General features: G+C 40.9%; 6 protein-coding genes and 1 long non-coding RNA gene across 9 annotated transcripts; 4 read left to right on the top strand and 3 right to left on the bottom strand.

The window, feature by feature from the left end:
• The first annotated feature begins 14,383 nt into the window (after window positions 1-14,383).
• Window positions 14,384-40,943, top strand: LOC125005352 (chromodomain Y-like protein 2). Its single transcript, XM_047580655.1, has 7 exons — window positions 14,384-14,706; window positions 27,023-27,629; window positions 31,588-31,805; window positions 38,039-38,211; window positions 38,310-38,520; window positions 38,663-38,806; window positions 38,897-40,943. The coding sequence occupies exons 1-7, from the start codon at window positions 14,683-14,685 to the stop codon at window positions 39,053-39,055; spliced, it is 1,536 nt and encodes a 511-aa protein (XP_047436611.1). The 5' UTR covers window positions 14,384-14,682; the 3' UTR covers window positions 39,056-40,943.
• Window positions 40,944-42,381: 1,438 nt separating this feature from the next.
• Window positions 42,382-44,745, bottom strand: cmc2 (C-x(9)-C motif containing 2). 3 transcript variants are annotated; one of them, XM_047580656.1, is made up of 5 exons: window positions 44,461-44,745; window positions 44,237-44,308; window positions 42,995-43,065; window positions 42,834-42,905; window positions 42,382-42,714 (listed from the first exon to the last, which is right to left on the bottom strand). In XM_047580656.1, exons 2-5 carry the CDS (start codon window positions 44,271-44,273, stop codon window positions 42,631-42,633), a joined length of 264 nt encoding a protein of 87 aa, XP_047436612.1. In that variant the 5' UTR covers window positions 44,274-44,308; window positions 44,461-44,745; the 3' UTR covers window positions 42,382-42,630. The 3 variants fall into 3 exon arrangements, with proteins under 3 accessions (XP_047436612.1, XP_047436614.1, XP_047436613.1); XM_047580658.1 differs by lacking the exon at window positions 44,237-44,308 and having other exon boundaries at window positions 42,995-43,100; XM_047580657.1 differs by lacking the exon at window positions 44,237-44,308 and having other exon boundaries at window positions 42,995-43,103; window positions 44,461-44,744.
• Window positions 44,746-46,019: 1,274 nt separating this feature from the next.
• On the top strand, window positions 46,020-50,300 carry cenpn (centromere protein N). The gene is made up of 10 exons (XM_047580158.1): window positions 46,020-46,341; window positions 46,691-46,736; window positions 46,840-46,899; window positions 47,702-47,775; window positions 48,375-48,548; window positions 48,652-48,753; window positions 48,914-48,971; window positions 49,122-49,231; window positions 49,366-49,489; window positions 49,947-50,300. Exons 1-10 carry the CDS (start codon window positions 46,171-46,173, stop codon window positions 50,066-50,068), a joined length of 1,041 nt encoding a protein of 346 aa, XP_047436114.1. The 5' UTR covers window positions 46,020-46,170; the 3' UTR covers window positions 50,069-50,300.
• A 543-nt stretch (window positions 50,301-50,843) lies between these two features.
• Window positions 50,844-51,768, bottom strand: LOC125005133. The gene is made up of 3 exons (XR_007112420.1): window positions 51,576-51,768; window positions 51,140-51,219; window positions 50,844-51,013 (listed from the first exon to the last, which is right to left on the bottom strand). It is a non-coding gene; the product is annotated as an uncharacterized LOC125005133 (long non-coding RNA).
• atmin (ATM interactor) lies at window positions 50,979-58,392 on the top strand. Its single transcript, XM_047580156.1, has 4 exons — window positions 50,979-51,260; window positions 53,302-53,427; window positions 54,297-54,496; window positions 54,614-58,392. Exons 1-4 carry the CDS (start codon window positions 50,979-50,981, stop codon window positions 56,409-56,411), a joined length of 2,406 nt encoding a protein of 801 aa, XP_047436112.1. The 3' UTR covers window positions 56,412-58,392.
• A 67-nt stretch (window positions 58,393-58,459) lies between these two features.
• LOC125005132 lies at window positions 58,460-61,025 on the bottom strand. Its single transcript, XM_047580159.1, has 2 exons — window positions 60,665-61,025; window positions 58,460-60,321 (listed from the first exon to the last, which is right to left on the bottom strand). Exons 1-2 carry the CDS (start codon window positions 60,815-60,817, stop codon window positions 59,467-59,469), a joined length of 1,008 nt encoding a protein of 335 aa, XP_047436115.1. The 5' UTR covers window positions 60,818-61,025; the 3' UTR covers window positions 58,460-59,466.
• A 368-nt stretch (window positions 61,026-61,393) lies between these two features.
• Window positions 61,394-66,223, top strand: LOC125005130 (protein phosphatase 1 regulatory subunit 3E). The gene has a single exon (XM_047580157.1). The coding sequence runs from the start codon at window positions 61,513-61,515 to the stop codon at window positions 62,734-62,736; it is 1,224 nt and encodes a 407-aa protein (XP_047436113.1). The 5' UTR covers window positions 61,394-61,512; the 3' UTR covers window positions 62,737-66,223.
• The last annotated feature ends 4,397 nt before the right edge of the window (window positions 66,224-70,620 follow it).

Below are 70,620 nucleotides of genomic sequence, written 5' to 3'. Positions count from 1 at the left end.
TACAGTACAGATTTAGACTGGGGGGAACTAATTCTACCGGTGAAGACAAGGCAATGGATATCATTTGCATTGTGTCTCCTTGCATTTAATTCAGTATTTAATATCCTTTGTCTTTCTTGTTTTTAAATTAACGTTTCCAAAGGCATTCACAAAAATGTATGATATTATATGCAAAAACAAAAGTATTGAAATGAGTTCTGTTTATAGGGATTTATAAACCAGTTTTATGCTGTTTTCTTTAAGTTGAAACCTTGAAATGGAATAAAGAGACGGGAGGATCCAGTGAGATAAAAGTCAAACAGCCTACACACTATTTTCTTGTTTAATGTTTAATTGTTTAATAGAGAAGCAAGTTTTTATTTGTGTGGCTTTGGTGCACCCTGGTGGATAAAAAGGTCACTGCTTGGATTATTGTTTAAGATAAAAGCAAAAAAATAAAAAAATAAATAATTATAAAAAATAAAATAATAATAATAAAAAGAAAATGGACAAAATACTGATCTGTCAGAGAAGCGCTTTTCACCACAACATTTCTGCATCACCTGGAAGCATCAGCAATACACAGTGTTTTGCAAATCCAGAAAGGACACAATGTACAATTACACAAAGTATGAAATTAGTGGAAAATATGAAAGGAGTCATACTAACTGAATGTTTTCACGATATTTTTAGTTCTGGAAGGAAGGAAATGTACTAATGTGCTGTTTGGAATATTTAGAGTAAAGATTTATTTCAGGTTTGTTAGGTTAATTGTATAATATTCTTTAGAAGTTAATACAGTTGTGTGATATAAGAAATTCTATTTTATTTCTCAATACAAAGAACATGTAAGATGTTTACAACCTCTGTTAGAAGTTCCTACCTTTGTTAATAGTTTTATTTACTTGGTCTTTATCCACTCTCAATTGGGGACTGGGGCAGAATAAAAGCTGGTGAAGAGCAGTAATCTTGGTTAAACAGTGGGTTAAACCAGCAACCAACCTAAAAAGCTGTGTGTGGGACTAGAGGTGTGAAACCATAGTGTGTGAGATACAGGTATTAGCTCCAGTTTTGTGGTAGCCTATTTTAATTCACTCTTTCGTTTTCGGTGAGACCATTTTAGTTTGTATCAGACTTGTGTGTTTGTGTTGTGTATGTTTTTCATTTCGCTTGAGTAGCACCCACTGGCCACTGTTGCTTCCTAATTAGCTTGTTGTATTCTTCTGCTGTAGTGAATTAAACCATCCTCTAAAAGAAACTTGTCAGCCTGGTTAATTCTTCAGTTGCTCACTGCATTGTTTGGCCCTGCACACACTGAGGTGATTTCACTTAAGCTGGTTCTGAGGACAGTACAGAAGGAGCCTTTTGTATAGGGCCTTATGTATCTTATCATTTAACAAACTAAAAGCTTCAGATGTTGTTAAATAAGAAAAGGTTTCACCTTAACATAAAGCCTGTACAGAAACAACTGCAAGCTTTAAGAAACTTGTTCAGTTGGCAAAGGTTGTTTTGGACAAAAAGCTAAATCTAGATAGAGTTAAACAATCAATCGTTAATAGGACAGTGAAAGTAGCAAATGTTATTATCATTATTATTATTATTATTATTATTATTATTATTATTATTATTATTATAGTCATTGTCATTGTAGAACACAAGATGTGCAAAAAGATTTTGTTTCAGCTCTCTAAGATGCCCATAAACTGTGAAAACTGGATAAAAACAACAGTAAAAAAAAAACAAAAAAAAAAACACAATCTAAATCTAAATTAGAGAAGAATGGAATATAAATGAGTAAAAATATGTAAGTATCAATATAAATCTGAGTCTGAAATATAGAGATAGTATACCCAGTGTCTTGCAAATTGTATAGTAAGTTATTTATATAGCAGCATGGTTACGATGTAAACTGTTGTGATTGTGTGTGAGGCAGAGAGTCTCCAAGATTCAAGATCACTTTATTGATCACCACAGGGAAATTGTTTTGTTCAAGAGTCCCAGGATAAGAAAAAACATACTCTATATGAACCAGACAGAGATATAAGAAAAAGAATAAAAAATAAAATAAAATAATTTTAAAAATTGAATAAGAATGAGATAGTAAAGAATTACATAAAACAAAAATCTACAGTCCAATTTACATCAGATATACAAGTATTCATATAAAGACATGAGATATACAGACATTTTTTTGGACTGATTTAGAGCAACCACAGCTCTGGGGAAGAATCTGTTATTCAGTCGAGTTGTGTGAGTGGGGAGGGCTTTATGACGTATGCTTGAAAGCAGAAGTTCAAACAGGTGATGGCCCAGATGTGTGGGGTGCCAGCAGATGCTAGTCACTTTCTTGAGGCCCTTGGTGGTCTAGATCTCCGCCAGCATGAGCTGATGTTCAGTCCGGATTAGTCATTGATGTTCATTGACTTGAAATCTGTTTTTCATTCTTCCACCAACATCTGAAATCAAATGGTAATGGAGAGAACTGTTGTCACGTTGGCATATGTAAGGTAATATCCATACAACATTGTCGTGATTGACAGGAGTTAAAAAACACTGTAACAATGCAGGACATTGCAAGAAAAGGCATCCTTCCAACCCGACCCAATTCCATCATACGGCCAGTCTAAACAATGGGTACAGCTTGGCCTATGGTTAGCCACTAGTATGACATAGATGGGAAAATCTTCAGAGGTTGAAAAGAAGTGTTTCACCATATTTTCAGACATGGACATTAAAATTATCTGAGAAGATACTGTATATGCGTCTAAATGCCTCAAAGTGGAGCTTTTTCTGGGTCAACTTCATCTTTTTCCAGGGAGCTTGGAAGAGGAAAAGAAAAATGAAGCAGTCAGAGCTCCAGTATATGGAACAAGTTTAATAGACGGAGGCATTTTGGCTCTGGGCTCTCACTGTGGCCCTCTTTAGGGTCATGATCAGTGTCGCCGTGGTTCGACCACTTTACGTGCTGGTTCAGTGGTTCAGATGGAAATATAACAGTTTATATAGATATATATAAACATATATATTAATATATAGATATATTCTCATCTTGATATACACTACTGAGTTCAGTCTATAGGAGAGGATGACTCACTTTCTCAGAAACGCTACCCACATCAGTTCCATCTTCTTTCCTCCTCTCGCCACCATGTCTCAGTTCCACTCAGAAACTCGATATATCAGCTGATGTTTATGACGCAAGGGTCATCATTCCAATCGGGCCAGTCTGTTCCAGCTGGGCTGCTCACATGAGGAATTCTTTATTCTGATTGGGCTGTAATGGGTAGAATTTACAATATGAAATCAGTGGGCAGATGGAGAGGTGAGGATGAAACTCATTTAATTTACATGAAAGTTTCTGAGTGGAAATGTGCAGGATTACATTCTCACCTGTGTAGGATTTAAGTGATAGAAAGTTGTCGTCAACATAAAAATCAACATTACATGTAAACAGCTAAGCTAAGACAAACTAAGGCAGCTCAGCTGGAGAAGGTTGTCAAACGGCATTATCAGCATTTATATTAATTTAGATTATATTAGCTAAAAAACTTGGTCATGACTTCAAAATAAATCCACTCAGGGCAATTTCATTCTTGCCCATCAAAGGATTATGCCAAAAATAATCCTTTAAATTATGCCTTGCTTGTTGAATAGTCTTCCTTTCTCTTCTTAGAAAGGATATTTCAAAAACTCACCAGACTTAAATCCCATTTGGTGAAAAAATTACGTCATGGGACAAAGAATTTGTTATTTGTTTTTGGTGCAGAGAGTTTAGTAAGTACTTCAAGTTTTTGGCTCAGGGCTGTTTAACCATGAAGTTATTTGATCCACAGATCCTCAAAATGAATGGGTGGGTGGGTAAAATCCCACAAGAGGACATTGTTCAGTTTCTGAAATTCCGTATTGGTCTTTTAACAGTGGTTATCATTTTAAAAGCCACTTCTTATATAGCTGAGTGTATTTTACCTTAATTGAGCGCACAAGCTTTCTTTAAACCTATTCAAATCAAACGGGAAGGCGGGTAAGGTTTTAGAAGCCAGTTTTGAGCCAGATCTCTGGGCCATTGATCTCCATTCAGTTCAAAGAGGTCACAGCAGCGTTTCAAAGTGGTTGCATGGATCAAAAAAACAAAGTTGTTCTGTTGATACAGCTGTCAGATCAGACTGAAATTTCAACTTAAGGTTTCATTTTAAATATTACGCTCTAGAAATGGTCTGAAACTGCTAGTAGACCTGAAAGTAATTTCATTCAGCACAAAAAGGAATTTACCATGTTAACATATTTGTCACTTGTTACTGTTGTGGTAACTGAACATATGTTGTGTTATCAAAAGTTTGAAAGATCCCGTAAACACTGCCATTCACAACTGAGCAGTGATGCCGGTACCGTTTTACTCTAATCTCACCTCTTTTGTCCATTAACAAGTGATCTAACGCGTTGCTATTTCCATCCGGTAATCTGGTTAAACTTACTTCTCCACGTTACTGTGCGTTACTATATTTATATTGTTTGCCTTCTTCTTATGTCTCCGTGAGTTACATCACATATGTGTCAAGTCACGCTTTCGGCATGAGGACAACTCACGTGTAATACCAAGCAGCCAGCAACACACTAAACAACAATCAGTGCATTTACATTTACATGTACAGCAACTGTCTGACTACAGTCCTTGTCCCAGTTTAATAAAGGTTTAAGAAAATCAAATAGCTGACGGGAACACGTCCTCCTCCTCCACACTAGATGGCGTTTTTTTACTTTTTTGTGACTTTTTTTTTATTTGTCTTTGTTTTTTTCTATCTCTTGTCACTTAAGAATTATAAAAGATGTGCTATAATTCAAAGTTTGGACATATGTTAGAGTGCAAAGTCATGATGTCACTGAACTATTCAACTGTTTATATGGACAAAATCATTAAAGCTGATTTAAATACCACCAGGTTGGTTATTTCTTCCCCAGGATAAATAGTATTGTAGCATAGACAGACTTACAGGCGACCGCTGTTAAGGCAAATACAACCAGGAAACAGTGTAGTATAAAAAAATAAGTCATTATTATTTCTTCACAATTATAAGCTAAAGTGCCCCTGAGCACAGACACCAATTGACAATTACCAAACACTACACTGTATGTTAAAGGTAACCACACAATATTGAATATTATACAGACCCAGTGCAACAGGGAGCTCACAATGTCAAAGTGCTCCAGTTTGTGTCTGACAGGGGTGGCATAAAGCAAACAGTTAAACTAAATCTTCAAAGACACAGAAAACCAAAGCAGCGGCTCACTAGCTGCAACCCAAAACAAAACAAAACAAATGCCCATATACAGCACATCACATATAATTCAACTTAAACCTACAACACAAAACCCACCAGTTAGTCAGCAGATCCCAGGTCAGGTTTCTCCCAACAGTTAGATAAACACGAAACCACTGCAAAAACAAATATAAAACATTATACAAAATACAAAACACACAATGAACCCCCACCCCCAAATGTAAACATACATTTACCTCACACAGGCAATCATCTGCATGCACCACCAAAAGGCAAGACGCTTCCTGACTCTCGGCTAGCACACTGGGCTTCCCTATTAAAATATATTCATTTAACTCAATTTGATCACCAGCAATGATGCCATAATATTAGACCGCACTAACTAACTAACCCCACAACAAAGCCAAATCAGCCCTAGTCCGTAATGCACACCACTGCTAAAAAAAAAAAAAACATTTTTATCATCCATTATAATTTGCAAAGTAATTAAAACTGTCTCTGACACGCAGTGGAGTGAGGCGGAAAGTAGCAGAGCCACAACAACTGAACGTGAATAAATTCGAGTAAAACACAGAGTCTGTTTATACCTTGCAAATGCGCTACGTAAATAACAGACAGGGGGTAATATTTGAATCACAGGATGTCCTCAGGTAAAACCAAATTCAGTGAGAATAGGGCTTATGATGCAGAGGGAATGCTGCCTTTTATATATATATATATATGCCTGTAATCAGTAAAGTAACTGACTTTTCAAAGGAGTAACCAGTAATCAAATTACTTTTACAAGGTAACTGTGGCAACACTGCAACTGACACAACAGATAATGGCAACATCTCTGTGACTACAGGAATAGAAAACATTCATTTCCTCCTTTTCACAGATGTTATATGCCTGGATGGTTGGAAACATGGTCGCATATTTCTGACGAAGTTTTCGGTAAAACGGAAACTGAAACTTGAAAGTGACAAAAGTAATTTAGATCTACTATCCTCCAAGTCTAATACAAAATGCATGTTGCTCTTGTTATAATGATCCAAAAGCAGAACACAGACTCGTGGTTAGAGAAAGATGAACAGGATTTATTGCAAGATCGATCAAGAGTTAGACGCTGAGAGGGGACGGAGGGCTGGCGGAGGCCTGAGGGTGGTGGAGGAAATAAGGTTGGGTGAATGAAGCAGAGGCAGGCAGGCAGGAAGGCAGGCAGGCAGGCAGGCGGGGAGTGGAGCAGGGTGGTAAGCGAAGAGACTTGGCTCAGCTGGGAGAATGGTGAAGGAAAGCTGCCAGCAGGTGCAGAAAGGCTGGGAGTAACACAACAACACAGGAGCACATGACACAGTATGTCACTGGAAAGGCTTAAAGCTAGGAAATAGAGGGGAAAAAAAACACCAAGAGGTATTTCTAACACACTGGTAGATGGAACATTCTGGGGTTGACTGACAGCAGGTGAGTGGACTGAAACAATCACTAGGAGGTGTGGTGTGCCACACCTATAGACATAAACACACAAGCACAAACAACAGAGAGAGAGAGAGAGGATAAAAACTCACATTGCAGCTTTTATAGCCGAGGCCTGTTGTTTTTAACACATTGTGTAGCTTTACTGGAACGTCAACACTGGTTGGACACTCACCTTGAACAAGTTTTCTCAGGTTTGACGTGCCTTCTCCCAAGTGCAAGTTCAAGTACTTTCTGTAGACGTAGAACATTTGGATTGAGGCACATAAAACTTGTAGCAGTTGAGTGTTTCCCTTGTCTTCCTTTTTTTTGTTGCTGTTAGATCTATGTTTTTCTATCTCTTTGGAGGAGCCACGATTTGCAACTGAGAAAGAGTGCTTTGACAGCGAGGTTTACGTTTCTCTCCAGAGTAATCTGATTTCATTGAGGCCTGAACAGATTCAAGGCACCCTGTGTCAGACAAGCAGAACAGACCCATAACATGACTTACCCTCCTACACACTTCATTTCATTTTTCTTGTGAACACAAAGCTAATCTAGTTCCATTTATCTTGTCTTTCCAAAGGACAGTTTCTCAGGACCCTCAATAGCTTAGCATGTACCAGATAGTCTTATGATATTTAAAAAGCTCTTCTATCATTTATTAATGGAGGAAAGAAAGAATGACCCGGCATTTTTCCCCTCACTGTAGGCTGACAAAGTGTCATGGCTCTCGTGACCCATGCATACCTTGAAAACTCTCTGAGCTAACTTTTACAGAGCTAAGAAATACTTCATGTAACTGTGAGCAGCTACATGATATTTACGGTTCCCATGGACCACAAAACACACACAAATTAAAAGGGGAAATGTTAGATTCAATAGATGTTGGACCATGTGTCTGTGACAAATAAACAAAAGCAATAAAACAAAACAGGACCTGACTAATGTACTTCTCCAAGTTGAAAACAACAAATAAAAGGCCTACCTGCCATGTCTACAAAAAGGGGTGATCAAAAATACATAAGTGGCACCAACCAACAATCCTTGTGTACATAACAAAGTTACCTACGCGAGACAGGCGTAGACGGTACCCAAATCTCATCTGTAGTCTGTACATTTGACCACATGTATTAACACTAACAGAGCGCATAGGCCCACATGTCTCAAGATCCGACACTAGCTTGATAAAACTGATAAGCAGAGTAATCAGTCGAGTATGCATCAGAACGAGCAGCAAAGTAAGCAGCAACTGGATCTTCCGGTTTGGTCTCTTTTCATTAAGGGCCTGGGTGGTAATTGGACTGAGTTTGGATGAACCAATTAGCAGGCACTGCCAGACTTCTCAGGTGGAAACCAATTGCACAACCAACAACTGCAATACAAAAGTGGAGAGAGAGATAAAAACAGAAATAGGCTACCCCTGCCTGGTACATAACAATCAATATGTTTCAAATGAAATAGAATGTTAAAAGTGTCTTCTTTCAAATGATGCTTGGTTTTACTGCAAAATCAGTCTGGACTCAAACTCAGAATTCAGTCTTGGTGGAAAGAAGCTACAGCAGCTATTGACAGGATGTCCAAATTGTTGTCTAAAAATCTTGTGCTGATCCAGAGTGCTCCAGCTAGAGTACTGACAAGAATTCAGAAGGGAGATTATATTCCTCTAATTTTAGCTTCCCTTCATTGGCTCCCTGTAAAATCTAGAATAGAATTTTAAAACCTCTCTCCGTACATACAAGGCCCAAGGCTCCATCATCTAAAAGACCTGCCGGTACCATATTACCAAAATAAAAACACTGCTCTCAAAGTGCATGTTTATTTGTGGTTCCCAGACTTTCCAAAAGCAGAATGGGAATCAGAGCATTGAGCTGTCAGGCTCCTCTCTGTTGAACCAGCTTCCAATTTGGATTCAGGAGATGACCCCCACCTCACAGAACTACTTTTAAAATGAGGAAATGAATTGTGAATTTTAACAGCTAATTAAGTTTTATGAAACTAAACGAGGCTAAATATATGGATATTTTTTGATCACCTGAACAATCTTTTCAAAAGTGAAACTGATGAATACCTTGCATAAGTACAGCGGGGTCCCTTGGGTAGGTTGGGAGCACAAAGTCTCAGTGCATGCAGATGATATCTTATTGTACTCTTCCACGTGTTTACTTCTGTGTTAAAGTCACTTGGATCAGTATTATAGTATTATAGTATTATCTAAAACATGTTCAGACCTTTGTAAGGAATACTGTACCCAATTTATAAATAATGGTTTGCAGATATGAACTCCTATATCATTTGCTGGTTAAATGATTATGATCGAAATGACAGTCCTACCAAAGTTTCTTTTATTAACATCAGTGCATGTCAATAGGTATTAAGAAAGGGTTCTTCTTAGTTATTTTTAGTCTTTAAACAAAACAACAAACACCTCATATTAACACCTTCTCTTCAGTCTATACAAGCTCCTGCCAGGTTCACAACTTCCTTCAGATAAATTAGTACAAGACAGAAGTCTTACTCTTTGGCCCTCCACGTCATACTACTGCTACCGCCCAGACCCCTGACCACCTCTCCTCCTATATCACACCATATCCGAAGCACCCCTGTGTCTTATTTGACAATAACTTACGTTTCAACAGGCATGTAACTTCTGTTGTCAGGTCCAGTTTCCTCCAGCTCAGAGCCATCTCAAAAATCAGGCACTTTCTATCATCCTCCGACCTAGAAACAGTTATTCATGCATTCATATCATCCAGGCTGGACTACTGCAACTCCCTCTACTCATTGTAATACCCAGAACAGCATCTCCCGTCTCCAACTAGTCCAAAACGCTGCCACTCGGTTATTAACAAGGTCAAAGAAGCGTGACCACGTCGCTCCCATTCTTCCATCACGGTAGCGGACCGGGCCTTTTCTGTTGCAGCCCCTCAGTTCTGGAACATCCTGCCAGAAGCTATTAGGAGTCTGACTCTGTGGAGACTTTTAAGAAGCACCTTAAGACCTTTCTTTATTCCTTGGCTTTTAATGGCATTTGATCTGTTTTCATTTTCTCATCTGGTCACCATGGGTGTTAATAGCTTTTCATTTGTTGACATAGTGGTGTTGATCTGTAACTTACATGTTTATATGACATGTTGAATGTGAAGCACTTTGGTGCAAATGCTCTTTGCTTTTAAGTTGCTATTTGAATGAAATAAACTTAAACTTAAACTTATTAGTGAGGCATTCTTCTCAAAGAATTGAGGATGAATGGGATTGCCAGACTTCCAATATTATTATTGAGAAAGGAAAGATGATGACCCACTAGCTACAAAACCAAACTCTACCATGGTTAAATATAGAAAGATCATGTTGCCCCTTCTCTTGACTTCCACCCTTACTATTCTCAGCTCTTACTACTGTATCTACTGACTCATTAGACAATCCAATCTCTCTCACACACTTAGGACGTGATTTCAGGTCAGATTTTTTTTGGATGGCCCACTGGTCCTTTCTTATGTCCTCTAACTGGAAATTATTTTTTTGCACCCTCATTTAATTTTAAAGTTTGTTGACTGGTATGGAAAAGAGAGTCCCAATGTTATGGACATTTTGATTGATATGGTATCATTTGATCAGAACAAAAACACATACCTTGGTCACATTTTTTTTCAAATTTGTTTAGCAAAATATTGCATCATATAGTAACTCTCTAAACCAGTCTGTAAGGTTACATGAAACAGGGCAGAATATGATATCATTTGTCAGCCTGCTAACACGAAGATTTGCATTGCATATTTGAAAACAGAAAACTGCACTCACAAACTCAAACCTAATGAATGAACATTAGATCGGGCAACCTTTTATGTATTAGTGTTGTCAGATGAAGGGTGTGTCGTTCTGACCCTGAACTATCCCTTATTTATGCTGCTATAGGTTTAGGCTGCTGGGGGAGATTCCATAATACACTGAGCATCTCTCATCTACTCTCCTCTCTCTCGCTCCTCATGCATACATATGCCTCTATTGCATGTCATTAATTCTCTCAACAATCCTTTTGAGTGTCTCTGGCTCTCAACAAACTGTCCAGTGTTTACTTCATACAGTTATCCATTCCTGCCAGACTGTTATGCACAGTTTTCTACTCTGCTTATGATACATCTCATATTCACCACCAAGCTGTTCTATAATTATTGTTATATAATTAGAATTATTAAAGGGTGGTTCTATGCATGTTATGCACTGCCTTGAATGGGTCATGCACCATCTACTATATGTAACGTGTAATCCTGCTTTATCTTGTACCATATTGACTTTATCTTGATGCATGTGTGACTTTATTTGTTGCTTATAATTTTTTTCTTCTCCTCATCTCATCTACTTTTCTATCCATGTCCTTCTTGTCTTTTTCTTCTCTGTAATTGCCTCAAGCAAACAATCTGGGCTTTTCTTTTCTACAGTCTTTTTAGTGATAATTTGTTGGTTTTCACACACAAAGTTCTGTAAAATGCCTTGAAAACTTTTGTTAATAACTCTGTATAAATGAAACTGAACTGAATTGACTCTCGGAGGTCAGCTTTTTGGTGTTTTGACGTTTCTCTTAGTATTTTCCTTCAGCTCTTCTAAGTATCCTCCTGTTCAATCTAGGTCAGTATGCATCTTGGAGCCATGTGCGAGGAGGCTGGCTACAGTCCCGTGGCCCTTAAACTTTCCTTTCCTAATAGCAACTGTCACAGGAACCCCTAGCTGTTTACAGAAGCTCTTGTTTGTAGCCTTGGCCATGCTTGGCATTTGTGTTCTCATCTCCTTTGACAACTCTCTTCATTCTCATTGTCAATTTAAATGGACCAGATGACCAGATGTGATTGAATGCATATGAATGCTTTATTAGTAGAATCCATTTATATGGGTCTAATGGGCATCGGTCATTTTTTCCGGGGCCTTTTTAAGATATGTTTTTAAAACAGGTAAGCCTTCTGCTCTTTTTAAAGTTTCTTTGGTTTACTCCTTGGAAAATCAGTTCCACACAATTTTTTTTTTTTTTTTTTTTTTTTTTTTTTTTTTTTTACAAATGGCTTATAATTTTGTCAGTGAAATGTGAGGGAACAGTTTTCACCACATCTGTTGATACAAATGGGAGGAACAGATCTTTGAGGGACAAAAAAAGTTGGGGTTGGCGTTGGGATTTCCAGATTTTCTGTATCATAAAATGTGATTTATTTGTAGCCCAAGCTACATGTGCTTGAGCTATTGGCATACAAACAGTTATGGCTTTAATGAGCTCAAAAAATAACTGGTAAAAAAAAAACAAAAAAAAAACAAGTGTTACTGGTGGCTGCAAATTGGTCTAGCACGAGGGTTCAGGATGAAATTTGGACCATTCAGCGAGGGTATCCGGTGTTAAAAGATCTGTTGAGGTTTTTACAGAGTATCTGTATTGGGTTACAATCTGAATTCTGACTGAAGCTCTCTTTGTCTGTTGTGCATTGTCCCTCGATTTATTTTATATTACAAAGCGTTTTCTCCCCATTGCACCAATAACAGTTTTTGCTACTATTAGTATTACTACTAGTAGTAGTATACAGTAATCATTATGTATAGTAATAACAACAACAACAACAATAATAATAACAATAACAATAATTAAGGCCCAAGAGGATCCCAAGGCTAAAATAACTACATGACATACCTCTGCATACCACCAGTAACATCAGTAACAACAAATGTTGATGAATTGTAACATGTGGAGTATAAAATCTGTTATATGCAAATTAAATGATTAGTATTGTTGTTGTTGTTGTAATTATCATTATACCACAATAAGACTTACAAATGGTCCAAAATAGGCACTTGGTATGAAATGTTTTAACTTCATCTTCAACTTAACTTCATCAGTCCAGAAAATGTTTTCAAATCCAGTAGCATGGTAGAGTATCAAGGTGCCATTTGGCAAAATGCCATGGGCATTATGCTCTTTGCAACCCAATAGCTAAAGTACTAAACCACCTCCACTTAGACAATTAGTCCAACTGTATACCGATCAATATTTTAACTCTAAGAAATCCTTTTCAGCTGCAACAGGTCCCTAACCTCTTTTCTTGTATGCAGTGAAACATGAAAACTTCAATTCACCTCTAAGGAATTAATGGTGCCTCAGTTCTGTTAAGAGACTCAGTATGCAGTAACAGTGAACCAGCATGGCCAAAAGTAGAACCACCCCTTAAGTGAAATACACATGGGCTTTCCCCACTGTGACAAGTCAAAATGTCTGCAGTGAAAATGGTCTCTGCAGTCTATAATTGTCTCCTGATCTGCAGCTAACTGAAATCTATCTGGACAACACTTCCTGTTTTTTTCCGTTGTCCCATCCTTTCCACATGTTTCAAACGCATTTCATAGACAAAACATTGCAAATGACAGTAAGAGTAGATTCCTAAAAGAACATGAACTTTGGTATTTCATTTAAGAACATTTTCATCATTTTCTTAATAAAACACAAAGGTAAGCGCTAATTCAACACACTAACCACAATATAAGGTGTCACGGTATCTCACGGCTGTTTTGGTGTTTTCAGTCACTTCCTGTATAATGCAGCAAAAGGATAAGATAAGATAAGATAAGATAAGATAAGATAAGATAAGATAAGATAAGATAAGATAAGATAAGATAATCCTTTAATTAATCTCCAGCAGAAAGTCTTCTGTGCCATATTCCAAATAATTCAAAGGAAGATAATTTAATTGTGACTGATATTGATATTGAATTAAAGTTCAAAATAAGGGAGTAGATTACAAATATACTGTGGTGTCAGCATGGTCTGTGCAGTACTTTGAACAAAAAAAAAAAAAATCCTTAGGATTTGTTTTTACAGTCAGATCTCTTTTGCTTTGTAGCGCACGCATAGAAACAGCTACAATCCAAATGTAGTGTAGCCTGGAGAGCAGTTGCACGCTATTTGCAGTGAACTGCTTTCCCTAGATCTCAATATCAATAAGCAGGCACTATTTGCTCCATAGTTTTCTAGACAGAGGATTGAATACCAGAATACTGGCAATGTTGAACAATTTTCTTAGAAGTATTGTTTAGACTTGTTTCGGTTAATACTTAAAAACAGCAGAAGTGACTCTCTTTTTTTTTTGCTGATTTTGCATCAAACCATGTTGCTCGAGGCTGCGGCAAAAATATTTTAGATGTTGCTACGATTAATAATCTTTTATTTTTAACCTTGGAGGAAACAAACCTTGGAGGGAGCAAGACACAGTAAATTAAACAGTGCAAAACTGATCATGTTCCAGCAGACCAGTTGCGTCCTTGTTGAATGGGAACATGTGAAATTAAATGGAAATGCAACTTAGACAGATCTTTTTTAAATGCTACTTTTGTCTATTGTATTAGGGATAAATGTAAACTGGGTATAAATATTAAAGTTATCCGCACAAGTCAATGAAAAGGTGATCTGACACCAATAGTTTTTCATATATTCAGTAGCTCCTTATTCATTATAAATAGTTCTAGTTTATTTGGCCTGCATGTTTCCTAATGAATCCACCTGAAAGGTCAGGTTAGGTACATCTTTGAAGTGGACAGGTACAGGGGATGGATCATGGAAAGTGATCTGTACGTGCGTGTGTGTGTGTAGCCTACACAAGACATCTAACGTATCATCTCCCGTTGAGTAGTTGGATTGCAACAGAGAGCTCAGAGGAGCTGGGCGCATGCAGACCATGAGGCTGTGCATTCTTAGCCGGGGACTAATTTTTAGTCCACCACTTGGGTCTGGGTAAACAGCACCGCCCCGATGGTTGTTTGTTTTAAGTGTGGAACGATCCATCGCAGAGCGCCGGGCTCGATTGACACTGTCTGCTGATCTGCTACTGCGGATTGCTCAGAATAACAAGGCTGCTCGCTAATTCCCGTCTATCGGGGCTTTCGCCGAAACACCGAGAGAGTAGGGTCCAAAAAAAGCCAACAAGGCAAGGCAAGAACGCCGCGCCGCCGTTGTCCGCACCCCAGAATGGCATCAGGAGACCTTTACGAGGTAGGATAAAACCACGTCCAAGGAAAATGCTCTGTAATATTGACGAATAATGGAATTAGGAAGTAAAGGGAAGGGCGTCGCGTATGTAGAAAGCGGTGTCCTAAGCCCTTTAACAGCCGAAACTAACCCCTCGCACGCTTTGCGAAGACGAGGCTGGTTAATTTATGCTCGTACTTTGTGTCGCTTCTGGTGTACTTTGACATAATTCTCCGCGACTGTGGTGAACAGGCGAGATGTCATTTGCGGGCTCAACTCAGTCTGTCGCCGAGTTGAAAGTCGTGGTAAAGTGACAGCAGCGCTGAGCGGACGGGCATGGTGAATAGCTACAGACGGAGTGATGGGTTCTTTAGGTGCGCATACACGCCACAAGATATTTAGTCAGCACAGCCTTTACGACGACGTGCCACCGTTTCCCAAGCTGTTCGGAAGACAGCAGGTTTATTTTATTTTTATTTATTTATTTATTTTTGTGAAGCGGCGCAAAGAAGTCTGCGCGAGGCGCGAGCTTCTTTTGCGGTTGTTTCGTGAATTTGCTAAAAAAAAAAAAAATGAAAAAAAATAAATAAATAAAAATTGCGTGGGGCGTAAAAGTTGCCCCGGACGGGTAGCAGGAAGGTCACGCCGCCCTCGTGCGCGACATCACTCCGGAACCGGTGCCAGAAACTGCGCGAAGCATCACTGTTGGGCTGGGGTCATCTGTTTCAGTTCGGAGAGGAGAGCAAATGCCGCTTTCCCCATTTATTTATTTATATTTTTTTTAATTTAATGTACACAGTTTAAATATGTTGAACTTGTTGTGGGGGGTTGTTTAGTGTTTGTGTGTGTGTGGGGGGGGGGGGGGGGGGGCGCAGTGTTCAAGAAGATAACATTATCTACTCACAGCACTGACAATGAGTCAAGTTGGGTATCAGCTCTAAGGCAATAGATTCAAAAGTCAGAAGAGAACTATGCATTTCTACAAACATTTTCAAAAACAGTTTGGAGCGCTGGCTGTGATTAAACATGTACAGGTACAGGGTGATGCAGTAGAAGAAGAAGAAATTTAATGTCATTGCACACCAGTTACACCGAGACATTGCCGGGCAGGAATCTCTAGTAGCAGCTTGATGTCAGGTGTTTAAAATGCAATAAATACTATATATATATATATATGTATATGAGAGAGAGAGAGAGAACAGAAGTCTCTACCCAGAAGTGCAATAAGCAGTAAGTGCATGTGGCATATGGACAATGTCTACAGATGGTAACCTATGTACAGGTGAGATCATATATACAGGTGAGTGAGCAAGATATGCGCAATGACTGAGGTACTATGAACATATTATACAGATGAATTTGTGCGTTAATTGTAAGTAGACTATAAACTGGAATGGCAACATAATTTACAATAAAGGAAATGGGCGGATGATAAATTAGGCCATACAAATACAGATAAAGTGAGCATTAAACAGTACATAAATAATAAGCAGTAGCTACCTAATGTTGCTAAACTAGTGCAGCGAGGGTCTGTGAGAAGTGGAGGGGTGTGAGTCAGTTAGCGTGTAGGGGCTAGCGGGGGGAAGAGTTCAGTTCAGTTATGTTTCATTTGAAATATTATAGCACAGTGCCGCCACAAACTTCTGTTGTCAGTTTTAGTTGCTGAATTACTAAGTTTTTATGGTTTGCACTGTTGCTTGTGAGTGTTTCCTACTTGTTCCATTCATTCCACCACTGATGCATTCAGCGTGCGAATCTGTGTTGTCTGTGTCCTGTGAAGGTAGTGTTACATCGATAGAGCAGCGATGAGCAATAGCGTACTTTTGTTTTTAAGTCTTAAGAGTCCTACATTGAGAATGTTTCCTGTCCCACGCAGGTTTTGACGAGCAGTCGGCCACATGTGGCACTGGAAGTTGCCACAGGGGTAGAAGTAAAATGTGGAGCTGGGTGCCAGATCTTTGTTGAACAGGAACCGGTTTAGCGTGATTTATTGTGGAGAAAATGATGATGCACTTCGTTTGTTTCGCAGTCCAATCGACTGTAAGTTGAGTCTTTGTTTCCCTGATAACATGACAACAGCCCCATGGGTGGCTGCTAGCTTACCAATCAGACCAGAGCGTGATTCGAAATGCCTGTAAATAAACGTATGAATTGTGGAGAGCATTGTCTTCCATTGTCGTGGATTTTTGACCAGTTGTCTTTTTGAGGAGCTTCTGCTGGAAGTGGAATCACATGTGTAGTGTAGTGTAAGGTGGAGGCAGTATTGACAGTCCACAGTCTTTTGGGACCATTAAAACTGAGTAAATATTAAACTTGTCCTCTGAGAAGTCAAGAAATTTTATATTATATATCATTGGAACATTGCATGATGACAAGCGTCGCACCTCGGGTGAGCCTCGCTTATTTCACGAGTAGAGCCCACCTGATGAGCTGAGAACAAACCTGGTTATTTCTTTTTTTTTTTTTCAATAACCAAGAACATCTTGACACCACTCATAGGTTTCTAATAAGATGTTGTGAAGCCTTCTTAGTTTTGTGGAGTTCTTAAGTGAGAAAATCCTTCTTTTAGAAATAAGAGTCAATGAGAGGAAGGCCGCGCTGAAAGGCTTTGGAATGAGCAAGCGGTGACCTCCAAGACTGAGGCTGAGACCAAGTATGAGTATTGAAATTCAGCACGTATGAGTGTGATCATTTAAAAGGGAGAAATGGTTAAATATTCTACCTGTAATTACATGTACGAATTCATCATTCAGGCTCCAAGGCGGTGCCTCTCGTGGGGGGTTGTTCCTAAAATGTCACTCTGATCTATTGCATTCTTTCTTGAGCTATCGGTAAACTAGGCCGCGATTCTCATCCTTGGTCAACAATGGAATAAGCAGATGAGATCCGTTGAACACATATAATGACATGAATCAGGTTGAGATTATCTGATGACGTATCTGATGACGCAACAATGTGAATTCTAAAATATAGTTGTGAAAATAACATCTTGGGGTCAGTTACTGTTTAGTAATTGTCAATGCTGAATGCATTTGATACTTAAACATGGGTGTAGAGGCACAACTAACATCTGGCATCATTAAGAGGAACTTTATCTTAAAGCATCAAGTGTTTTCCTACTATAGTCTTGAAATGTAACGCTGAACTGACTTCAGTGATTCTCGGAGAGCAACAACCGAACTAAATTTTAATTTATCCAGAAGTAATATTTCACTCGAACATTAATCTTAAAGACTGTGTCATTTCCAGCTTGTTACATGTGTTGGATTTTTGAACCTCTTTAGCGGATTTTTGTCAAAATTAGTGCCAAGCTACACATCAACCGTAGCGAGCCCAGACCTTCACTCTCCTCCCTTGAAAAGAGTCGACAATATTTCTCAATCACTGTGCAGTCATACGGCTCGCTCATGCTCCCTGGACCATTTCTAGTTAACCAGTCATCAGCTGAACAGAAATGTTACTGAACGCTGAATGACAAATGACCAGAACCGTTTTGTGTTTTGTTTGTTTATTTAATATTATTTGCTACTTTGCCTCAATGTTTTCTCAGAACTATAAATGGATAGTGTCTTTTATTTACAGATTTATTCATGGCTCTTCCTGAAACATTTTTTGAACCGAGGTAGATTTAGGTGCATATATTGATGCCATTATATCAGGTTGAAGAATAGACATTAGTAAAGTTTAGTACGGGAATCACATTTTAACAGCCCTGGGGTTGTCTCCAAGTGCAAGTCAATCCACGCAGACATTCATTTTAAAATGCCCAACTTTACAGAAGAACTAAACATGTTTACCGCCTGATAATTATAGGAAGGCTTAAAATTAAGCATAATTAAGGGTGCTGCTGCCTGAGGTGACAGGTGATCGTTGTCTTCCCACACGTCAGCCGTCCACCTTACCTCCTCTCATAGCCGTTTTTAGATTAACAGGTACTTAGTTGAGATTCAAAACATTCTTCAGGAAGACTATAGGGGACAAATGTATGTACAGTCCATGTAAAAACAGATTTCGAATGACAGTCCGAACATGGCGCTTGATGTTACTGTCAACTCCTAGGTTGAGCCTTGGCCTCCCCTGTGAGGGGAATTTGCAAATGTACTCCAACGTAAAGGCTTTAGTGTTGGACAAATACGACTTGTATCTTTTTTGTACCTTTCAGTAATGTTTGCACAGAATTTAATCATGCTTGTGACATTGGTTGGATGCTTCCAGGGAATTTGCCTGTTGGTTTTGCATGCAGCTTGGATGTTACTTCCTTGTTCTACACCGGTTTGAGGGACCTGCTGATTGATGCTTTGGGTCAGAAACGGGCTGTACTGTACCTGTAACCACACCAAAAAGTAACATTACACAGCTGTCTTCGAATCCCTGACAGACATCTCTGTGTTGCTCTCTCTGTGTTTTGGGCTGGAGGATGCTGAAAATGAATTCAGCAGCTGAGGGAGGATATGCCCTCCTCCACTCCTCCAGCTCATACTTACAGTAAATACTAAATAATACTAAAGCTATGTGTATGCAACTTTCTACCTCCTCCATTTTCTCTCATTTTTTCTCCTGCGTGTGATCGCTGACAACTCCATCCTTGTTTGGGATTGCAACCACTGAAGTATTTATTTCAGTACCTCCCCTACAACTCACCTGTGTAATGCTGCTTACCCCTGTTAATGTCCTCAAAGCGTCTGAAAACACGAGGAGCAGTTGTTGTTGAAAATATCCAGCCGCACCAATTCTGGCTTAACAAATGGCAATGTCAGGTCCCCTTTCTTATTTCCACTGAAGTGAACATTCACAAACATGCAGCTTGAAAAGGAACACGCGGTGCTTAATCTTGTGAATTTCCACTCCTATACAGCTTCATATGAACAAGCAAGCAACAGTCTGACAGGATGTGGCACAGTGGAAAATACAGATATTTTACTGTTTGCCCCTAAACTGAATTTATAATAGATGTCAGCAAGTTGAGCATGTCTCTGTAGAAATAGAGGTATGCATATGTTTGACCATTTGAATGACATACTTTGGAAGATAAGTAAAGACAGGCCCTATCCTACTGTCAGTCTTTTCATGAACTTAAAATAAAAAAAAATAATAATAAATTGTGTTTCCGAAATGTGGAAAAGTCCATTTGTCCACTTGACTTTCAGTCTTATAACTTCATCAACTCATTAGGCCTTAATTGACTGGTTAATATTAGTGATTATATTTTGCTCTATCACTTCATACTGTGACGTTCCTCAGCTATAGACCCCTCTAGGATGTGGACTGAGGATCTGAAAATGAACCGATGCCTACAATGTAGGGGAAAGCTATGAAAAGACACCAACGCATATGTAGCTTGAAATTCCCACTGTCTGAGATGACATTTGGAAATGGCAGCTAAAGTGAGCTGTGGGAGTCGAGACTTGATTTGGAAAACAGTGAAAATGTTGGGATAAAAAACTGGACACCTACTCGGCAGAAAGACAAACCACCGCCACCCTGTGACTGTAGAGGAGGCGCAGGAAGGTTTCGCTGATACTGTAGCGGTGGTTCGCTGTTCACTGTGCAGCAGGGTCTACAAGGGAGAGTCATCAGAAACAAACTGTGACCTCATCACTAGAGTGATGTAAATCCAATGCAGTCAGTCCTGACAGCACAACTGAAACACAGCTGGTCAGCAGGTCAGTGCAAATTAAAAAAAGATTTACTCCAATAATTTCTGCCTGCGTAGATCTAAAATATGCCTCACAATCAGGATTTAGGTACATTTTCATCCTGCACAGATGACATACAGTTCCACATTTTGAAGTAAAAAGCATAAATAAAAAAATAAAATAAAAAAAAAGCATAAAAAAAATCTATAAAACAAACGACAAAATTAACTTAAACTAAATGAACAAGTATGTGAATGGTTTCTTTGTATCTTTATACGTTACACATCACTGTTTATTTATTTTCTTTTAATAATTCAGAGTCAGAAAGTTCAGTCAATAGAAAGCAGAGTGTCAACATTTTGCTTCAGGGTTTGTATTTACTTGCCTTCACTTTGGACTCAACGAGATATGTTGTTTGTCTCCGGGTGCCCATGTGTGCTACTGATTAGGAGTGTAGGCTGCTGCGTCTTTTGTCAAAGTTCTTGTGTTGTTACATCACTGATGATCAATCTTTATCAAACTCCATCACCACCTTTGCTCCGTTATACAACTGCCTTTTTTTTTGTGGTATAGAGCTACGTTTAGAACCGTGCTGTATATTTTGGACACAATTTTTGTTATTTTAGCTGCTTACTGGAGCAAGTAATAGTTACTTTACATATTAAAAATTGGGTTAACTGGTTACCCGATGTTCTCTTTGGAACAGTTGCCAATAATGAATATGCTGACTCGACTCAGAGACTGTTTTTGTATAGAGTATCTAGTCCAGCTACCTTTCTTTAATGTTTTTGGATGTATAGCATAAAGTGGATGACGGAGAGCCTTCATAATAATTTGAAACACATAATTTTCATGCAGACTTTCTGAGTAATCATGGAGAGCTTCATTCAGTGGTCAGCTGAAGCTCAATATCTGCAAAAACAGTGAGATGGACTACCGGATGGACAAGGCCTGGTTGTCTGGCAGGGGGAACAAGTGAGGAGGGAAGACTCTTATGTGACCTTTGGGTGACACTTCTATCATAACTCTAGTATTTGTGAAGTCACAGTGAGTTTAACCTGTGACCATCAACATCTAATCAGTTCAACCTCGAGTTCAAGCATGGAGATTGCCTGGAGTTATTCTGGACACATCGTGTTTAAGAGAATGGGACTGACGGATGCACAACTGAAAAAAAACAGTGCCCACGGCCACGGCTGGTGTGGGTGCAAAATAAACACAGACGTAGATGTGAGTGACACATTCCACAAAACCTTACCAAACAGGTTTGAAGTGAGTTCCTGTGTGACGTATTTACCCGAAAGATTTGTTTGGAACAGAAACCAAAAGTAGTTTAAATCCACAATGTCTATGAGTTGGCTTTGATACTCTCTTCATATTGTAATGAAGGGGTGTCTTGACTTGAACTGTGACTTGACTTTGATTTCCAAATACCCCTCGGCCTCTCCAAACCAGTTTGAAGTGCGTTTTTTTTTTTGTTTTTTTTAAATAAATGCATAAATTGCAAAACCCTCTCTGATATGCTAAAAGACACCCGTCTTGTAGTGTGAACAGATAAACAGATGTCACAACATGACTGATGCAAAAACTATAAACACAGAGATATGGGGAAAAGTGAGATGAGTCATCCATCATATTCTCAAGTAGTGGGCGAGTGAATGTGTGGAGTACGCCAAAAGAGCCGCAAGGGACTGAACGATTAACCCCTATAGTGAAGGGATCCTGAGACTCTGTTATACTGCAGGGGGGCTTTTTGTTGCCATGGTTAGAGACCACTTGTCCCCTTAGAGGTAAATGTCACTGCAAATCAAAAGTTGCGCATCTTTATTCTATCATGGCACCATTCTGTGCGGAGGGAAGTCGTCTCTTTTAGGATTGGACGATGTCTTTCATCCATAGTTACTGGACGCCAATGAAAACGATTATTGCCACATGCCTCCACCGTCACCAGATCTCAGCCCAAATGAACACCTTGTGTTAGACTGTTTACTGCCAGCATCAAAACATACCTAAAGGAAACTCTTTTGGAAGAACGGCGTCCAGTCTCACCAGGAGAGTTCTCGACACCTGTAGAGCAGGGGTGTCAAGTCATTTTAGTTCAGGGGCCACTTACAGCCCAGTTTGATCTCATGTGGGTGTGACCGGTAACATAGTATAATAACCTTTAAATAAACACAATTTCAAAAGTTTCCCATTTATTGCTGTCTGCTATTTAGCTCTGGATTTTGTGCTCTGTCCCCTTGTAGCACTCTGCTTTATTATTTTACAGGAGGGTGTGTGATCACTCTTTGCATGCAAGGTGAAGGTTTTACTAAAGTATGAAATTTGGGATGTGTGTATACCTGCAGTCAGAATATATGACTCTTTCTCGGGTGTGGAGAAACCTGATAAGCGTCATATATAGCTGCCCATGAAAGCTCAGCCTCCTATGCATTAACATAACCACTGTAGCCCCATAGCTCCCTACTCATTACCAGGAATTATTGCCACAAAGATGCTTCTAGGAGCACACACATTGTTTATTTTTGACCACGTGGTCCTAACGTTGGAGTTGCATACTAAAACTAAAAAATTTTTTTTTGAAAAAGTCAATTAGTCTTAGTACCAAATAGATGGTGCATGTTGGAGTTCATCTGAATTCAGTTCTGAGTGTCTCAACACTCCTGGGATGCAGGATGCTGTTAGATATAGTTTGGCAAAATCCTCCTTCAGTAGCATCCCGTCACTATGGTGACGAAACACGAAATGAACTCAGGCTCCATCTACGTTCATAAGCATCCAGTAGGCTTGGTGCAGTAAGTGTTTCCCAAACGCAAGTCTCTCATACTACTAGCATGAGGAGCTAACTAGCAACGGTCTGCAGTGTGGTCATGGTTTAGCGTCAGTTAAGTAGAATTTAAAATGGGAAAATGCTCCAACTAACTTAAAAATCTACAGCTCACCAAAAGTGTTTAGCAGGGACTTACTTGGTCACTCTTTCTCTCTCCTCTCAATCGGACCCTCCTAGAAACCCAGTAGGTTAACTTGAGCATCACTAAGTGGCTAATCAAACAGATTGACACCTGTCCATACCCTTTACAACACAGAACTATGGTGCATTCAGAAACCGTGTTGAACATAGGACATTACGTATACTTCTGTCCAAATGCCAGTAGACCTCTATGTAATTTCCGCATTTTGCACTTTGCAAATTCATGCCGTGGGCCTGATAAGGTCCTCTGGTGGGCCGGTTTTGTCCCGCAGGCTGTATGTTTGACACCCCTGCTGTAGAGTCAGTGTCTAGGTGCTTTGAAGTCGTTCCGGCAGGACGTGATGGCTGAACACCTCATTAAGACACCTCTTTCCATTCATTTCTTACCTGTCTGTTGCTGAGCAGAGTAGAGTTGGTGTTATAGCCTATATATATGTTGATGTTCCAGCCACAATAACAATTCAATCAATTGGACGTGAAGGAACCCTTCAAAAAGCGTTTCCCTCCTGACGGTAATGTTTATCCATCACACTTATCAGATGTTGGCAGTGGTGCAAATTTGTGGTTCTTTCCCAAATGAAGAGGAGCTCTAGCTATCGAGCTAAAGTCTTACAGTGACCAGGTCTCAAGGTTCACAAGAAAATGGCATTGGTTTCGAGGATATTGATACACCACATTTACTCTTCTACGTCACATCTACGCTCCTAATTAAACACCGAGTTCTTAAACCTCTCTTGTGTGTACATATGTTTACCACACCTCCTTTCCGTCTTTTCCTCTGTCTCTCTCGCTGCATACCTGTTAAGTGTGACATTATCTGTGACTGTAAGTGACCTAATCATCTGTTCGTTTCTGTGACACCCCTGTGGCTCACCCATCAAAGGCTGTTTACTCCTGTTAATGTGCAGCACATCTGAGAACACGATGACCGGTTATTACCCGAGCTCTGCTGAAGCCTCTGATGAAACCTTCCAACTGTATTCAATAAGTCTCATGGCCCAAAAACTGTGCTGCTGCTAAATGTCCCAGAAGTTTTTATTCATCACACACTACCAGTCAAAAGTGTGGACACACGTTCAATGAAAGGTTGCTGTAAAAATCAGAAGAGGACCTACATGATGCTTGAGGATGGAACTTTCTTTTGTGGTGTTATGCAGTGCATGTTATGAAGTGACCTTTTGTGACTGACTGTGGCTGTTTTTGTGACTTTTGTCACTTAGACTAAATTCATTTAACAAGTTTTAGAGAAAAAAAATGGAAGTCACAAGGAACCACAGCTGACTTTTTGATGAGCCGACCAATAAAATACAGCCAGGATACGACCTATCAAGTTTCCCTCATTCACACCATGTCATCAAGCTGTCTAATTTCTCCTGTCTCTCCACCGACTACCTCCATCACATGCTGTCCTCCAAGCATTTATTGAAGAGCGACTCACAATTTACAAGTGGCCAAATCCAAATATGAAACATCAAATTCCATGTGCAGTACACACGGTTATATAATCAGATATTTCTGGTAAATAAATTTAAAAACGGCATACAAATTACGTACGTAGTGCCGATGTTACAGTATAGTGACCACCTCTCAGTAAAAGTTGTCAAATTTACAGTGGAGTTGACCCACTGTGCACCATTTCACCAGGTTATGTAATATGAACATCTCATTTCATCCTGAGTCTAATCAACACCTTTGCAAATCAAGCTCAATGCAATCAAGCTGAATTGCAAAGTAATGATTCCCACTCTTATTTGAGTGATTAGTCACACACACTGTGTGACGTTTGTGGGACATAATCAAAGTTAGTCTCTTGGCAAACCAGGTATGTAATCATGATTTGACATGTAGCAATGTTTAAGTAATTTGGGGAACCGGTATAACAGCGACGCCAGAAAAAAAATCTAAGAACAAAAATGTGTTTGCTCCCGACAAATGTTACGCTTTATGTTTATTAAGGTATTATACACCATTAAGTCCTCACATCAGATAGTTTTTTGCTGGAGACTTGTGGTCTCTCTTGCTCTAATGCAACTGTAAAATCCACAGGCTTTTCTAGTGTTGCTCTGACCTCAAAAAGCTTTAAGGTTTCTTAACTACAGTAGCCTTCAGCTCATCTCTGCTCCACTCTGTTGTCTTATCTTTCTTCTGCAAGGAATTAGCCCTTATCTTCAACTGGACATGTGTCACGACATGTACCATTTTTAAGATTTGACACTCCCTGGCAATGTCTCAAAATGTATTTAACATAACATGGTGTTTGTTAAGTGGAAGTATGGATGTGGTCAGGAAATTCCACGAACATCTGATAAATGGGTTAGAATTATGTACAAACTTGGTGGTGGAAAACACGACTTCAGACACTTGTGAGGTTTTGTCAATACAGGCGCCACAGGTCCCAACATGACATCATATGAACGGCGCCAGACTCTTTGACTATGATTAAACTCTGTTTGCAGAATTCTAATAAAAAAAAAATCTAGTCTGTCAAGTATATCACAGTGGTACAATCAAATTAATTAAACTCACATCAATAATCAAAATGAATCTGGGGGCGTGTTGTTTTAGTTGCTAGCTGAACTATTTTAGTTTCATTCTCTTCATGCAATGATGTATAGAACTGGAAAATTCTCTCTGGAACCAGGCTGTATTTAATACTGATATGGGATTACTGATATCAGTGTTTTTTTTTTTTATTATTATTTGTTAAAATAAGATAATGCGCATGAAACAGCTTTTTTTTTTTCTTTTTGTCAAATGTCCATTTATATTTGGTTCATTGAAAAAGAGAAGGCTGCATATTAAAGAGCTGTAATTCCTACATCTTTTCTCCAATTTATATATGACTACACTGGAACCAAAGCTGAGATTCTGCACTTTAAGACCACATCGGCCATTTTGGATTATTGATTAGGAATATATTTTTGTGAAATAGCTAAAAAAAAAACAGAAATTATGTCAGTCACTCTATGTTTGGGCCTGATGAAATGATGGACCTACCATGCCACCTCAAATGAAACAAAATCTACAGTATATAGTCTTTATCATCTATTATGGTTTGAAGTATCTCTGAATAGCTTTAAATCCTGAATCCTTCTTTACTTTCTTTGTGTCTCCACCGCTGTATCATGAGTTTTTCCATCTATTCTGCCTCACCTATAGTCAACAAATGTCATGGGATTTCATGTCCGGAACTGTGAAATTCATTTTAAGCTAATGCAACCTATAAGGCAACAAAACAGATCAACTGAATCGTAAAACTGAGTTACAGAAAAATTTCGTTAGGTCTAATAAAAGACTAACTACCTACTTTGTGTTCTTTCATTGGGCAGGTTGCTGCTTTTCTTTGAGACATTATGTCTTGCCACAGATTCATGTTCTGCTGTTTATAGTCTGCCTACTCACTTCAGCCTGAAGGGTTGTATTTGTTTTGTCCTGCACAGGATGAATGTAATATTGGTTGGACAGAATGAACAATTCTACAATTTGCAGTGAACACAGATAGTGGGTCTAATTTTAGCGCCTGAACAAGTGAAGAACACTAAGGTGGGATTATCTAAAGCAGATGTCAAAATAATAGTAGCAGAGATGTATATATGACCAGGGTCAGGATCAGTGTCATATTATTTTCAGATCAAAACTCTTTGATATAAAAATGTGTTTGTCTGATGTCCTATTTTTCTTCCATTTATAAAACACCTTCTAATTGCCCTCCTCTCCCTTTGCTGGCCTCCAGGTGGAGCGGATTGTGGACAAGAGGCGGAACAAGAAGGGTAAGTGGGAGTACCTGATCAGGTGGAAAGGCTATGGAAGCAAGGAGGACACCTGGGAGCCAGAACACCACCTACTGCACTGTGAGGAATTCATTGACCAGTTCAACAGCTTGAGACTGCAGTCACACAAGCGGCCCAAAGTCCCCAAAAATCGCGGGGAGTCCCTCATCACCGCTCACCCCTCCGCGGCGGAAAACCCCAGGGCTCGGTCGGAGGTCCGAAAGAAGAAAAGGACTTGTGGCCCAGCTGTGGGCGTCCGAGTAGGATCTGTCCTTGGGATTGGAAGTGGAGGGGCAAAAACCACTCAGAAGCAGAGGAAAGTGAGCGTGGGACCGGGCAAACACGCTTTAGGGGACAGAGTGAGCAAAGCAATGACCTACAAAGCCCCTCCACCGCCAGGTGGGCCTCACTTTGTCCCTCCATTGAGGGTTCCTCATAATGGACTCCAGAACGGAGAGATGGAGCCTCTCGTGTACAGGACTGCATCAAAGTCACATAGGCTGCCCACGACGAGAGCAGATGGAGAGCTAGGGCATACGGACAACACTGGACAGCAGTTCACACAACTAGGTAAGATGCCAATGAAAGGAAATGAAAAGTTAAACAGAGATCTGGTCATGTGACAACACAAGCAACCACATCTGGAGATTTAGCAGTTATTTCACACAATGTCAAATATATGAGCATACAGATGGATCTAACGCACGTACATACATGTTCAAATAAAGACTCTGACTGAAGGATTGAGGAAGTACTGGAGCAGCCAGTGATGTTTCCAAAGTCCACAAGAACCCGACTATGGGCAAGAACTGGAGCACTGATAAATGTCCAAAGTTAAAGCAAGTTCTCATTCATTTGGCAAATGGAGCTAGAAATAATTACTGCCACGTGCAGGTTGATGGCGTGGCTCAGATTTAGAGCAAATTGTTGCACTGCTGTGTCTGTTTTGTTTACATCTGTTCTCTCTGAGATCACATGGCGTGCTACAGCCAGCGCGCCCCGATGTGGCACATGCGTCCATTTTTTAATTTTTTTTTCCAAAGTTGTGTCTGCAAGTTTAAGATTAGTGAGAAGAATTTAAGAGTGTCATCAGTCCTGATTTGAAAATCCATCAGCCTCACAGAAGTAAGAATACTTTGTATCAAATCCCTGAAAATCAAATGGAAATAGTTTAGAATGTATTGTAATTTATTCATACTATTAAACAGGAATTGGAAGATGATTTTTTAGTTAAAGATAATAATAATAATTATAACCTAATATTGTTATTTAACTGACACCATCCTTCTGAGGTGTAAGCAAATACATTGCAAAAAAAAAAAAAAAAAGTACTATAAATACACGATGGATTGCATCGCTTATATGAGAAAAATATTGTGTATTTCAGCGGGCTCCCATTTATCCTCAAGAGCGCTATGCTGTCACATAGCTCATAAAATACTGTGGATCTGCAGGAGCAGCTGATAACACCTTTGAATTTTACTCCAGGGTCACAGTCCAGGGCCTGAACCACTGTAGTTAATCATTACTGAAGTTTTGAAAAGTCGCCTTTTTTTCCGCCCCTTTTCTATAATCATACTATCACACACTAATGTGTTTGCAAATCGTAGTTGTGGCTGTTGCCTCCTCTTTGTAAGCTCGCTAGACAATGAATGTGAAAAGACTGAATGTCCATTCACTGATGAGTCATAACTGCTTTGGAGGCACAAGGGAGAACTGCACAATATTAGGAAGGTGGTCATAATGTTATGCCTCATTGTTGTAAATACCGGCTGGAAGACCTTAGTTGAGAGCGTCTCTGTGAGAACATCAGGCTGCGGTACCATCCCAGCCTAATGGATATCACTCTGGCAGCTATTATGGATCCTAATCTCCTAATCCTCAAAAGACTACCCCGCTCACCTCATTCAGCACCCTCAGCTGTGCACATTAACCTGCTACAGTAGAGGCTGTCACTCTAATTGTTGACTGGCAGATAAATGTGACCACCAAGTACCTTGACCAGAAAGCTCCAAAGCAGATGTAGAGGACTGTGAATGTTTGCTTGCATGTGAGCTTTTAAATCAAGAGCACGAAAGAAGAAGAAGAGATCCCCGTTTAATCGGCCTTCATTAAGCGTGCGGTTTGATCGTGACACATCTCTTTCCAAAATGTGAACAGCGGCGTGAATGGTGATCTCTTAAATGTGAGAGCATCTTGCAAATTAATTTTGCTTGTTTGAAATGCATATTTCCCACCACTCAGATTACCTTACGCGCTGCACTTTTAATCACTGCACACGGTTGTTTTTTTATTGCGTATCTTTATATATATTACTTTCTTACTGGTCTTGTGAGAAATTCTTTTATAATGTTATGCTTGATAGGTGTGTGTGTGTGGTTAGTGTGGCAGTTCAGTAATTACTTTTTTATAATGCTCGATGCTCGCTCATGCCACACATCTTATTATGTTTGCCAGAGCCCCAGTTTATTGTGCTTCCCTGTAATTTGAATTGCTTTGTCTCAGTTTGTGAAAGCTTGCATTGATCCTCTTCCTGTTTATAATGCCTTAGAAAATGTTACACCTGCCTTTTCCACACTTGCTTTTCCTTGTTTGTTTCTACTTGTGACCAACTCAGAGGTCAGGTTTTACAGATTTGTGAAACCTTGGTTAGTTCTACTGCTGCATTATTTATCTAGTTTCTTAAAAACACATACTGAGGCTTGCTCTGAGGGCTTTTCTGTAGGTCCACAGCGTCCACTGAAAGAAACATTCAAAATGATTTTTTAGCCCTCTGCACTGACAAGAACCATGGTTTGGAGACATTATATCCTTGGGTCTTCCTTCCATCTCTCCATCCCTTTTTAGTTTTCACATTTTTCAAATTTGCCCCAAGTGTTCACTTGGACTGAAGGATGAACTTTATTAGATTTTGTTGGTCATGAGTCAGAGGTGACTATTATGAAATACTTCGCTATACGCGATATCTCAGGAACTGGCTGATGCCCTTTGGCACAAATTTTAATTCATATGACAAGTGACAATGACAATGATAAATTTTAATCATAACACTAATGTCAAACAGGTGAAAACGATGTGATGACGTTTTATATTCAAAAGGTGAAACCTCAAGTTTGAAGATCAGCAAAAGTCTTTTTTTTTTATAAAATTCTTTCAAATGTTTGACTACATATCTATTGTGTCTGAAGAAAATGTGGATGTAAATAGTTGGTGGAGACAGTACTAATAATTCATCACTTACTACCATTCATCTTATTGGTTGGAAAAAGCATCACATCATTTGTCATGGGGAGAGTGCTGCCCTTGTGTGCCAGGGGCACTTACTGTGTTTGTGGGTCATTGTTCACCACCACAGCGTCACTACATGGCATTACTTAACTTTAACTAAAAACTCCACTGCTGAGATTGATGTTCTCTGCTTTCAAAGAAATCCTTTTCCCGATATGATTGAAACAAAACATCTAATGGATTTATGCAGAAGGAAAAAAAAAAAAGAAGAAAAATTCTCCAATTTTCAAATGAGAAACTTGGAGGAAATTCAAGGAAGGGAATTCAACACTGTGCGTTCTGAAGGTTGAAATGTTAATGCAATCAAGTTGAAAATCACTGAATGCCACAGCGCCTGTTCAGATGTCACGCAGTGAAATGACACAGTCCTACTGTAGCAGTAAGCTACACTATCTTGGTGCTTTAATGACATGGTTTCCAGCTGTCCACACAACGGCATGGAAGATATGCCAATGAAATATTAAAATTCATTCATTCATTGCTATTAAATTGGCAGTGGCTGAAAAAGCACCGTTGACAGTGGTGTGTGAGGTATTTGGTATTTGTTTTCAGTGTTGTAGACACACATGCATGTACTTTATCCGGTAACATATTTAAACTGTGTTATTGGTTATTGTGTGAAAGCTTTAAACATTAAACAACGTTTGTGCAACAATTTGAAGAAATTAACAGTTGGACTGATACTATGAATTCTTTTTTAATTTTTATTTTTTTTAGCAACTGGAAAAATGGCAGATGTCTCTTTGATTTCATTGACACGGACATGAAAAGACACTGTTGCAGTAAAGAAGGAACCTGAGCAGCTTTCCTTGGTTGAGTCGACACCAAATGTCATGGTTTCGCCAGTTAATTCCCACTCTGTGTAGTTTATCATAACTTTGCCCCCTAGAAAAACAAGACACCCCGTTGGAAAAAAAATCCCACACTTTAACCAAATTATCTGAACCACTGGTTCAGATATTAATTTGTGAAAAATGAAGGTCAGTGTTTTAAATGGTTTTCCTAAAACATTTATTCTGAGCATTGCTTTTTTTTTATCCCTTGTTGGAAAGTATTTATATAGGAGTTATTGTTACCACAAACTCAAGTTGCGAAAGCAACTTCGTTTTAGGTAAAAGTAAGTCATATTGGTGGTGATGTCTTTGCCATGGATGGGTTTTAATGATCCGTTCTATCAGTGGTTGATTAATATGTCCTGGATGACAGCTTGACTTGTCCTCTCATCCCTCGTCTGTGTCAGGCTCCCCTGTAGCCAATGGAAAGATGCATCTGCACAGCTCGGTAAAGCGGAAGCTGGCTGAGGAGAAAGGCTACGTGTTTGACAAGCGGCTCAGGTATAACGTGCGACAGAATGAGAGCAACTGTCGATTCCGAGACATTGTGGTCAGGAAGGAAGAGGGCTTCACGCACGTCCTGCTGTCCAGCCAAACGACGGACAACAACGCTCTGACGCCGGAGGTGAGGACAGGAACTTACACACAAATTAATGTTGTCCACGCGAGACGTGGTTTGTATTTTTTCCTGAAGTGCAGCCATGTATCGAGACCGACCATCGCTTAGTTTTGACTGTAAACTCGAGATCAGTTTGAGACCAAATAAGTGTATAAAAGCTTTCCCGGTGATCACTGTAGAGATGCCTGGAGCTAAGCAGTAACTCCTGAGCTGTGCCAGGGGATCTTTTCAGGAGACAGCTTCTGAGAGCTCTCGCTATTTGACAGCTGTCAGGTGCTGCATGAGTCTAACACAGGGCATTGCTGAAAAGGTACCACAGCTTCTTCAAAACTGCCTTCTGCCAGACGAGGCTTCAACAAGTTTAGTAATTATGGGTGGATATAGTAATCCAGTGTTGAGCCATCTCTTGTGGGGAAACCGTGCTACAAGTTCACAGTGGAGAACATTATGTAATTATTCTTTCAGACAACTGGAGACCCTGGACATGATTTCCACTCATTTATATCGCTTGCTATGTTTGGTAACGGCCCCATCGCTGCTGGAAATGATAGTGTCATGAAGGAGGCGTAGTAATTGCTAGCGTTTGGTAAGTTTTGTTGACATGAGGCAACAGAGCTCTGTGATCAAATATCTGAATGGTGGAACTTTTGCGTTGCTGTTTAATTATGAAAATGTAGTGTCTGTTATTAGCCTGGAAGCCAGCCCGACTTAATCGCCTACAAAATGTTTGCGTCAGAAAGTTGGTGTCATTCGGCTGCAAACTGATTCATCCCAGTTAAAGATTACTGGTGGGGCTTATGCGGTCAGGGACAGAACAATCACAGCAACATGGTCATACACTACACAATATTAGGAAAGTGGTCTTAATGTCATGCCTGAAAGTATATTATTTAAAAGATCTGTAAAGTGTCCTACACCACTAGGTAACCCTGCTTTATATTTCCCTTCTAAAATGTTTGAGTGAAACAAAGTGAATATAAAAATGTTGCTAGTGTGTGGATGTGGTCGCTGCTAGGTCCGTCTGCTATCTATTAGAAAACAAAATACCTCTATCTGGGTTTAGCTGACACTCCAAACATGCTGTCCAGGGCACTCTGTGTTCGCCGCATATGTCACTCAACTTATCAGTCACTCTAAATGGTCATTGAAGTTGAAATAAGTTCAACTTTGTACATGCAACATCACTGCTATCTGCTGAATTTCATTACAGTTCCACAGTCTTTTGATGCCAGATACAATGTCACTAAAACAGCAACAGAACTACACATCAGAGTCGACCACAACAGTGTTCAGCTCAAGGAACATTTTATTCTTCCTCTCATTTGCCTAATATTCAATTTTGGCAAACATTAAGAAAAATGTGGCTGGAGCTTTTACAGTTACTATTCAATTAAATTACATTTTCAGAATAGATATTTCTAAATTCAAAGTGTAGACGTACGTTGATGAGATTTAGGTCTGAAATAACAAAAGGTCTTATTAATTGCTCATTTACCTTCACGGGGTACACATGTAAACAGGATGTCTCTATTTTTAGAAGCACTTCTGATTAGGTCTGATTATATACAGGCAGAGTCTTCTCTACGGGCGTTTAGGGTGCATAATCGGTGCCAAGCTGTGTCCGCTGGTTCTTCGGCAATTTGTTGCTCACCTGCTATCTCCGTGTCAGTCAAGTCCCCCCCCTCCCCTCCGGAAAGTCAACATCAGCAAAACAAAGTGTACATCCTGAATGCAGAAGTTACACTGTGACTCTCATCAAAGTCCACAATTAGTTTTTTATCATTTATTAGAACAGTCTGTAATTTAAAAATGTGTTAAGATGTGTCATTATGCTGAGTGTCTGTGTTTATAGGACACTATTATTCTACTAGTAATTGGAATAATAGCAAAACAAGTTGTTTTGATAAGTGTCTGAAAGTAGAAATGAAGCAGGGACAGTTAAAATGTCTGATCAGAATGATTTCAATAGGGTTCACAAATGATTGCCCGTGTAAACGTATCCGGTTTTGACATTAACTCAAATATAAAAATAAAAAATACATGAAGATGTATAATAAGGCTGGAACGTGTGCAACTGCAGGACTGGGTGTCATTTAATGGCCCTCTGCTCCATGGCTTCATGCATCATGATGATTCACTCGTTGAACAAGCTCCCTGCAGGGATGGAGCAGCCTGTGATTGGTTGCTCATTTCCACACTCCAATCAACAACAAGCTGGTCCCCTTAAATTTCCCCTGAACATATTCAGTCACATGCCTTTCCCAGCTAGATACTAGCAGCAGTTTTCAACCTGACCCTAACCCGTCCACACGATAAAAACAAATGCATATATGAGAATAAACCTGAACAAATAAACAAGGGCTTATAAGTGTCATCTATTGTCTATTAAAATGTTTTCATAAATAAAAGTTTTTAATGTTTAATTAACAAATTGCTTAATGAATATAATTTGCAGTTAACTGAAGAGAATGTCACGTATCCCTATCACCTCCCTTCGGCACAAGGCTCCAAACAAACAGGATTTTCCTCCTCTCAGATTGTTGCGTGTCTCAGATCTTTTTCGGAGGGCGGTTCCGGCTTTGATAGAGCGTCGTGGGTACGGCAGGCTGTACTTCATAGGCACTGAAGTGGCCTGAACTGGGTGTGCACATGTGTGTGCGTACTTTCATGTGTGACAGTAAGCCCGTAAGCTGTGGGCTTATCAAACAGCTCGGATAGCTCCTTCTCTGTCCCTCAGTCTTTGAAGCTACAGGAACAAGGGAGTCTGCGGATGTGCTAAAGGAATGGCTGTAGCTGAGGAACATCTTAAACATTCTAGTACATTTTCCTTGCCATAAAGTGAGACACGGCTATTATTTCTGTCACCTCTCTGACCTAATTAGCCTTCCCATCTCATCATTTTCTTATTTTCCCAAAATGACTCATAGCTTATTAACTTTTATAGCCAATAATCTGCTTTCTCAGTGGATATAAGAAAAATAGCAAAAACTTGCTTCTAGGATCAAACTTTTGGAAACGTGAAGACATTATGGTTTTGGACAGTTGCTCTTTCATCATATAAAACAACTGTGAGTTACATAGAGCCCCTTTGACACAGTGTAACTGTACAGACTCGCACTGAGATCAAGTCAAATACTACCAGACACTCAGTATAAACACTGCTGATGCTGAGGCAGCTCAGTTGGAATGAGTTCAAGAGAGAGACTCGATACTCCACCTGTTCGCTCTTAAAAGATCTTTGGTATCTTTGGCAGTGACGAGGAAACATGTGCCTACACCCCGGTGAGCATTCTTGACTGGCCGAGCAGACAAAGGGGAATTTTTTCCTAACCATGTTGATGATTTTCCTCATGACTTGTGCTCATCATTCCACCTGGTCATTTGCCGTTTTCATTTCCGTCTGCGCTCACTGAATACACAACACGGCTGCTTCAGGAACATTTAGTAGACAAGTGTTCAACTGCTTACTGAAGCAATTTAAAGCACAGTATGACAAAATGGTTATGTCCCCAAAACAGTTCTTGAGTGTTGAAGATTCTGCTTTTTAAAGTAGTATCAAACATTCTGTTGCAAATTGAATGTATGAAACACCGTATACCCATCCAGATGCTTATGGTCTGGTCTATACGACTGACTGATTCACACAACTAAAAGCTTCATTTCCAGGGAAATGATGCATGATGTTTCTGTTGTTGTTGTTTATACCATATTTGTTTCTCTGCAGATATCTTCCGGTTCTCTGGTTACTGTGTATGAATGTCACCTTGGCTGCTCTCAGAGTGGAACTAGCATCTGTCCATCTACGCGTTGCGTTTCCAGGATATTAATTCACCTGGCTAAAATAACATCGTTTGCAGTCACTCGCTCACACACAGTTCTGTTTCCATCCCTCCAGAGGACACGTTCATTTCCTCGAGACTCATTCAGACATTAATCAGAACCAATAAATAGAACTCATCCTTAATTTCACCACTAGGCAACAGTTTAGAAAACTTTCTTTTTTGGATTTATGTCCCCATGACACAGGCAATACGAGCACACAAAAATACACAAAGGTGGCACATCCAGTTCAAACTGGGGGCCGATTATGTGCTCGGTGAGACGCAGAGAATTAAGTTGAGTTTTTTGAGGTTGAGTAGTTGACATGGGTCAGGGCCGATAAACTGATGATCAACTCTAGACAGTGATGTGATAGCGTGAGTGGTGTCAGACGACTTTTCATGAGGTCAGCTGTCTGACAGTGTCACTCCATTCCTCATCAGACGAGACAGAGGCCAAAGACTCTGAGTCTGCTGATGTCTGATATTGACTGGCACAGTTAAACTCATGTATTTTCACAGACTCGTATATCGTTGGTATCTGATGAGGTGTTGTACTGCAAAATCTGTCATCATTTGTTTCAATATACACTAACCGGTCACTTTATTAGGTACACCTTGCTAGTGAAAGGTTGGACCCCCTTTTATCTTCAGAATTGTCTTAATTCTTCATGGCATACTTTCAACAAGGTGTTGGAAACGTTCCTCAGAGATTTTGGTCCACATTGACATGATGGCATCACGCAGTTGCTGCAGATTTGTCGTCTGCACATCTATGATGTGAATCTCCTGTTCCACCATATCCCGAAAGTTCCTCTATTGGATTGAGATCTGTTGACTGTGGAGGCCATTGGAGTACAGTGAACTCATTGTCATGTTCAAGAAACCAGTTTGACATGATATGAGCTTTGTGACATGGTGCATTATCCTGCTGGAAGTAGCCGTCAGAAGATGGTACGCTGTGGTCATAAAGGGGTGGACATGGTCAGCAACAATACTCAGGTAGACTGTGGCATTTAAACCATGCTCAGTTTGTACTAAGGACCCAAAGTGTGCCAAGAAAATATCCCCCACACCATTACACCACCACCACCAGCCTGAACCGTTGATGCAAGGCAGGATGGATCCATGCTTTCATGTTGTTGACCCTGCCATCCGAATGTGGCAGCTGAAATCGAGACTCGTCAGACCAGGCAACATTTTTCCAACTCTGTCATCCAACTTTGGTGACCCTGTGTGAACTGTAGTCTCAGTTTCCTGTTCTTAGCTGACAGGAGTGGCACCTGGTGTGGTCTTCTGCTGCTGTAGCCCATCTTCTTCAAGGTTGGACGTGTTGTGTGTTTTTAGAGATGGTATTCTACATTCCTTGGTTGTAACAAGTGGTTATTTGAGTTACTGTTGCCTTTCTATCATCTCCAACCAGTCTGCCCATTCTCCTCTGACCTCTCACATCAACAAGGTATTTTCGTCCACACAACTGCTGCTCACTGGATATTTTCTCTTTTTCGGACCATTCTCTGTAAACCCTAGAGATGCTTGTGTGTGAAGATTTCAGTACATCAGCAGTTTCTGAAATACTCAGACCAGCCCGTCTGGCAGCAACAACCATACCACGTTCTTAAATCCCCTTTCCTCCCCATTCTGAGGCTCAGTTTGAACTTCAGCAAGTTGTCTTGATCACCTCTACACGACTAAATGCACTGAATTGCAGCCTGATTAGCTATTTGTGTCAACAAGCAATTGAACAGGTGTACCTAATAAAGTGGCAAGTGAGTGTAATCCCTTTGATTATCTCCTGTGAACTAACACAGATAAAAGTAAGATATGAAAGTGTTTGCATTTCTATTGAATGTTTGGATGAACAGCTTTTTCTTCTACAGCCAGGAGTAGTAGCCGCTCTCCTCAAACTGTTCAGTCAGTTGCTTCTGGCAGCGAGTCAAGCTGTCAAGGGAACAAGCTGCTCAGCAAGTTGTCATGTAAACATCTTACCTACAGAACAGTCTGCCCCGGCTCAGAAAGTTGAGGAGAAAGAGCTTCCACCAAGCTCTAACCTTCTGCACAACAGAACACTGCTTTCCTCCACTTCTTTATTGTTCGGCACAAAAAGCTTATGTTAAGATTTTCTTTCTCTTTAGTTAATTAAACTTGTATTACATGAGTTGAATAGTTTACATCCTCTGAGACACTTTTCAGTGCGCATTAACTATCAACAATGTAGAAGTGAAGACAACACATTTGCACCCCCAGTGTTGGTCACTTTGCTGTCTGCTCTGCTGCTCTACAGTAAAATAAATGTATTGATTGAATGTCAGGCCTTTCTTTAAAGATCCACATCTATAATTCACATTTTTCTCTCCCGTCCTCTCTAATGTGGCAGTTGAGCTAAAAGTGCGATACGCATTTCTTCCCCTCTCTCTTCAGATCATGAAGGAAGTTTGTCGGGCTTTGGGTAATGCCGCCGCTGATGATAGTAAATTATTATTGCTCAGCTCAGTGGGGACTGTTTTCTGCAGTGGCCTGGAGCCGTCCTACCTGATAGGGCGTCTGTCCACCGACCGCAGAAAAGAGAGCAGCCGCATCGCAGAAGCCGTGCGGTAAGGAGAAATCATTCCACTACAGGCGCCGATTTATTTTTTTTCCTTCTTGCCATTATTGTTGACAGTCGGTGCTGATCATTCTGTGACCCCGATAGGGACTTTGTGTTGGCATTCATCCACTTCAAGAAGCCCATTGTGGTGGCAATAAATGGGCCCGCTCTGGGCTTAGGAGCATCCATCCTGCCGCTGTGTGACGTGGTGTGGGCCAGCGAGAGGGCCTGGTTTCAGACTCCCTGCGCTGCCCTCCACCTCACCCCTTCAGGATGCTCCTCCTACACCTTCCCCCAGATCCTCGGCGTAGCTCTGGTGGGTTCCAGCAAAATCAAGGCTTTTGACAGATTCCACTTGAGCTAATTTGAATGCTCTTATTACTACCTGATTGCCTTTTGTTTACCCAAATCAAATATTGGATTGCATTAAAAAAAAAAAAACTTTTCCCTAATTGCAGGCTAATGAGATGCTGTTCTGCGGAAGGAAACTCACGGCGCAAGAGGCGTGCAGTCGAGGTCTGGTGTCGCAGGTCTTCTGGCCGACCACCTTCAATCAAGAAGTGATGCTGCGAGTGAAGGAAATGGCGTCGTGTAATGCAGTGGTAAGTGATCCAGGAAACCGAGAAGGTAGGACTCATTTGAAAATAACTAAATGATCCTCATCCCTCTGTGCGTGTGTGCTTTGTCCAAAGGTTTTAGAGGAGTCCAAATGCCTGGTGAGGAGCATCCTCATGTCTGTGTTGGAGGACGTGAATGAGAAAGAGTGTCAGATGCTGAAGCAGCTGTGGTGCTCAACCAAAGGACTCGAGGCACTCTTCAGTTACCTTCACAACAAGACGTACGAAAAGTGACCGTCCACACCCACGAGATGATCAGCGCGGCTTTGAGGCTGCCCACAGAGGACAGGACATCCAACATGATGAAGCTGTGATCTCCACCTGCATTGAGGGCCTTTGTGTCAGCCTGTCGGCAGAGGGGGTTCTCCGGAGCTCTGCTGAATAAATTCCTTCCTGATCATCTTTTGTACGGCAGCTTTTTGTTTAACTGGACCCTCGATTGTCCACATGCCCATTTTCCTTTTAAGGAGTCAAAGGGCCATATGTGCATTGCTTAAAGAGCAGGGAGGCAGAGAAGGTTTCTGTACGTACACGAGGCTCAGTCATCAGGATGTATGTAATCAATGTATGTCTGACAAAGTGACGATAATATATAATATATATATATATATATATATTTATTTCAAGTGTGTGAACTGGTTTCTTTCTGTACATAAGATTTTCTTTTTGATTTGTTTTGAGTTGAAGTGTAAACCAAAGTTTGCATGAGGACACACCGCTGCTCCATCCTTAACATGCACATCCAAAAAAGCTCCTGTTAGCCATTGGTGAATCAGTAGCCGCTAACAGCGTCGTAGCAGTTGAATCATGAAATCTCCCAGTTCATCCTCCATACTGTAAAAGTCTTCATCACACAGGAGACCTTACCATACCTTGGCTCCCGGTGAATAAAATCTGCTGTCTTGAGATTTTGTACGGTATCCTCCTCTCACAGTCAGCATCCATCCAGCCTTCATTTCCTTTCACCTGCAACAAATCAGGTGCAGTTCCCTTTTCTCCTGTGAATTCAAGCATTAAGCCTACGTGATTAAACGAGCAGACGGCACATATCGCATGGTAAGATTAGCTGTGAATTTGAATGCACTTAGCTGGAGCTACAGTGCATAGAGAGCAGTAGCCTTCCATGCAGTACTGTGATGGTTCATATGTAAAACCTGGCTTCCAGTTATCAGTGAAGATAGCCATTGTGTGAAATGTGTGATTGTTAAAAAAACAAACAAGAAAAGTGAAGTAAAAAGAAACTCAGACGATCATGTTGCTGTTGCCTGACCGTTATTTCTTTAGTTCTTGGTTGCATTTTTTTTTTTTTTTTTTTTAAGGGCACACCATAACACACATGGTTGCGTTTTTTCTCCTTAAGTGTCTGTGAACAACGTTCGTGTAGCTGGAGTCAGCTTCTGTCTTTATCTGCATGTGATGACTCGAGAGTTCAAGAGATTTTATATTGCGATGTGTATCATATTTAGGGATCTATTTTGTTTTAACCGAAATGTAAATGTATGCAGGTCTGTTTTGTAAAACTTTGTCCATTTTGCAGTTGTACACATGCAGTGCGGAATAGTATATAAATATATAAATAGAGCGTTTCCTGTAACTATTTGCATGTAATATACTGTATAAATGTGTGGCCTGTCTCAGTACCTTGTATTTCAGGGTAGGTTTTTGTACCAGCGTTGTAAGTATTGTTAGAAATGTGGCTGTTTATTTTTGTATTTATTTGAGATAACCGTTGGGTAGTGCAGTGCCATGTGGTTTCCTTTGCTACAGATGCCCCCCCAGATTCTCTGAGCCCCCCTCTTAAACGCTTTCAAGAAAAGAAAAAAAAACTTTTAATGCTTCAACAAAAAAAAAAAAATCAGATAATTTATAGATGCGTTTCAAAAACCAAAATGTAAACACTATTGTCACTTTAATGTTGACCTTTTAAATGACCATTATCAGAGTGGTATTTTGTTGTAAATGATCAAAGGTGTGTCAAATAATTTATGATATATTTCCATATATATTATATATGTTTGCACAGCTTGATGAAATGAACTTTGTATTTCAGATTTGTCAATTTCAAGCATTTAAATGTTTTGTTATTGCGCTGTGAGATTTGTTAAATGATTTTCAGTCGTCATCTTCATTTGTGGTCATTGATCTGCTCCATCACAGAAACAGCATCGAGACTTCCACTTAGGATCGTGAAGAGTCACTGGAAAGAACAGCGATTAACGTTTTTGAATAAAAGCTCTGTTAAGCTTTGTGCGTGTGTGTGTGTGCGTGCGTGCGTGCGTGGAGGGGATCCCTACAATCACTTCAAACATCTTCCTCATCTGATGGTAGATGACAGTTAATACGTCGAGCTCCTGCTTCACTCGGGGGTGGAGAGAGGAGGTGAGGCGGACATGAATGATGTGGCTACTGTAGAGCTTCACTGATTGCGAATCACTCAGGTCTGGTGGGCGTTCATCGCACTGATTCTTGAAGATCCTTGAACGGGTGTTGTGTATTTTTTATTTTTTTTTTTAAATATGACATTTTTTCTCTGTGTAGCCTGAGATGGAAAAAGCACTTCTTTACCTTCAAATACAGTCTTTTAGACTCTGTATCAGCATCTGGTTAAAGTGGGCTTGATGATGAATTCCACATAATCATTATGTAGAATATATATACATATATATACACACATATATATACATATATATATATACACACATATATATACATATATACACACACATATATATACATATATTGCTCCATTATTTATTACAGAGAATAGTACTTTGGGCATGTTTCCGTTGTTATTTTTAACCACCTTATCATTTTGTGTGTATTTGATCATTCCTGTTTTTCCTCTCTCCCTCGTTGTCTAAGAACGCGCCTTGGACTGCCTTAAGTTTAAATATCTGTCAGAGAAAGATCTGAACACCATGACAGAGTGAGCTGCTTCAAATAAAGACACAGTACGTTCACAACATTTTTCTTCTTTGTTTTATATTCATCAAAAACACTAACCAGGCTAAACCTAGTCTGTGATCTCTCTTCATTTCCCGCTGCTAACTTAACCTTTCACAAATCTCCGTGAGCCCAATTGCGCAAACATGAAGTAAAATCACTCAAATGGAAAAAGACATGCGCGTTCACCTTTAAAACCGATCATTTCACACCGTTTTAACACCACGTCAAGGCAAGAATGGATTATTAAATTATGTTTTTTTTATTTATTCATTTGAAAAGAACTCATCTTGAATCAATATGATTCCCCATTCAAAGAAACTTAAAAATATCTCTACACTCCGAGGTGTGAACACACTCGACCCTCCCTGTTTTCATTTAGAGTTTCCCTGTGCCAGGGTATTCCTGAGGGGTCCTGCCAACAGAGACTTCTGGCTGAAAGGTTTCTGCCAACATTATCGCTCTGATGGCGCAGCAGCGTACTGCTAATAGAAGAGGGGGGAAAATAACTGGCGATACCCGAAAGCAATGTTTAATCCCAAGTACTAAATGCTGTTATTTTTAAGTCGACCTAATTGTGGCAAATTTTTGTCTGTGCAAATGATAAAACATCCAAAACGTGTTCAAAGTTTTAATGTCCCAGTAAATCTCAGGGCTCTCGTTGCAGACGTATGATCCACAACACTCAAGTATCCATGTGTATTAGAAATTCACTCAACTATCCAGATAATGTACACCACTACACAATACCTCTGATCCTCCTCCTCGACTCACACACAGCAGGACCAGTCTGTTACAGTGTCACGCTTAATTCAGTGTCCCAATATCTGAGTAATCGCAGTGCCAGTTTTAGAGTATAGTGTCCTTCAGAAAGGCTCCTTGGGCCCTTCTTTCAGCCTCTTTTTCATCTCTTGTGCGTGTTGTTTGCTGCGCTCCCGCTTTTCCAGCCTCTGTTGAAAACAAACAAACAGAAGAAAAAAAGGCACAGATCAGAACAAAACTCAATCGTCACGACCGCAAAAAAAAAAAAGGGTACCAAAAAAATCCACGTATAAATAAAAGCACAGACCTCCTTCTTCATGCACTGACGCATAGCACGGTCCAAATCATTGCACTTGCCAAAGAACTTCAGGACATTGTGCTGTTGGTGACATGAGAGAGAAATTACGTCGTTTTGTTTTCTGCGCACGTGATACGCTAAGAAACATGAGGACGTAGAGGGTGACGCACCTCCGCGTGGCACTGCTTCAGTTGAGTTATTAGCTCGTTGCACTCGTCCGTGTGCAGGTGAGGTGACAGGTCAGGGTGCATTCTGAGTTAAGGGCTTACTGAACCTCTGCTGAAAGAACAGGAGGAGTACACACATTGATAAAATGTCTATGAATAGTAAGTCTGGGTAATGTCAAGGCTGTTTGACAAACCGGATTACTTAGAAATCCAGAACCATCAAAAATACAAATGCTCATCGTTCTATGTTCCCACTAAGCTCACGCTGTAGTGAGGTGATGTATTGCTGGGATTTATCTGATCCACTAATTGAACAGGCAGCTGCACTGAGGAAGATGGGGCCTCAAGTGGTGGTGAAAATGGTACAAGGAACTTGGCAGAGGCAATAATTATTCAAACATGCTATTGGCAAAGGCTGTAATTTAGATGATATGTAATGCAGTGTGTCTGACTCAGTGTTATTCATTATATTATTAGCGATATTTTTAGGTCCTAATATCCATGCATGACAAGCTAAGGCAGTTCGCATTTGTTTACATTTAACAAACTAGCCACCACAAAAAGACATTTCTTAACAAAAGTAAGTGAAATTTGTGCTGATTGCCGTCTCCTGTTTAGTCCCAGGTCTTCCGTGTCATTTTTGCACTTTGCAAATTCACGCTGTGGGCCAGATTAGACCCTCTGGTGGGCCGCTTTCGGCCCACGGGCCGTATGTTTGACACTTGTGTATTGCACAGTGAATACTTAACAGAACATTAGCTAAAAATACACTGCAAATTGAAAATCAACGAGCCACTGGTTCGGTCTTACTCTCAGTGTGCGCCAGCTGATCAATTATATATGAATAGATATGGAGTGATGGAAATATTGCCACATATACAGCTGTGTCTTGAGATGACTTCTCGCCACTGACTTCAGCACTTAGGCTGTACAAAGATGAGACGTGGTTTACCACCATGTCCTTCCTGCCAGGAAATTAATGAGACCAACTGTCTCTCAGACAACTATCAGAGGTTTAACATAATCAATAGTTTCAAAAAGCAGAACATACTACACCCAAGACTAACAACTAGAGATGATGGACCGATGATAACGTAAAAGAAATTAGAAGATTTTCACATTTGACATCATAATGGTTGATTATTGGTTAGTACAACTAATAATGAACCCCTCCGCCTATTGCTTCTGCGCTACCTTGTAAACAACTGAGTGTTGTTAGTGAAGGACATGTCTTCTAAAGGATACTAATGCCTCCCCATCCCTCTCCTTCCTGAGCTGTCATTGTGATGGTTGGAGCTTTTTCCAATGGACACTTACCTGTAAACACAGAGGGACACATGATAAATGCATCACTGTGGCATCGTAAACTAGATTCACTGCGAATGCTCTGGAGTCAACTTTTTTGTTTTCCAACTGGTTTATCGTAACTGTTAAATACCACCATGCACTGACGCCTGAACGTAACTTACCAGCTAATGCTCCACTGTCATCTGCCAAGTTTATCAGCACACCTCGGTCACGTTAGCTACTTGCTACGAGGCTTCAGCTAATGTTGCTAAATCTATCCACCTGCTGAACGGCTACCGAGACTTTGTCGTTTACTTTGTGGAATAACGTCACAGGCTGTTTTAGTTCAGTTTGGACTGAAACCTCGTGTTTGCACCGCTAACACCAGAGTAACCTAGAGGAGACACAGGGACCTGGAGGACATAATGCTACTCGTTACAGAGCTTTCATAACTGCTGATGACGTAATTTGAGTGACCACGTCGAGAGCAAATCACAGTCCGAGTTTTACCCCGACGCACCAATAGCGTGCCTTCTTTCTATAAGAGGCGGGGCTTGGGATGACGGAAGTTTGGAGATGATATAAGATGCTTCCACTCAAAGTATTTCCGTTTTTGTTTACGTGTGCGCGTCAGGCTTCACGTGTACCCGGTCCCCACCTGACACTGTAGATTTTTCTTTTACAGTCTATGATCTATACCCAGTTGTTTCGCTTTGTGTTACATCCTCATGCTTGTATTGCATTCTCTTTGGTAGCCATACACATAACATACAGAGTTTTGTGTGAGTTGCACAAGGAAATATTTATGCAAACAGGCTCTTGTCCTTGTCAGAAACACAATAACATTTGCCAGCTTTCATACTAAATGGAGTTTCGACGATATTATTGTCAAAAATATGGCTTTTACTTTGAACCAAATATAATAGTTGTAATTCATTTTCAATATCACCTGTAGCCATCCACAATCCCAGAGATAATGTTAATTAACTCTGACACAATAAGAACTTTATTCTGCATATATCTATTGCTACAGATAAATAAATACGTGACACTGGACAGAGAATTGTGCTTTACTGGCATATTTTAAATTAAATTCACACACCGCTATTTGAAATACTTAGATGTTCCTCAAATTGACATAAAATAGACTTTGTATAGAATGCCTTTCCAAAATGTTTTACTTGTTTTTAAAATTTTCAATTTTAAGAGCAGATGTATATATCCTGTTTCCATTTTTGTATTTTATCTCTGTGAACATGTAAAATCCCTTGACTCTAAATGTTAAACTTTGAATTAAAGGCGTCAATTTCTGATTTCAAATTCTTGAAATTGCGGAAGGTTTTTAAACACATTAATACACATGCTGCAAGGTATGAATCTGAAATTAAATCACAAAGGCTACAATAAAAAAAAAAGTTTAACAACACAGTTTTGTCTTTTCTCTCCGACTGACCATCAGTCCACCATTCATCAATAAAGTATATACTATAATAGTGGAAACGAGTACGCCGATGATCCAAAAACGTAGTATAAACGATGCTATATATTATTTACTTTTGCAAATTTGCGTAGCAAGATGATACTCCTGAACCTTTCAATTAGTAATTTAGATGCTTGTACTCTTAAGGACAGTACAGTGTAGAGGGGGCGGGGTCAGTTAACAGTGGTGAGTATTACCACTCCCACACAGCAGAGGGCGCAAAACTGAGCGCGTACGATTTAAAGGGAGTATCTGATTGGTTGATTCGTGTGTTCTCTTAGAGGCGGTTTGTTTGGAGCTTCTCGACTCGACTGGATGGTCACACAATCAGGACAACGAAGCCACTAGTCGTTCAGCATATCGTAAGATCTGTCTTCCAGTGCAACTCCCTAATTACCACCGTCACGGGAAAATGGAGGACTCTACTAGACGCGTATTACAGCGACTCATAACCAAGATACCGTCTCAGATGCTAGAAACGACGCTGGAGAAGTGGGGCCGTTTGACCGAGGCGCAGCTGCAGTCTTTGGATTTTACACAGTCAAAATGGGCGTTAACACAAAAACTGCTAGCCATTTGCGAGGTATGTGTTATTGTCACCTGAAATATAAATTCTGCTATTATTACAGTCTATGTATTTACGTATTTAATTTTAAACCCATCTCATTTTCAAAGCAGCGACACCTCAAAGCAAAGGAGAGTCGGGTGTAAACATTAATAATAGTCCTGTTCCATTTAGGTTAGTCAAGGCCCTGTTATCATCCATATGCTGACGGGAATGGTTGTGACACACTAAATAGAACGGGACCATAATTAATCTAGTCACTTACACCTGTGCTTATCTTACTTTGACGTGTCTAAATGGGTCTTTTTAGAAGTGGCTGCCTTTACGTGGACTTTCTGCATTTTACCATCATTTTATTTCCTTGTAGGAGGAAGAAATGGAGATTAAGCACATCACAGAACTCGAAATGATACGTAAGTCAGTCTAAAATAAGTTCATTTGGCCAAAAAGGTAATGATCACATATTGACATGAGTGTAATAAGGCTGCTTGCGTCGCTTTGTTTTCAATGTGTCAGATGTCATGGACAATCCAAACATGGGGATGTGGAACGCTTACCAGCTTCTGGACCCTGAAGGTGGGTTAAAAGCTCAACAATAAAGTGTCACTGATTGCTGAAAGACTGCAAACAAACAAACAAAGAGTGTAGCTGCAGATGAGATCAGGTGTTCTCTTCCTGTGTTGAGCTTTAATTGGTCAAATGTCCTTTGGGTCATGAGTGTTCAGTGATGATTCAGTTTTGTTGATCCAAGTGTCTAAAGTTTCTGACCTTGTGTATATTTTCCTAGATCAAAACCTGTCCAGTGTATGATTATAAGCCTGACAGTTGAACAGCTCTTAGGAATATATAGATTTTATTTTATAGTAGTAAACCATTTTGTTGTGCAAATGAATTAACATAAAGAAATTTAAAGTATGTTAACAAAATATTCTTTAAAAATAGTAGTGCGCACAATAGCTGAACTTCAGTCACAGTTCTGCTCAGTCCACCATTGTGAAACCATAAAAGAGAAATCTCTTGTCAGTTTTGAAGTATTTCCAGACAGCAGACATGTTTAGTCACTTTCTATAATGTTTGTTTGTAGTTTGAGACGGTCATAAACAAAATACAAAGAAATGTGCTTGGATTCATGCTCAGTCTAATCATTTATCCCTAGTCAATTTGTTTAAAGTTAAACAAGGTATTTTGTTTCTTATTTTACAAATCTAGCGCAATACATGCAGAGTATGTGTTTTGCTAGAGTTGCCAACACCATCATAATAATTTTTTTGCGGCTACTATATAGTTTCCAACTGATTCAGAGTTTAATTAACAAATGCCTTTTCGTCAGTTGCCATCGGTTGAGATTTAACCTGTGTCCCTTGATGTGATTTTCTAGACGAGGCTCACTCTGTGGGGCTGTTGCAGTTCAACCAACAATTTAAATTTCACATCCGCCAGCTCAGAAATAACGTAAGCGATATTCCTCCTTAATTTTCCTACAAATTTGTGCAGTGTGCAAACACCTATCAGCCACAACATCAAAACCACCAACCTGCGACGTGAATAACTTTGATCATCTCATTCATTGTAATGTTCTTCTGGGAAACCTGGGCCCTGGTGTTTATGCTGGTGTTAACTTTGATACGTACCACCACCTGAACATTGAGGCACACCATGAAAAGAAAATGTCATGCATCAGACCAGACCTTCTTCTTCCAATACTAAGTTGTCCATGTATGTCGTGTGCACCCTTTACCACTGTGGACTGTCAATATCTCACAAGAACTGCAGTTTTGGAGATGCTCTGACCCAGTTGTCCAGCTGTCACAAATGTCAAAGTTGCTCAAGTCTTTCTACTTGTCCTTGTTTCCTTCTTCACATTTGAGGACAGAATATTCACTTGCTGCCTAATATATCCCTCCCACTGACAGGTGCCATGATAAGAGATGATCAGTGTTATTCAGATGACCAGTTCTTGACACTGTTATGGCTGTAGTTGAATCATTAATATATTTCATGGACCTGTTTCACATTCTCATTGAAACTCTACTATTTATGTCAAATTTCAGGTGTCGGTCAAAATAAAGAAGCACACGGACGAAGCTGTATGGATGCAAATCGCATGGGGAGACATCTTGTCTCAGCCCAACCACCTCAAACCAACATATGTTGTTCACTATCTCCAGAGTCCTTATGTCTTTGTGACAAGTCTGACGTCTAAGCTAAAACCACTGTTCTCCCAGGTGAGGCATGACTTCTATATTTAGTCCTACACATAGTTTGTGTAGATGTCCCTGTTTTTGTCCAGCTCTCCATTCTCTTCTAAAAGAGTCGTGTTCTTTGCAGGCTTTTCTTCTGTCCACCAAATATCAAGCTATCAAGGATGCTAACCTCAAGGGAAGAAATCTCACTGCCATCAAAGACTTGCTGATGAGGCAGTATCAACAAGTACGCCTGTTGTAAATATGGAGCCACAATGCTTATTTTTGTGGATATAAGCAGTGTTTTAGTTTCAATGGATGACTTTTGTATTGACGTTTAGGAGGAAGTTTGTTGTAACCTTTCTATTTGTCTACTGTTTTTGATGTTTTGACCTTTTTATTCCTAGATGTTTCCCACCGATTATCCCAGCCTTCTTACAGAAAAGAAGGATCAAACTGTCTCAAGTATGTTTTTAATATCATTTGATCTTTTTTTTAGGTATTTGATATTTTATGCACGGTGTCACACATACTTTAACATTGTTTTGGTCTAAGTGTACTTCTGGTAGAATTCTGTGTTGAGATTTCATGTATTTGGCTTTATTTCTCCGGCAGACTTGGACATAGAAAAAGAACAAGCCAAGGCTGCGGCAAAGAGACATCAGCTGGCATGTGAGGCCTTTGGTAATGGGATGTTACCTCAACTACAGTCTGCAGTTTATAAGGTACACACAGGCACATGAATTAATAAAGTAATTAAATAATCACTTAGCATAAAAACCGTGCCACTATATCGAGATGCTAAGGTGAACCATGTGTCCTGTAATGATATGAATTGTATTTTGTGATGTGTCCTCAGCTGGAAACAAGATTCAAAGACCACACCAATAAGATCATGACTGAGCGAGAAGAGCCATTCAGATGTGTTGTTAAATTTGCAAGCACCAACCTCTTGGAGTCACTCAGACACTGCGCATCCTCAGGTACACAGCCTTGAAAGGAAAATGTGATATTGTACATTAGTTTAGCAGTAAACACTTTAAATGTTTCATATTACTGGCAACTCCATAAATGCCCAGAAGAGGGCGTACATGCACACAGTCTGAAAGAACTAATACACTGAGAGCATCAAACATCTCACCACGCTCCTGATGCACAGTGTATATGTGCTGGGTATTATTTTCTGATTAATTATTATCTTTTGGATTCCTGAATTTTCTTTTGAATCATCAGTTTGAGGACTTACTGTGCTGGTTAGTGAAGACACAGGGAGATGATTATATTCCCAGTTAGCAGCCATGCTATAAATAAATATCTATGTATTTTGGGAGACGTGGGGTTGCATTTGATGAAGACTAACATTTTTTGAACAAGAATGTTTTCTGTGTGTTTTTTTCCCTTTTACAGCGTGTCTCATTTATGGATTTTTATATTTTATAGGAATTGCTGCCACTCCAGTCACACCACTGCTCTCATCTGTTCCGTTAAAAGGAAGGAATTATTTTGTCATCACAGACAATGGCCCCGGTCCTTCCTCACAAATGCCCCAGTCACAGAGCTAGTGGCAGACCCTGGACTTAAAGGATTTACAGTGTGGCCTGATCTTCAACTCTTAGTGCATCTATAGTTTGCTTTTATGATTGAGATTCTTGTTCATACATCTGCAATTCAGAATCCATCATTTTATTTTATGCGTAGGCCTCCAGTATGTAAGCAGTTGTTAACTAGTATTGTCACTTTATTATCATTAACTGTTTTGTCAAATTGAATATAAAAGCAAGATATTAATTCTAATGTTTTACAGTGTGCTGTCTTGATATAAGTATGTCATTTACCATACACATTAGTTATCTACATTGTTTTCATCTATGTAGACTGCAGCCATTTGAGTTTGACAAAAATTCACTCAGTTAGCTCAAGTGATTTTAAAAACTATCCTTAAAATTTGCCTATGGAACAACTGTAACTATAACAAATTGCGGTTTGGACAATTTATTGTGCACAATGGATGTAATGCTCCTAAATGTTGTGCATTTCTTGATGGTAACTTTTAACTCGACATTTACGCAGCCCTGACTGTGCTCTGTTTTCCTGCAAAACTGAGATTATTGCATATTTCTCAGGCTGAATTGTTGAGTATTTGATAATGTGATTAGTCAAACATTGAGGTTTTGTTCCTTGTTTTCAATTGGCTTTATCATTAACATTTTAATAAGACAAGTTAATATGACAAGTTTTGGCATATATATACTGTTTTTTGTTTGTTTGTTTACCAATGCATGATCGAAGATTTAAATAAATGTGTAGTTTGTAAATACATTGTGGGTTCTAGCAGCACAAATTTCAAACTTTTATTTTGTAAAACGGAAGTATGAACGCATCCTGGATGTGACGTAGGCGCAGCTTTTCCCAGCCTTCAGTGAGTGGGAGCCTGTCAGTCAAAGCGGAGGGACGGTATGCCTCTGTTCATTCATGCTGCCCGGGCTATTCGCCAAACACAGGACGGACTGTCAACACAGAAACATGGCTGCCTCTTCAACAGGCAAGGCGCAGAACAGAGATAACGTCACCACAGCAAGCCCCAAATGTCATGAGGACTCTTTGTCGCAGTCTCGGGAAATAATAAAACCCACCATCGTGGAGCTGACCAAAGAAGTGAGGACGAACATCCTCTGCACCGTGGAAGGATGTGGCAAGATTCTGCCAAACACACCTGCATTGAACATGCATCTCGTTAAATCGCACAGAATCAAGGTAATCTCTAACTCAGCCCAGTTATTTCTGTGGGTGACCAGTGCAGCCAACTGCAATGCTAACTTGGCTAACACAGTTTGGGGAAATCGGAAATGCCAAGTCATGTATAACTTAGGGTTAGCTTACCCATAGGGTAGTGGTGATGTTTGGAAAACAAGTCAACGCGTTGTAGTTGACGTTTGGCAAAGGTTTCCTTGGTTTCGTGTTGCTAACGTTTACATGTGTCATTTTACAAATAGCGAGTTAGCTAAACTGCAGTTAGCCACTTGTGCTGTCAATAAATGATTTTGATGACGTGATAATCGATGTATGCACCGTCACTGGCAATTTTAGTGGACCACATCAACGCCATTGATTCCTAGAGTCCGCTTGGTTGGTACAGTGGAGGCAGTCACGGCATTTACCCCTGGCCCTGGTCCTTCTGTCCTCATTGAACTGGGCTTTTTCGTGGGAGGTAGTAATTCACCGTCTCCCCCTCCTTGAATGAAGTTCTTTGCTGGGAAAGGCTGCCTTTGTCCTGCAACAGACTAAGCTGTTTGTCTCAAACAGGTGAATGTTGGAATTTAAATGAGCTCTTAAAAGTGGTCCAACCAGAAGAAGCTTGATACAACCTTTAGTTTTGCTGTATAAATCTGAGGTACAGTCAGGCAGATTCCAAAGCAACATTTTTGAGTGTTGAATTTTACTCTGGTAATATTAGTACACTCAAACCGGTAAAATGTACTGAAAACTTGTGCTGGCTTCTTGTTCAGTGCAGTCATGTCAGTCACTCTGACAGTAATGTCAAAATCAGGTCCCAGTGTTTTTGTATGTTCTACGTCATATGCTACACTTCCATTGTAGGTTGTTCTTTTAAGGGGGTTGAAATAGAGAGAAAAGGAAACAAGCAGCAGTGAGATTCTTTGAGCAAAAAAAAAAAGGACAGACTGAGTGTGTTATTCTTAATCCACAGCTTTGTGAAACTTCTGTTGGGGTGGTTATGACATTCTGGTTGACACGATGACAAAGTGCTTAAATGCAGTGATTCCTCTCACTCTGCCTTCTTCTGCATCATTCATCGAGTCAGACAGAGTGTTCCATTGATATAACGGCCACTTTAACGCTGCCATACATTTGCTGCATCAACGCACATTAGTAACACATACTGTATTTACAGGTCAGGGCTTTGAGTTTTCTGTCCATATCAATTCCACGAGCTGCGAAGAGAAGCAGCGTTTAGAGACCACCACGCTTATTTATCAGTGTGTTCTAAGTGAATGTCATCAGCTGGCTGTGGGTTGGCCCTGCTTTAGCACCTGCGGTGAATCTCTTTGAACTATAGCCAGTTACTTGCCCAATGACAAATAATGTCTTGATGTGACTCAGGCTCCGGCCTACGACCATATGTTGAAGCTGAAGCAAATAGGAAGAGCTTCCATTCTTTCCAAATTTGTCATTTCGTGCAAACTGCTTGTGATAAAGCAGACGTGATTTGCCAGCTTTGGCCGTTCCCCTACAGCCTTACAGCAAATGGAGGTGACCTTGACTGCTGGAAGACCACAGTCTAAACGGCTCTTGAACAATGTAATGGTATTGTTTTTTTATTTCATCCAACACTCAGTGCAGATACTCTTTTCTGGAATAAGTTACATGTTATTCATCATTCAAAATAAGAAATAATATAAAAATGTTAAGCCAGCGAGAGCAGCAGTTGTACAGTTAAACCCGTGTGCTGCCAAACACCTGAATGTCATGTTCAGCTGTGGAAAGCAGAGTCTGTTGTGTGTGTACTAGAGTGTGTAGAGCTCTATAGTGTGTTGCATATAATTATACCCTTTATGCAGTTTTACATGCACTGGCTAAAAAAAGCACTGCAATGTTGTGTCCTAATGATACATCTTCAGTGGATGGCACATGCAGCAGATGGGGCCTGTACAGTTGTCAGGTCCTAGATAGAGGGTGGTATGTTTATGGAATTTATCTTGAACTGTGGTTACGATTACGAGCCAGTCATCTAAAATGTTAATATTCTGCTTTCTCGTTTTTTTTTTTTTTTTTTCAGGATGGTATTGTCAATCCCACAGTCAGAAAGGACATGAAGGGCGCCCAGAAGCTTTACTGCTGTCCCATTGAAGGGTGTCCCAGGGGACCTAACAGACCCTTCTCCCAATTCTCACTGGTTAAGCAAGTAAGCATTTCTCCATTGATGTTTAAAGATGTATTTGCAATTAATAAAATACATTTTAAGTAAGGGTGCATGACCACCGTTTTTGTCTGACCTAGCAGAAGTACTTTTATTTGTGTGCTTGCAGGAGTACTGACATGAGTATCTCAACAATGAGGTGTTGAACGAATGTGAGATATGTGGGGGGAAAGAAACATTAGACATTAGATTGCTGGTGCTGACCTTCGCTTTACTGTGATAACTGTGATCGTTGTTCATTGATGGCTTCCCCCTCTCACTGTAAATGCTGATAGAAATAGTTGCCTGCAGGTAATGAAGCTAATGGAGTTTTTAAAGGGAGAAGCGTTCGAGACTTTAAGCATTTTCGGTCGTGTTTGGATAAGAGTCGTTTTGAGAATATGAGTTCAAGTGCAGGAGCGCAGCGTCATGGATACTAGTATTGTTATCGTGCATAGCTACTTCTAAGCCTTTACCAGGCTGGCACCAAGCTTAGACCCACCGCAGCACAATATGGGTGTTTCCGAGCCTTTAAATCAAAAGCACTGTCAGCTTCAAAACAGTATTTTAATCCCACTTCACATACGGTGATGACACAAGCGTTTTTTTCCTCCTATAATTACAGGCATTTCTTCTCTTTTCTGTAGAACTGATGGCTTCAAAACAGTGGGCAAACTGCTCTCCCTTCTATACTTTGCCAAAATTATACTATAGATTGTAATTGTGCTTGAATCATTAGACCAAAAATGGATGTTGTTTTGCTTTTAAGTCTTTGAATTTTTATATTGTTTAGTCATTTAAAAACTCTACATTTCTAACATGCTGCATTTTATAGTTGCTGTCTGCAATACATCTCTTGATCTGTCTCATTGTAGCACTTCATGAAGATGCACGCAGAGAAGAAACATAAATGCTCCAAGTGCAACAATGGCTACAGCACAGAATGGGACCTGAAGAGGCACATAGAAGACTGTGGAAAGACTTACCACTGTACGTGTGGCTGCCCCTATGCTAGCAGAGCTGCTTTGCTCTCGCATATCTACAGGACGGGCCATGAGATTCCCACAGAACACAGGCATGTACATGCATAGTCTAAACAGGATTTTATTAAAATGATGTGTTTCGTTGTAAACGATTAACAAACTTAATTTTGACATTTGTCTTTGTCTTTATCTGGTTTGTATCTTTGCAGAATACCTCCAGTTAAAAAACGAAAGCTGGAGAAACTGATAAGTGGTTCTGAAAAGGATAAGGCCAATGGTTCAGCTTGTCAAATCATGCCTGCTAGTAAAGAGCTGGCAGAGACTGCTCTCCCTCCTGAAACAACGGTTTATATCACAGACTCGGTGAATCAGAACGCTAGCTCTCGTAGGAGCCTTCAGAAGTTGCTCCTACCAAAGCCCAAGATGGCTTTGGTCAGTGTTCCGGTGATGCAGCTGGCCCATCTGCCCGTCCTCCTCCCGTCTACAGAGAGCGGCGCTCTGAGGTCGGTAGTGCTCGCAGTAGACAGCCAAGGTTCCGTCAGCACCCTTCAGCTGTTGCCTCAAGCCACGGGAGCAGTGGTCCCTCAAATTGATGCGAAAAGTTTGGGTTTCAAGGACAGCATGGCAACTTCCCGCTCTAGCTTGGGGCCCATTAGCACGGGAGTTCAGGTCAGTCTGGATCCTACGGGTCCAGAGGACTCGGCCGGCGGCATGGGAGGACAGCGGGGAAGGAGCACCTCCACAAATATTCAGACAGACAAATCGTACTTGTCAAAAATGCCCACAGGAGTAGGAGTCGGGGAGGGAATGGGCTTGTGCTCCATGGGCGAGTCCTCAGTGTCGTCCTGCTCCCAGACAGACATCAGCGTGAGTGCCCAAGTCCTCCTGCCAGTCAGTGTTGAAACCCAGACATTCTTCTCCCGCGCAAAAGCGACATCCTCCATCGGAGCTCAGACAGACAGTCAGTGCCTGAGCCAAATTCCTTGCTCCTCCTCCTCCTCCTCCTCCTCTGTGCTGCCGTTCAAAACCAGGCAGACACAGACACGATTTGCCACGCCACAATCAGAGGACAAAGTTCAGCACCAGGCGATCATGTGCTCTGACCTATTTGGCAACGACTCCCTCAGTGTTTCTACCCAGACAGCTCTGGACATGGACGACACCCTCAGTGGTGCTGAAAGCAGTATATATGAGGACTCGAAATCCGTGGGTGGCATGTGTTTTGGGGTTCAGACGCATGAGCTCGGCACAAACAACATGGTGGACAACCAGACCCAAACAATGACATTGTTAAGCGACCTAGAAAACATTCTGTCCGACAGCATGTCGAGCCACCCGGTGCTCGCGGAGTCTTCTGCCGGCTGTGGGTCAGGCCTCGGCTCCGTTCAGGAGCAACACAATGGTATAGACTTTGACTTTGAAGAGTTTCTCAATGCCGTGCACATCCAGACACAGACAGAGGAGAGTGAGCTGGGAGGACTAGGAGGCGACACGCCGCTGGAGTCTCTGGACAATCAGACCCAGACGGACTTCCTCCTGATGGACGAACTGGACCAAAGCGAGGGACCAATTCGAACGCAAGCCAGCGACCTGGAGCTTTTTGACACCCAAACTCAGACTGACCTCAATTTCCTGCTGAACGCTGGAAGCCACATGCCCCTGAGCAGCATACTGCGACATTCGAGCTTTTCCATGAGCACGGAATCCTCAGACACAGAAACGCAGACCGACATGCCTTCGTTCGGCACCGGGCTCTCCTCCCAGACACCTGTCAGTCAGGGCGAGCAGGCGAGGCTCCTGAACAGCACCGAGACGCAAACTGTGACCAGCCAGGCAGAAGGCCTGGGGCACCTCTTCCTGACCAGCAACGAAACACAAACTGTCATGGATGACTTCTTGTCGGCGGACCTGGCGTGGAATATGGAGTCCCATTTCAGTTCAGTGGAAACCCAGACATGCGAGGAGCTTTGTGCACTCTTTCAGCACCCAGAGAAACCCAACAGCTGAAGCCCTCCCAGCGAGGCTTCCTAAACCTCTGCAGTCCAGTTTCAGATATCTGCCTCTCCCTATAAGAGGAGTGTACGCTGTCCTCCGGCGGTCTTAGCAGTAAGAAGTCTGCAAAAATGTTTCGACCATTCCTTTGGGGGGTGTCATGTCCAGAGCCTTTCCAGGTGTATATCCTGACAGCTTTGCTGCACTTTATTAGCTCGGTAGACGTGATTTATCAGCCCCTGTAAAAGTTTACATATTTATTTGCACATAAAGTAACGTAGTTGTTTCAGTTGCCAGTTTCTTGTATACTTCAGCGCATAACCACTGTGACCGGTTTACACAGTTTGATCTTACTTGGAGTTTCTGTATGTTCATAAATGTTAGATCTGCACTTAAAAGGGAGGACATCTTTACCTGTATGCGGCTGTCATGGAGGTTATCGGCTGTGCAGCATACAACGGTGTACACTTACTTTACGTACGTCTGAAAAAGTGCACGAAGCCTCCACGTGGTCAGCAGCACAGCAACGTAAAATAACAAATCTGCGCTTGTGCATCTGATTGCTGTTCTTTTCATTGTTGCCTTATCAGCAGCAACACGACAACAAACTCTGTGCTTTGTAGCCAGCCATAGTGTGACCAGTTGCAGGTGGCTTTGTTTTCCCCGAACACAAAGCCTTCCAAGGACCAAGGCACGGAACAAGCCACTGCTGGTGGGATGCATCTCTGAAATATACTGAAATATACGTATGTGGCACAAGAAAAAAAAATGTACATGTTCATGTTTGTCATCTTTAAGTGAAATGTGATTGTGAAGTATGATGTTGTGTAAACTATTTAGTGTCTGGGCTTCTGTAGCTAGGCAGTCAGTTTAAGGCAGGAAACAGACGAGACTGTCACCGTCTTTGACTTATTCATTAGCTGTGTGTAAGTCTATACAGTAGCCCTACTCCATGCTGAAGTAGTGATCCTGCACACAAACATAGAGGATTAAAGCTAGGATTAGCACACTTGGTGTGTGTCTTCACCACCTGGTTTTGACTGAAATAAATATCAGACTTTCCATATTTAAAATATTTGGACATTTGGGTACAGTATTTTATTTTTTATTTTTTTCTCTGAGTTTTTAATTTGATTGATTTTGATTGTGTTGTTGTTCTACTGTTGGACCCGGTTACCTCACAGGCACCCACATATAGACTGTGTCCTTCCAGGAAACACAGAACTATAGGCCTTCTTTATTTGTTCATTTTAGTTACTTTGGTGCCTTAACCCAGATATTAACTTGCGTTCTGTTACACATAATTTGCTGCTTTAGAAAAATTAGCATATTTATGCCCCAGTATGGTTTAGAAAGAACTCGGAGTCCTTTTGGCCTTGGTCTGCATGTTTAATCCAGTTGATGTTTTCATCATGGTCGCATGAGATATCGGGATGCCCTTTACTTGCTCTAAATCGTTCTTATGAAAGGATTAGTTGTCTTATACAGAAAACTATGGCTATACAGCATGTTACTGGAGAGAATAACTTTGATTCCATCTCAATATTTTCATGGACGGGCAGTTAATACTGTCGCAGTTCAGAGATATTTGTCAGAACTGAAGAATGTACAGGTCATGAAACTGTCCAAGTGTAACATGCTTTATTTTTTGCACCGTATCCACCGTATTTATGGAACATTTCTGTGTTGTTGTTGTTTTCAAATCTCTACTTCTAGTTCAGATACAGCATAGTTCATATAGCACACATAGCTCCCTCCAGGTTTTAGTAGGATGGAGAAATGCCTTGCTAAAAACAGAACTACGTGTCCGTTACAGTGCTTTATTTTCTCCCTGTAGGGAGCGCATGCCGATATTTTTCCAGCACAAAGCTTTTTTTTTTTTATTATTATTACTTTTTTTTTTTTTGGTTGTTGCCTGTATGTGTAGAGTTAATGGCTGCCTTGAATAATTGTTAAAGCTACACTACATATGCAGTTAATAAACTGCTAAAAGTTGGATATTGTTGTCTTTGTCGTTTACTTTACATCAAAGGTAGAAGAGAAAAGAGGGGGAGAGGGGAAAAAAATGCACAAACAAGTTACACAAATGATGCACGTTAAGAGTCCATGGGTTTATTCTCTTGTGCCAGTGCTAAAAGTTGAATTAATGAGCAGTTTGATATAGTTGCATGAAAAAAAAAGTTCTTATTGTTTAAATTGTACCACTCTCACGCAGTATTAACATATGTTAAATTCTTTAAGCCATTTTCAAGTGAGATTATTTTACATGCAGGTAAGTCACATGGCACATTTATCAGTGACGAGCCATAACATTAAAACCACTGACGACTGAAGTAAATAACATTGATCATCTGGTTACAATGCGATGTTCTGCTGGTTGTCATTTTGATACGTACATCCACCTGAACGTTTTTGCTGACCAGGCCCCAACACTGACGCCCCGGCAGCCTTCGCACGCAGGACAATGTGGCCTACTGCACCACAAAATTGCTTAGGAACAGTTCAAAAGACATTTCAAATAACCTAAGGTGATGACCTAGTCTTGCAAACTGATAAGAGTGTGTGGGATCAACTGGAGCACCACAGGACACACTCCTCAATGTTTAAATTCTATGGCTGATATCTGCATTTTTTCCGTTTGGTAGACTTGCAGTACAACGTTCTGAGAGAGCTGTGGTTTGCAGGTGAAATGTAAAGAACAAAAGGCATGAGGGAGCGACAGAGCCATACTTCCTAGGGGAGTTGGACCATTGCTAGGTAACAACACCAGCTACAAAAGCACTTGTGGGAACTGGTCAGAACAAAATAAACATCGGTATAATTAATGCAGAGCTTAACATCTCGATCTTATTATGATTTGGTCTTTTATCAACACACAGCATATGTTGAATTGAGGTGTATGCATAACTATTTTTTTTTGAAAACTGTACAATGGAGTGACGCTGAGGTATATGTTGCATAAAATAAGACGCATCTCTGCGCTTGAACCTGAGAATATAAAATGACTGCACATTTGAATGTTTCCTGGTATCATTTATTTCACAGGCCGTACTCAGCCTTAAAGCTTATCTTAAGAAAACAGGCAGCTGGGGTGCATATATGTTTGACCGATTGTCTGTTCCAGTCTCTTGCCCAGCGAGTAGCTAGTGCGGTGAAGGCTGTCAGGCTTGGGAGACGTAGCTACTTGATATCTCTTTGGGACAGATACACTTACAGCGGAGAACAAGTGGGGGTTATGTTGACATGTCTGGTACTTGGAAGTCAAAGCTGCAGGGTTAGAGGGAAGGTCCAAGTAAGAAACGGTGTCCAGTCTTGTTCCTCTCCCTCCACTCTTCTTGTCTAACATGAAATAGTATTCACGTGAATTTTCTCCTTCTGAAGCCTTCTTGCCTCTGCACAGCTGGCCACCACCCTTGGGGTTCATGCGTGGCGATTTGATGGGTGGTAGAAATGTAAAGTTTTGAATGGGAATCGCTGTGTTATTGGGCCTGTGACTGGGTTTCTGAGGATGAGTGGCCTTGTTCTCAAACACGGAAATTTTTGTACACGCATGGCGAGGCTGCAAAGGAGTCTCTCTAGACCTCCCTTCCACATTTAACTTTTCTTCAAAGAAGGGATGTGCTGTGTTTCTATGCAGGGCATTGAGGACGGGCCCTTCTGTTGCATCTGACTTCTGAGCGGCCGTAGCGGCCTCACTCCAAGCTCCCGGCTGCTGGTTTAATGACGTAGATTTCTTAAAGTCATGCAGGCCCACGTGAGACTCGCAGAGCTGTGCTGCAATACTGACTGAACCGTCGCCATGAGAAGGTGTGGGGTCTACAGGGGAAAGTGTCGTCCCCCCTGGATCCGTATGCTTCGGTTTCCTGCATTGCCTCTGACTCGAAAATATGCAGCTGAGTGGAGCAACTCTTGCCCAACCACAAACCTGTTGCAAAACCAAATTCAGAATTAAAACACGACAGCGTTATAACATGGAATCATGCACTCAAAATCACAAAAATAGACCAGGAGTGTTAAAGCATGAAGTCACAGGTGTAATTAGTAACATGTTGGATGATAGTATTCCACTACTACAAATAAGGGTAGTTTTTATTTCACAAAGCTAAACTAAAAACATGTATATGAAAATGCATTGTATGCAACTTCCCCTAGTGACTCCAGATCAGTAAACAGAAAAAAACAAAACAAAAAACAAATCTAGAATCTATATGTACAACTGGTGCACCGTTTTTGACTTAACAGATCGAGACAGATATTAATTCACTTACTGATTCTTCCAAACCCGAGTAACAATGAAACTCATGTGGCTCCTTTTCATTCAGGAGGATCTCCTCGCTGATATCTAGAAGCGCATCAACGTGGTCCCTGTCCGGTGTCCTGTAAGACTCTAAAAGTGCGTCCTCCTGCGGTGGAAGCTCCATGTCTCCTCCCAAACGGTCCACCTTGCATTATTCCCACATCACAAATCTGGATTCATGAAAAAATAAAGCTGCTGCTCTCTGTTGGCTTTCTTTCTGGTTCACGGAGTTTTCCTAAACAGAGCAAGCTGACCAAGTGAATGCCTTTAGAGGCGAGCTGTGACGCGGTCGTCATGGTAACCGGTAAAAGCTGCACGGGGAGGGCGTGACGTAGCGAGAAGGGGAGGGGATGGATGCGCAGACTGCTGAGGATATAGGAGGGACCGGCACTGTGTCTGTCTCTGTTACGTAATAGTTTAATTCATCCTTTTTTTATTATCAAGAGATACGCACAGAAATGAGAAATACTACACTAAAAAGAAATCAACTTTATCAGCGGAAGCTGTCAGCAGGTTTAACTGTAAACCTAAAACTTCACCGTGCCCAGGGCAGAATGCAGTTCTACTGTTTTAAAATGTTATTGTTTGTGTTTATAGGGCTACACTGGGAGGCGTTTAGAACCAAAGGCCTGATTTGAAAACGGGGAAGTAACGCTGTTTGAACCCTGTGAAGGAGGAAACCATTTTGGTTAGGTGCTATGCTCACTTCTGCACGTAGCACAAACCCACAGTATACGTCAAACCCTTCCTCATACAAGTCAGCTGTGCTGTGAGAGGACGCGACAGGCATGTTCATCATGTTATGGGAGCGGGCCGTGTATGCAGCGGAGAGGAAGGCGATCTCTTTTTGTCTCTTCTTTTCCGTTTTTCATTGAATTAACATCCGAGCAGATATCACGTTTTAAGGCGATCCATCTCCAGGAGCAAACTCGTACTTTGCTGCCTAACAAAAACGGCCTGGTTTATTGGCCCGGGACCGCAGAGTGTCGGCCTGTGACGCAACCGGAGCACCTATCCGCGAGAGGGACACTGACACCTGACTGCTGCGTTTCCCGACTCGCCGGCGTTTATCATCACGACCAGCACTCGGGCTCTGCAGTGCAGGCACTGTTGCGTTTTATGGAAGCAGAGTCTGAGCAACCTGTCGTGGACATGCTGCCCCCAAAGAACTGCCTGCCCAGGAACTACAGCTGCATAGCCGGGCTGTTCGGGAGCCTGGCTGCAGCGAACCCGAGACTTGATGATGGAGAAGATTTTGACCTGGTGAACGGTACGTGCGAGCCCATCGAGAGCCCGGTGGTGGACGAGAGACCGCGGGGCAGAGAGGTCTCCTTGAAGCCGACACAGAGCCCGAATCTGCGTCGGAGGTGCAAGTCGCTGCCTACACCCATAGAGCGGGCAAAGTTAGAGGTCTCCCGCAGCAGAAGTCCGACCAGTCAGAAGAAGGTCCGGTTCGCGGACTCACTGGGCTTGGAACTCATTTCAGTGAAGCACTTCGATGATACAGATGTTCCAGAGGTGCCGGAGCGCATATTGGCAAAACTGCCCAAAGGACCCCTTCCCCTCAATCATTTGGACACAAAATTCCCCCGGGCTCCTTCACAGTCTGTGTTCATGGAGTTGCAGTTCACCAACCCAGGCACATTACCCGGCTTTGATCAGAAAGTGAGGGAGGTGAAAGTCCTGCTGGAGAGCGTGGAGGCGGACGAATTCAGCCTCTCCGGGTTTGTGCGCGTGTTGAATCTGGCTTTTGAAAAGAGCGTCTCCCTGCGGTACTCCTTAAACAACTGGATAACATTTATGGACAGTTTGGCATCCTATGTCCCCGACTCAAGCGACGGCGCCACCGACAGGTTCTGTTTCAAGATCGTCATGCCTACCTACTTGGACAACGGAGGCACGCTGCAGTTTGCAATAAAATACTGTGTCGGAGGGCTGGAATTCTGGGACAATAATAATGGGAACAATTACAAAGTGCGGCGTCACAGGTTCAAGATGTCTCCGCCGCGGGAATGGGAGAATGGATGGATTCACTTCATCTGAGCTCTGCGGTGGCACTCTTGTGCGTAACCGGTTTCCGGATAGGTTATTCATGACTGTAGCCTGTTCATTCATTTTTAATGAATATTATTATTATTTCCCCGCTGTTGTTACACACATGACCTGACACAGACCCGAACATATTTTCTCACAACATATATTCCCTGCTGTAATAACACATCGCGCGTGTAAAACTACCGTGCAAGCCTGGTATAGGTTCCCGGTGTGGGGATACTGCGAGATATTTTTGCCTTGATGTCAGGGCTCTCTACAGCTGGGTGCCCTTTGGGAGGGCATGTTCACGTTATGTAATGTAATAAACACGTGCCACGAAAAAACGTGCCGGGCCATCCCAACTCCAGGCATCGCGGCCCATTTCAGGGGATCTTGTGAATCTATACGGTGGCACTGTGTTCCGAAAAAAATTGTCAGTTTCGTTTTGCATGCGTGCAAACACAACGTCTCAGTGGGAAGCAGACAGCATCACATCTGGAGTGATGTGGAGTGATGTGGGCTCCGAGGCGGCACACGTCTTACCTAGACAGAAGAGAAATACGAGGAACTATATTTTATTGAACATTTCAATGTGTAATTTCCCGCTTTCATGCCATTAAAATGCCTTATTCTAAGCCATGATGTAGGAAGTTGTACATTGAATGCTGTACAGTACTGCTCAAATAAGACTTGACTAAAATCAAGTTTTAGACATCATCATCAAACAAGGATCCAGGGACACCATAATGAGTTTAAAACAACAGCATCTGCCTCTTAATGCCCTTAATTTGCAGCTGTCTTGCAGCCACCTTTGCTTCATTGATGTAAAAACGATTTAACATGTATCATTTCCAAATTGAAATATCAAAGAGGTCTAGCCAAACACCAGTAAACTAATATCCATATATCTCTAGAAAGAATCTTGAAGCATAGCTGCATAATTCATATACCTCTAAACCATTAAGGCTGTGTTTGTAAAGGCTGAGATTCAAGACGCTCGCATTTTATTGTGATTCATCGTCTTTTCTGAATGGGCATCTCCAACATGGCTGCTGTTCTCATAAAGAAATACAGTGACTATACGAAAGCTTAAATTTACCTCAGAGTACTTGTGGACCTTTTCTTCTCTTCTTCAGGTTAATCGTTGCAGAATAGACTTTATTTTCACAGCAGTTATTTTCTAACTGATACCTTCACACAGAAAATGTATTATTGTACATTTGTCTATTTTAAACACAGTGCTTGCACTGCGTATCTGTGTTTTTCACAGAGGAATTCTGTCTCTAGACAAAGTAGCTATGAACCCCGTCTCTGCTGCTGTAAATGTGCAGTACTACTCGTCATACTGTGTAGGAATAGTGCTGCTCCTCACTCTCCTAACGCATGGTCGAAATGGTTTGAACCACCTCACTGGCTGACATTTACCTTCTCGAATTCCTCCACACCATTTATCCTATTTTTTTAGATGGCACTTTACGTCTACATCTGTATGCTTTTACTGAATTCAGTGGAGAGAAGTCTTCAAAATAAGCTCCAATGCATTTCATGTAGTCCGCCTTTATGGCAAATATGTGTGTCCTAAACGTGTTCACTTAAATGCAGATATTCACCATGCTTCTCCAAAAACTTATAAGACAATATTAGTGTTTGTGTAGAAAGTTTCCGCTCCGACGTCTAGGGGGAACGACAGGCTTGGGCCTTTTAATTCCAGTGCTCTGACTGTAATCTGAGCATCACTTTGGCTTTTGTTTACATCATCCGGGCTTCTGAGGGAAGCGCTCCACTTATTCAGGCTATCAGGTCGGCATGAGGATGGAAACTATTCCTGTAAGCCACTTAGTTTTTGGAGCAGTTCCACTGTGAATCCATCTGTACCTTTAGTCTCGAAATATGACAAGATTTATGTCAGAACTAAAGTGCTATCAACACAAAAGTTAGTTTTGATCAGATGGAAGAAGATCAGCGCTGAGATGATAACAGCCACCGTGCTGTTTAGCTATATCATGCACAGAGCTGCACTTCTCTCGTTTCCTTATTTAAACTTGCTGTGGATACAAAAGGCAGCGCTTACTGTATGAAATGTTGTTAAACCAGTGGGTATATGCAAATTGTCTGCTTTGGTCTATGTAAACGAAGTTCCAGCATCCATGCAGTGCAACCCCAGAAAGCATGAATTATCCGGGCTGAGGTGAATGACGAGGGTACGGAGAGATGCATCAATACCAATTAATCACTGCCAGCACAGTCTGTGATTTTTGACATTTGACTGACGGCTGATCAGATTTTCTCTGGTAGACAACATTTTTGTGTTGAGGTTGTCCGACACAAATAATATTTTTTAGAAATGTTGCCTTTTAAGATGCCACATTCCTGTCACGTTTGCTGACGTTTAGGAGACATGGTTGTATCCCCTGCACTGCTGTTGTTATTGGTGCATCCCTGTCTTCGAGAAGATAAAGGGCTTCTGGTCGGATTAGATTTTCACCTCAGTGTATTCAAAACAGTTTGCATCAGAGCTCACTGGTATATGGATATGTATGTAAATGTCTTAATGTTTCATATTGAATGTCTTCCTATAACTGTTTTGTGTTGTGTGTACTTTGTAGCATTTTAAAAGCAGAACTGTGAGATGGGACTGGTGATCGGTTGGTTGTTATGATCCTGTGACAGTAAAAAAACAAAACAAAAAAAAACAAGCACATTTACTAATAGGTCTCCAGGGCCATTTAAAATATGTTAAAATTGGCAATGCTGATGACATTTTGTCTCAAAATATACAATAAGTTTTTCCTTAAGATCGAACGCAATGTGAACAATGTAACTGAGAGAAATTAGTTTATTGGAAACCCCACATGTGCGTCTGCACATAAACGCTGCCTTACTAAACTGTGGGTTCACTAAAGGACATGTAAGAGAAATGGAAGCTGGCATGTGCTTGTTTGTTGAGATATGAGGTGAGAACATGTGTGGACAGCGATGAGAGACCTGGGCAAAACGGGAAACATTCGATGCACTTTGGTGGTATGTAGCTTTTGGTATGAGCGACTTATGATTGTATGACACTGAGCAAACTCAGTCAAAGCAGATCTGATGCTGTAAGGGTAACAAAAAGGGTGTAGTATATAGATATATATACTGTATATGAAAGCTTCTCTTGTGAACTGCTACTAAACAAAATGTTTTCCATTCTTTGTCATGATGTTCTGCTTTTTTTCTCACATTGTAGAAAGCTAAAATCACTTCTGTCTCATGTAGAACAGTTTTAATGTCACTGATGTTTTTTCTTGATTTGCCGTCTTGTCTGTGAGACTTTTGTTTTACCTGTAGTTCCTATGCAACCGTTTCTTTGTGTTGTAACATCTGCACTGTGAGCTGTCTCCAGTAGATTTGAACCATGTTTGCATGTATGACTAAAAGATACCTTTATTTTTATGTTTAGTTTTTAATGTAACCTGTATTTTATTATAACAACGGACAATAAAGGCGCTGAACCTTCTGTGAGTTCTTTAAGCTCATATTCTTCCAGTGCAATCTCTGAAAACGAGCCTTTATTTAACGTAGCTGTTGCATTTGTGCCGTGTGAGGCTGCCGAGCTGTGAATGTGTGGGCTAAGTGGTCAGCTGAGCCCCTGCTTGCACCCCCCACCCCCCTCCCATTCATAAAGCAGCACTGCAGTGGGATGGAGCCATCGCCATTGTAGACATGGCTGTGGACGCGTCCTTGAATCGATTGCAGTCTGACGCCACACCCCCTCCGTCTGAAAAGGGGAGGGGTTGTAGCCTGAAGCAGGAGAAATTGCAGCAAGACTTGGGCAAAGACACAATGAGCAGCATGCAGAGACCTAATGGGAATGTTCTACCTCTAATGTTTTGGAATTTTGGTTAAGTCCCCTTTAGACGTATGGCACGGGATGAACAAAAACTGCATCTATTTTATTTTTGACAAAGTTAATGCAGCTGTTTTAAAGCTTTGCGGTCCACAATCTTAAGAACATTGTAACATCCCCACAGTCTAGTATATGATGACTGATGATCATGTTTGCATAAAGCCTATTAGCTGAATCGTTGTATTTCTACGAGACGTTTTGCTGTTTGCTGTTAAGTAGTGGGGTTAATGGATATCAAATGGCAATCAATCTACTACTCTTTCATTTCTAATAACAAAAGCAGTATTCTCTTTAAATTGTAATCCATATGCAAGAAGCAAGAAATTAAATAACGCCCCAGAGTGCATCGACAAAGAGTCTCCAGAGTGCATCAACCAAGCCTCCAACTCGTTCATTAAAGGCATTAAATGGGAGTTTCAGCATAGATAGTGCGTGGACTCTATGTACATGTATACGTGGGTGGTGCATTCAGGGGGGAGTTTGTGTCACGATCAGAACACGATCCTGCTTAATCTTCATGTTAACCCTGACAGAGTGATGACTGATCCGTGTCGGCTCCCGGTCAAAGGAAGTTAGGAAGCTGAACTTTGCTTACTTGCTCATGTCGAGGGCCTCCTGACAGCTCGGAGCAGCTCTGTGCACCAGCTCAGTGTGCTTCCATATGGCCGGTCAATAAAAACCTGCTGTGAGACTCCACTTTAATTCTGTGTTCAGAGCTACTCAGCAGCTTGTTCCAAGCGGACAATCACGTAATTCCCCAGAACACAGATAAATGTAGATTCAAACATCCAAGCATCAGCAAGTGATGAGGCAGGGAATTAAGAAGTGCTCTGTTTGATTTGATGCTGCCTTCGACTATTTGGAAGATGCATTAGACACAGTATATTAACATCGGCAAGTCATTTCACGGCAAAGTTTTGGCACTGATGTAGTTCCAGCCACTCGCAGGAAAAAAACAAAAACAACAAAACAGCATGTGTATCACCAAAGTGCACGCGGTGTTGGCTGTGTAATTACCAAGCAGTGGTAATCAGGCAACATCGTCATGCTGTGTAACAACAGCCGCTTGCATAACTGCTGTGATCATGTGATGATGACGCTCTGATCATCATTCTCTCCCTCGGGCCTCTGACTTTATTAGACTGCCGCCACGAACCCACAGCCATTTTCATGCCACCTGCGCAGCTTCTCTCACCTCATGCAGAACGTGCCCTTTGGCTATAATAGCGGCGCTGCTTTCATGGTTTTCAGTTGGAATCATTTCTATTTATATGAAGCATGCAGAAAAATATGGTGATAAGATCATGACTCAGCAGCAGCCAGAGCTGCAGCACAGGGTGCAGCTATAACCCCGTCTCTGTGAGCACTGCACCTGAATAATTCATTGGACAAATGATCTTTTACTACCGTGGAAAATTCATTATGTTGTTTTGAACACTTCTAGCTAAGATGGCATTACTTTTCCCTTGACCACAGCTGTCCTGTTTCCATCCCTCCGCTTTTCCAGCATGTTGACGAGCCGTTGTTTTTGACCCAAGACTTCTTTTTTTTTTCCCATTTTTTGTTCATTTTCAAACCTCATTTCTTCCTCTCGGTGTATATTGATTTGATTTTTATCTTAATCTGACACAGTGTTGTGTTGTCACAGCATCATGTTAGAGCATTTCCTTGTGTTGTATAAGAAGCATTTCACAGATGCATGCAAGCCCACACATGCATGCAAGTTTATAAATGTAAAATGCAGTTTGTCACAAAGCCACATGTGCTTTTATACTTTACAAAAAATTCATAAAGGCACTGTGAAATATTGATAGAAGAGGCAGTCCTAGTTTTTGGCACAAACCCATAGTGGAAGTTTCCACTGTCTGGTTAAATGTCAAAGACAAGATTGTTTGTTTCGCTGTGCTTCCGTATTTAGGCAAGGGTCAGGGACTAAATTAAGGCTAAACTAAAGAGGCTTCACAGGAAATACTTTCCCAACAAAACAATGGCCATGTGCCACAGCTGCATACCACAGATCAGGCAGAAATAATTACAGGATTTATAAACCAACCTCTATCACAGAGACAAAGAATTTTACCATGTTCATAAACAGCTGTATTTTGACAAGTTTGAATAATGAAAAAAAACTGTCCAGACTTGGCTGCCATAGCACTCAAACTAACTTGTTCCTGACATTTTAATCAAGAATACGTGGACATTTGTAAAAGTATCATGCTGAGAGATAAAAATATGTTTTGAGCATCTGACCTTTCCCAAAGCGACCCACTCGGCTTTTGTTCTCAACGTCGATGCTGTAAGCGGTTTACAGTGCAACCTAACGTCTGCTAGGAGAGAAGATCAGCTCACCATCTGATTAGAAAAACAAAAATCAATCTTCCACCCCTGACTCCCAGGAGGTACAGTTCAGGTGTGAGGAGAGTAAATGGCTGTAAAACTGTGTGGAGGGACCATGACAACACACAAGGCTCTGAGGAAGAGTGCGGTGGGATTTCACAAGAGGGTGGAGCACGTTATACTATTTCCTGGTGTCAAAAAACATTTTCGAACAACAGAAAACAATGTTCATCACTTAGTGTCAATGGATGAAACGTTTCCATTTACCACTGGTTCTCCAACTAGCTGCCAAGACAACTTAATACATCTAAACAATAAGTAAATGTCAGTCAGTAACTCTGTTATGTGGTCGGATTTTGCCCGTTAAATGTAACTCAGTGGATTACAATGTCAGCATTAAACATTACACTAGCGTGCACAGGATTGTTTAACCAAAGATTTGCTCTTTGCGAGAGTAGTTGTGCAGTACTACAGATGGGCTATGCCGTAACCAATGTTGTCGTCTTGTCTGTCGTGTGGGCATTGTGGCTGCTATTAGTATGCTGCTGGTCTCCCTCTGGAGCTCAGAGGGCTACCAGACCTTGTGTAATGGAACACACAAGTTCACTTTCCTAAGAGCACTGTAGGTTATTGCGAGGGAATATCACTCTGAATAAAACAAAAGGCACTGCATAAACATTTCCTTCATCACTTCAACATTTTCATTCCTCTCCTTTCCCATCATTCTGCGCCACTCGCATCCTAGTTGATTTTCTAGTTCCCATGTTATTTTGTATTCTGTTCAGATTCCTGCCCGCTTCTCCTCATGTACATTTGGTCATGCGCTGTAATAAAGCAAATGCTTCTTTTGTTCACCCTTCTCTCTTTTCTCCTTTCCCCTTCAGTTTACTCTTACCTTCTGACTATTTTCTGCTATTCCACTAACAAAATGAACATTCAGACCACTGCAGACGTAGTAAATCTCTTGTACTGGCACCAGTGAAGAACTCACAGTGAGGAACACTCATAAATAATCTACCGGTCACGACTATTCCCACTCTTTCATGAGAAAAAAAAAACAGGTGAAGAAGAACAACTTGGTGAGCACTTACGTAAAAGCACACACTGGAGTGCTCGCACAAGTGGCTGAAACGGTCATGCGTTGAGAGGAGATAATCAGCGGAACGTTAAACATCATCAGTCCTCCGCTGACAGGTCCGCCATTGCCACTCTAAAAATGTCCTCCCTATCGTGCCAAGATAAGCACAGGAGAACGCGAGAAAAATGTTCCCTTCAGCCAACGTTGGCAACAAATTGAGTGATCTACCATGGTGGCTGTGCGCGCACGCACCTACGTGACCGTAACTGATGTGGAAAGTATGGGAAACTGAAAACATTTCAGAAACAATCAGACCGATTCTTAGATATTAAGCACTGATGATAAAAATATTCACTGTGTGGCCAGAAGTGGAAACACAGATGTTACAGATGTTCAGTCCTGGGAAGGACCTCCATGTGATTTTAAAAGCCGGCTGCGGGAATTTTTGTTCCTGTCCAGCCACATGAGCGTGACTCATGCCGGGCACTTTGTAGCATCATCGCATCATCATTCCACAATTAGGCAGATGACATTTCAAAAAAGGTCACAAGTTCAGCCAAGTTGACCGGTGCTGGTCATGACTGAAGGGTGC

The sequence above is a fragment of the Mugil cephalus genome, chromosome 3 (genome assembly GCF_022458985.1).
Source record: "Mugil cephalus isolate CIBA_MC_2020 chromosome 3, CIBA_Mcephalus_1.1, whole genome shotgun sequence".
NCBI lineage: Eukaryota > Metazoa > Chordata > Actinopteri > Mugiliformes > Mugilidae > Mugil > Mugil cephalus.
This window is presented reverse-complemented; position numbering and strand designations above follow the sequence as displayed.

Bases quoted from the DNA above. Each gene is read 5' to 3' on its own strand.
- LOC125005352 (XM_047580655.1), top strand. From the start codon at position 14,683: ATGGCATCAGGAGACCTTTACGAG. The intron at 14,707-27,022 runs GTAGGATAAAAC...GCTGGCCTCCAG, and splicing joins CATCAGGAGACCTTTACGAG to GTGGAGCGGATTGTGGACAA. The intron at 38,212-38,309 runs GTAAGGAGAAAT...TGACCCCGATAG, and splicing joins CGCATCGCAGAAGCCGTGCG to GGACTTTGTGTTGGCATTCA.
- cmc2 (XM_047580656.1), bottom strand. From the start codon at position 44,273: ATGACAGCTCAGGAAGGAGAGGGATGGGGAGGCATTA. The intron at 43,066-44,236 runs GTATCCTTTAGA...GAATGCACCCTG, and splicing joins AGAGGGATGGGGAGGCATTA to ACCTGTCACCTCACCTGCAC. The intron at 42,715-42,833 runs GTCTGTGCTTTT...TGTTTTCAACAG, and splicing joins GTCAGTGCATGAAGAAGGAG to AGGCTGGAAAAGCGGGAGCG.
- cenpn (XM_047580158.1), top strand. From the start codon at position 46,171: ATGGAGGACTCTACTAGACGCGTATTACAGCGACTCATAACCAAGATA. The intron at 47,776-48,374 runs GTAAGCGATATT...GTCAAATTTCAG, and splicing joins TCCGCCAGCTCAGAAATAAC to GTGTCGGTCAAAATAAAGAA. The intron at 49,490-49,946 runs GTACACAGCCTT...TATATTTTATAG, and splicing joins CAGACACTGCGCATCCTCAG to GAATTGCTGCCACTCCAGTC.
- atmin (XM_047580156.1), top strand. From the start codon at position 50,979: ATGCTGCCCGGGCTATTCGCCAAACACAGGACGGACTGTCAACACAGA. The intron at 51,261-53,301 runs GTAATCTCTAAC...TTTTTTTTTCAG, and splicing joins TTAAATCGCACAGAATCAAG to GATGGTATTGTCAATCCCAC. The intron at 54,497-54,613 runs GCATGTACATGC...GTATCTTTGCAG, and splicing joins GAGATTCCCACAGAACACAG to AATACCTCCAGTTAAAAAAC.
- LOC125005132 (XM_047580159.1), bottom strand. From the start codon at position 60,817: ATGGAGCTTCCACCGCAGGAGGACGCACTTTTAGAGTCTTACAGGACA. The intron at 60,322-60,664 runs GTAAGTGAATTA...GTTTTGCAACAG, and splicing joins ACTCGGGTTTGGAAGAATCA to GTTTGTGGTTGGGCAAGAGT.
- LOC125005130 (XM_047580157.1), top strand. From the start codon at position 61,513: ATGCAGCGGAGAGGAAGGCGATCTCTTTTTGTCTCTTCTTTTCCGTTT.